We start from the raw sequence: 72089 nt of genomic DNA, 5'->3' as shown, positions 1-72089 counted from the left end.
AAAAATAACCCTCCCCAAGACCCTGAAAAGTGAGTGCAAAGTGCACTAAAGTTCCCCTAAGGACAAAATAGTCGTGTTAGAGGGAAAATGCAAGGAAAACACAAATCAGCAATGCAACAACGATGGATTCCTGACTGAGGGTACCTGTGGAACAAGGGGACCAAGTCGAAAAGTCACAAGCAGCTCGGAGATGGGCAGATGCCCAAGAAATGCCAGCGGTTGGTGCAAAGAAGCTCTTACTAGGCTGAAGAACTGTGAATACTGCAGGAACGACAAGGGCTAGAGACTTCCCCTTTGGAGGATGGATCCCCCACGCCTTGGAGAGTTGTGCAAAGGTGTTTTCCCGCCGGATGGACGCCAACAAGCCTTGCTACACGCAAATCGTGCGTTTGGCGTTTTTGGACGCTGCTGGGGCCCAGGAGGGACCAGGAGGTCGCAAATTGGACCTGCAGAGAGAGGGGACGTCGAGCAAGACAAAGAGCCCTCACTGAAGCAGGTAGCACCAGGAGAAGTGCCAGAAACAGGCACTACGAGGATGCGTGAAACGGTGCTCGCCGAAGTTGCACAAAGGAGTCCCACGTCGCCGGAGACCAACTTAGAAAGTCGTGCAATGCAGGTTAGAGTGCCGTGGACCCAGGCTTGGCTGTGCACGAAGGATTTCCGCCGGAAGTGCACAGGGGCCGGAGTAGCTTGCAAAGTCGCGGTTCCCAGCAATGCAGCTTTTTGGTGCCTGCGGTTGCAGGGGGAAGATTCCGTCGACCCACGGGAGATTTCTTCGGAGCTTCTGGTGCAGAGAGGAGGCAGACTACCCCCACAGCATGCACAAGCAGGAAAACAGTCGAGAAGGCGGCAGGATCAGCGTTACAGAGTTGCAGTAGTCGTCTTTGCTACTATGTTGCAGGTTTGCAGGCTTCCAGCGCGGTCAGCGGTCGATTCCTTATCAGAAGGTGAAGAGGGAGATGCAGAGGAACTCGGCTGAGCTCATGCATTCGTTATCTAAAGTTTCCCCAGAGACAGAGACCCTAAATAGCCAGAAAAGAGGGTTTGGCTACCTAGGAGAGAGGAAAGGCTACTAACACCTGAAGGAGCCTATCAGCAGGAGTCTCTGACGTCACCTGGTGGCACTGGCCACTCAGAGCAGTCCAGTGTGCCAGCAGCACCTCTGTTTCCAAGATGGCAGAGGTCTGGAGCACACTGGAGGAGCTCTGGACACCTCCCAGGGGAGGTGCAGGTCAGGGGAGTGGTCACTCCCCTTTCCTTTGTCCAGTTTCGCGCCAGAGCAGGGGCTAAGGGGTCCCTGAACCGGTGTAGACTGGCTTATGCAGAATTGGGCACATCTGTGCCCAACAAAGCATTTACAGAGGCTGGGGGAGGCTACTCCTCCCCTGCCTTCACACCATTTTCCAAAGGGAGAGGGTGTCACACCCTCTCTCAGAGGAAGTTCTTTGTTCTGCCATCCTGGGCCAGGCCTGGCTGGACCCCAGGGGGGCAGCTGCCTGTCTGAGGGGTTGGCAGCAGCAGCAGCTGCAGTGAAACCCCAGGAAGGGCAGTTTGGCAGTACCAGGGTCTGTGCTACAGACCACTGGGATCATGGGATTGTGCCAACTATGCCAGGATGGTATAGAGGGGGCAATTCCATGATCATAGACATGTTACATGGCCATATTCGGAGTTACCATGGTGAAGCTACATATAGGTAGTGACCTATATGTAGTGCACGCGTGTAATGGTGTCCCCGCACTCACAAAGTTCAGGGAATTGGCTCTGAACAATGTGGGGGCACCTTGGCTAGTGCCAGGGTGCCCTCACACTAAGTAACTTTGCACCTAACCTTTACCAGGTAAAGGTTAGACATATAGGTGACTTATAAGTTACTTAAGTGCAGTGTAAAATGGCTGTGAAATAACGTGGACGTTATTTCACTCAGGCTGCAGTGGCAGGCCTGTGTAAGAATTGTCAGAGCTCCCTATGGGTGGCAAAAGAAATGCTGCAGCCCATAGGGATCTCCTGGAACCCCAATACCCTGGGTACCTCAGTACCATATACTAGGGAATTATAAGGGTGTTCCAGTAAGCCAATGTAAATTGGTAAAAATGGTCACTAGCCTGTCAGTGACAATTTGGAAGTAATGAGAGAGCATAACCACTGAGGTTCTGGTTAGCAGAGCCTCAGTGAGACAGTTAGGCACCACACAGGGAAAATATACATGCACACCTATGAGCACTGGGGCCCTGTGTGACAGGGTCCCAGTGACACATACATATAGGCCACAAACCTATGAGCACTGGGGTCCTGACCAGCAGGATCCCAGTGACACATAACAACCATACTGAAAACATAGTGTTTTCACTATGAGCACTGAGGCCTGGCTATCAGGATCCCAGTGAGACAGTGAAAACAGTGACAAACACCCTGACATACACTCACAAACAGGCCAAAAGTGGGGGTAACAAGGCTAGAAAGAGGCTACCTTCTCACAGTAATGTTTTGCAAAAGTGTGAAGGGACGACCAAGTTGCGGCCTTGCAGATGTCGACCACAGGAACACCTCTGGCCAAGGCCGAAGTGGCCGACTTAGCTCTGGTGGAATGAGCTCTAATGCCCTCAGGAGGATCCTTCTTTGCCAAAGAGTAACATATTTTAATGCAAAGAACAACCCACCTGGATAGTGTTCTCTTGTGGACTGCCTTTCCTCTCCTCTTGCCCACGTATCCAATAAACAGCTGATCCTCCAGCCTGAAATCCTTTGTTCTATCGATAAAGAAGCTCAACGCTCTCTTTGGGTCCAGACGGTGCAGTCTTTCTTCCTCTTTGGAAGGATGAGGCGGAGGATAGAACGTGGACAAAGTAATTGCCTGAGCCAAATGGAAGGGTGAAACAACCTTCGGGAGGAAAGCAGCCTTGGTCCTCAACACCACCTTATCCCCATAAAAAGTTGTATAAGGGGGTTTTACTGATAAGGCCTGCAACTCACTCACTCTCCTTGCTGATGTTATAGCTATCAGGAAGACTGTTTTTAAAACCAAATACCTCAAGGGGCAAGAATGCATAGGTTCAAAAGGGGACCCCATAAGGAAAGTCAGGACTAAGGACAAATCCCATTGCGGCATAACGAATGGCTTTGGAGGATATTGATTTAGAAGACCTTTCAAGAATCTGATAACAATAGGGGATTTAAATAAAGATGGTTGGTCTGGAAGACATAAGAAGGCTGACAAGGCCGATAAATAACCTTTAATGGTAGCCACTGCACAACCTTTCTGCGCCAGAGATAGAGCAAAAGACAAAACGTCCGATAGATGAGCATGCAAAGGATCAATCTGCCTCTCTCCACACCACGCAACAAATTTAGACCACCTATTAGCGTAGATAGATTTAGTGGAGTGTCGCCTGGCCGCTAATATAACATCCACTACCTCAGGCGGGAGAGAGAAGGAACTCAGGTTGCCCCGTTCAATCTCCAGGCATGTAGGTGCAGACTCTGGAGGTTGGGGTGTAGAACCTGCCCCTGCGACTGCGAGAGGAGGTCTGCCCTGAAAGGGAGACGGAGCGGCGGGCACATTGAGAGTTGGAGAAGGTCGGAGTACCACACCCTCCTTGGCCAATCCGGAGCTATTAAGATTACTAGAGCCCGGTCTTGGCGAATCTTCCTCAATACTCGAGGAATCAAGGGTATGGGAGGAAACGCGTAAAGCAACTGGCCGCACCAGGTCATTTGAAACGCGTCCCCCAATGCTTCCTGCATCGGATACTGAAGGCTGCAGAACAACGGACAATGCGCGTTCTCTCGAGTGGCGAACAGATCTACCCGAGGAAACCCCCACCTCTGGAAGATTAAACGGACTTGATCTGGATGGAGACGCCACTCGTGGTCTGCCGAGAAGCGGCGACTGAGACTGTCCGCACGCACGTTCAAAACTCCGGCCAGATGGTTTGCTATCAAGCAAATCCGATGGTCCTTTGCCCAGGACCATAGTCGAAGAGCTTCTCTGCAGAGAAGGTACGACCCCACTCCTCCCTGCTTGTTTATGTACCACATCGTGGTAGTATTGTCCGTTAGGACCTGTACCGACTGACCACGAAGGGAAGGGAGGAAGGCCTTGAGAGCCAGACGTACAGCCCGTAATTCTAACAGATTGATGTGAAAAATCTGTTCCTCTGGAGACCAAAGACCTTTGATCTCCAGATCCCCCAGATGAGCTCCCCACCCTAGAGTGGAAGCATCCGTTATGACTGTGGCCACTGGTGGCGACTGCTGGAACGGCTTTCCTTGCGAAAGATTGTTGCTTACAATCCACCACTTCAAATCCACAGCAGCATCTCTGGAGATCTTGACAGTACCCTCTAGATCCCCTCTGTGTTGAGACCACTGCCTTCGGAGGCACCACTGAAGAGCCCTCATGTGCCAGCGAGCATGCGTGACCAACAGAATGCAGGAGGCAAAAAGACCGAGCAGACGAAGGACCTTGAGGACTGGAACTACCGCTCCATTTCGAAACATTGGAACCAAATCCTGAATATCTTGAATCCGCTGAGGCGGAGGAAAGGCCCGACCCAATGTTGTATCCAGTACTGCCCCTATGAACAGGAGGCGCTGAGAGGGCTCTAGGTGAGATTTGGGCTCGTTCACCGAAAAACCCAGGTCGAACAACAACTGGGTTGTTGACTGCAGATGATGCGACACAAGCTCCGGGGACTTGGCTTTGATCAACCAGTCGTCCAAGTAAGGGAATACTGCTATTCCCTTCCTTCTGAGTTCTGCCGCAACCACCGACATCACCTTCGTGAAGACTCGAGGTGCTGAAGTAAGACCAAACGGAAGGACCGCAAACTGATAGTGTTGCGATCCCACCACAAACCGGAGATACTTCCTGTGTGACTTGAGTATCGGGATATGAAAGTAAGCATCCTGCAAGTCGACAGACACCATCCAGTCTTCCTTGTTCAACGCCAAAAGCACCTGTGCTAGGGTCAGCATCTTGAATTTTTCCTGCTTGAGGAACCAATTCAAGATCCTCAGGTCCAGAATTGGTCTCAAACGACCATCCTTCTTGGGAATCAGGAAATACCTTGAGTAAACTCCTTGACCCCTTTCCTGCTCCGGGACCAACTCCACCGCGCCCTTTAAAAGGAGGACTTCTACCTCCTGTTCTAGCAACAGGAGGTGTTCTTGTGAACAATACGAAGGGCGGGGCGGGATGAGGGGCGGAAACTCCCGAAAAGGAAGGGTGTAGCCTTTTCCCACAACACTGAGAACCCAATTGTCCGACGTAACAGTCTCCCATTTGGTGAGAAAATGCTGTAATCTTCCCCCTACAGGAGAGGCGTGAGTTGGAAATGGTGGAAGCCTAAGGCTGCTTCCCCTGCTGCACCCCGCCAGAGGATGAGGAAGAGGCAGAGTGCTGCTGAGAGGCTCCTCTGGTGCGGACCCTACCTCTCCCCCTAAAAGATCTATAGGGATGGGAAGAGGCAGGTTGCTGATATCTTCCCCGAAAGGAAGAGGAGGAAGAGCCACGCCCAAATCCACGAAACCTCCTGAAAAACCTGGAAGAGGCCGTGGAAGAAGGAGCTTGGAGCCCTAACGACTTAGCCGTGGCCCTGCTTTCCTTAAAACGTTCCAAGGCCGAATCAGCCTTAGCCCCAAACAGTTTGTCCCCATCAAACGGGAGATCCAACAATGTGGACTGTACATCAGCCGAAAAGCCCGAGTTACGGAGCCAGGCCTGTCTCCTTGCCACCACAGTTGTGCCCATTGCTCTGGCTACCGAGTCGGTGGTATCCAGTCCCGTCTGGATAATTTGGGTCGCAGCAGCCTGGGCATTTGAGACAAGATCCAAAAGACCCTGGGGAAGCTCTGTAAACGAAGAGGAGATGTCATCCATCAGAGCATGAATATACCTCCCCAGGATACAGGTTGCATTGGTGGCTTTTAACGCCAGACTGCAGGACGAAAAAATCTTCTTCGACTGCGCCTCTAGCTTCTTTGAATCTCTGTCCCCAGGCACCGTCGGAAAAGAACCAGGCGCTGACTTGGACGAACAGGAGGCCTGCACCACCAAGCTCTCCGGCGTAGGGTGCCTGGACAGAAAACCAGGGTCAGTTGGAGCCGCCCGATACCTACTGGCCGCGGCTCTGTGAACTGCTGGGGAAGATGCCGGCCTCTTCCACACCTCTAAAACCGGATCCAGCAGAGCGTCATTAAAAGGTAACAGAGGCTCCGCCGCGGCTGAGGCCGGATGTAACACCTCTGTCAAAAGGTTTTGTTTCGCCTCCACCACCGGCAAAGGCAGGTCCAAAAAACTAGCTGCCTTCCGTACCACTGCATGAAAGGAAGAAGCCTCCTCAGTATATTCCCCCGGGGACGAAAGGTCCCACTCAGGGGAAGTGTCCAGCCCACTGGCCGACTCCAGTCCACGCAGCCCATCACCCGAGTCCTCTAGCTCTCCTTCCTCTAGGGCTCGTTGGTACTCCTGCTCTTCTAGTACCCGGAGAGCACGTCTCCTTGAATGCAGTCGTTGCTCAATCCGCGGAGTCGACAATGCCTCCGCCGAAGTCGGAGATCGGCGCCGATCTTCCGAAGCCACCGACGCCGCATCCGGCGCCACAGGTAACTTCGGCGCCGACTGAAGAGCAGTTGAAACGGATGGACCCACCGGAGTCACAGGCCGAAATCTCGACGTCGACGGGATGGAAATCCCTGGGGCCAATCCTTCCGAAGCCACCGGAGCGGCCACCGGCGCCGACACTGGCGCCGAGCCCACGTTCCCAAACGGGAGAAAGGGCATAAAGGGTGCCGGCCGAAGAGGCGCAGGATCACCCAAAGAAAAGGCCAAAGGCCCAGCCGGAGCACCCCCTGGAGCCATCTGTTGGAAGATGGCATACATCGCATTCAAGAATGCGGAACTATCGGCTCCAGGGGTGGGAAAAGCCGGATACTGGGGTGCCTGTCTCGGAGGCGACCCCGACACCGGCCTCGGCGTCTGCGCCGGAGAAAACACCTGAGGCTCCAATACCTCAATCACCGACGCCTGTCCAGGTGAAGTTGGAGACGCCGGAGAAGGCAACGGCGTCGAAGGATGCGGCGTAACCGTGGGGCTGACCTCCCATGTTCTTCGGCGCCGATCCGGAGACCTGGAACGAGCCTCCCTTGAATGACGCCGAGATTCTCTACGGCGCCGGGAGTCTCGATGACGCCGATGTCTTGGAGAAGACTTCTTGTGATGCTTCTCCTTTGACTTGGCCATAAACAGCTTCGCCTCACGTTCTTTAAGAGCCTTTGGATTCATGTGCTGACATGAATCACAAGTCGAGACGTCGTGGTCGGAGCTCAAACACCAAAGGCAATCGGAATGAGGATCCGTCACCGACATCTTGCCTCCACACTCACGACAAGGCTTAAATCCAGACTTTCTCTGCGACATTATTTCCACAGCGAAAGACTACGCAGCAAGATATACACTGTAACCGCAAGAGTAACAGTTGCTCCCTCGAAGATAACCGTTTCGAATGCACGGAAAAAAGGGAACTGACGTCCGCACGTCGTCGAGGACCTCTTATTGCCTGTATGACGTCAGACGCGTGGGCGACAGTGACGTCCTCGTCGACGTGCAGAGACTAGTAAGAAGATTTCCGTCGAATGCTGGCGCCATGGGAGTATTCATGAGGTGAGGAATCCACAGGTAGTTGTATCCATCAGAAACATGTGTTTCTGCTATGTAGCTACAGTTTACAACTTTGCCAGACGCACTTAGATTCTGAGGGAATCAATGTAACAAAATATGTCATGTTTTTTCAATCTTAGATTCTTATAACTACAAACTAGAAGAAGGAAGGTCCACGAGTGAGAGCAGAACCATAATTGTTTTTACACAGATCTTAGAGAAGGCATAAAATATCTTTCCACACAAGAGGGTTAAATGAATTAAGGAAGATCGTGAGTAACACATGGAAACCAACACTGATAAGAATTCAAGGGCTAAAGTGGAAATGTTTGTAACAAAGAAGACAGGGTAACTGCCAAATTGCCTTAACCTAATGTGCTCTCAAATGCTTAAATGAAGTTGTGAAGGGCGATGTCAACAGAGACTGAAAATAATCATGAAATGGTACTTATCACTGGGTTATTAATACTTAGCATGCACTTTTACAAGTGTCCCTAACAATAAAAATAGTATTGTGATTAAATAGAGATAATAATGAAGTGCCTCTTTTCCAACACTTTTGTGTGCAGAAAACCGTTTGATATCAGTCAATTATGCCTTACTTCATTACTTAAAATCATAAAAGACTATACATTGTAGATTAAAATATCCCAAAACATTCACACATAATAAAAAATGAAGACAAGACATTTTAAAACAATCCATAAATCCACAGTCTCTCAAAAGGAAAAAAAAACAATATCACCCATTGATTAGTTGGCATATCAAAGTGATCAATGTGTATCGAAGTTTTGTTCTCTAATATATCTTGTACCACAATCAGAGCCATTTGACTCAAGCTATAGCACAATAATTTAAGTGTTATTGTAATGCTTACAACTTCTGTACAGATGCAGTTTATTTAAGGCACATTTAAGTCTTGACTATTCTCTTTTTTTACATATGTTGCAGGAAAACTTGCTTCAAATTCCACTGAAAAGGACAAAATTAAGGAGTTGCAACCTGTCATTCAGCCCCTAGGCATCCTGGACCCAGAGGAAAGGAAGTACTGTATTACCTTTAACACTAGCGCATGATGGAAAGTCATCTCATACAATGTATTAAAGACTGTTTGGGTCATAACTTGGCAGAGAGAATTCTGAGGCTATTCATAAATGGCATTCTGTAGAACGTAAAGTAGCACTAGAAAATGCTAATCGCAAACCCACAGGCAAGGACCCCCGCTTTCACTTCTCTTCTTTTTTGTGCGGTGATCACCACCAATCTGGCAGAGATCTCCTCACATGTAGGTAAAAGTTTTTGTAGTAAATGAGGGAGGGACAACGGGAAGTGGTTGGAAAATGGGGAATACATACTAAATGGGAAAGGTTTTGGGAAATTTAAGGAAAGATTTAGGGAGGTACATAAATTAGGTTTATGCTATATAATACAATTACAACTCTGCATGACCAATAATGAGGGCCTCAGCACTTAGTGCGTGGTCACTGAATGAGAACAATTTCCTTTTAGCCTAAAAGGACAGATGATTTAGAGGATTCATTTAAAGTATTTTTGTAATTTGCTGCTTTACAATTTGGATGTGACTACTGAATTACAAATGACTGGCATAGAGACTTTATTCTTGGTTCCTCCACTGGTTCTGGGGTTATTGGTTTCAAGGAGTCACAACATGCCTTGCTTTGAGAAGTTCCATTGCGTTGATTAAGATTTTCTCACCAAGGGGTAACTCCTTCCTGTGGTGCTAAATTTGAAAAGTTTGAGTGATCAAATGTGAAGCTGGAGGACGACAATGCATGTCAAGTGCAAATAACAGGACAATGCCATTGACAACTCGAACAAATATAGCGAATAATTTTATTAAGTGCTGTATCATTAAATTTAAGGATGACTTTCTCAATCATTGTAAAGATCCATGTTCCGAATTGCAACCTCAGATGATCTGCAATAGTCATCAAATGTACCTGATTAATAAAATAGCCATAAAATCTCCTTATATTGGAATTTCCAAATAGTTCAAATAAATTGGGAAAGCTTCCACTGTGACAGGGACTCATTTTTAGTGGGATAGAAAATCATTGACAGAGAGAAGATTCGGCACCTGATTGGGCAGTGCAGACAACAGATGGTACCTCAGCAAGGTCACAGCAGCAGCAAGACATAGCAACACAAGAAGTAGAGCAATGCGGGGATACCAAAATACAGTGAGGTGAGGGTACACTGGTACAGAGCTCCATGAAAGTAAGACAGGGATTCACTGACTTGACAAACTGATTACATAACTAACACCAGGCATTAAGACATGGACAAGGGGGCCAAGGAATGATGGGTTAGAGATGCAAACAGACATTGCACACTATAAAGTACACCCCTTAAACATACACATCAAACACTGCAAAACATATGCCGTCATTGTAACAGGGGTGTTGCACAAACAAGAAAATAGGCAAATATTACTATTTAGAAAATATTTTCTCTAGTGATATGATTAATCTTAGTTCTTTATTATTCTTTCTTTTGCTATTCATTTAATTGTTATGACCTTAAAGAAGTGAGGTGTGGAACACCACTGTTACATTGTATAGGTCATCACACACTATACAACTGATCATTACTTCCCATAAAATGGGCTGTAATGATCTTGTCAACTTCACCGCCTATGGAAGGTGCAAGTTGGAAATGTTAATTTATTTTTTGTGGTTTTACACAGTTCTCACAAGACCCAGCTTGGTAGAGCTAAATATGTTTAATCATTTTCAAATAACATAAATATAGACATATTATACTGATAGACAAATGGGCTTATAAAGATTTTAAACAGTAAACTGAATTCAAGATAAATTGCATATATTAATAACATAATATTAACATCTGTCTACTTCTGGAAATGTTTAAAGTTTAGTATAGCTTCCATCATTCTGTGAATCTGATCTCAGTCTCCGGTCTACAGTGGTCGATTTACTGAAAAAAATATGCATATGATTTATTTTTTTAAACATATCATAGCAGAAATGTGTTTACATAGAAAGAGCAATTGAATGGCTCACTCAATTAACCAATTTTAGGTGACGTCGTTTGTAGACACAGAGTGAAGAATTTTATGGACATTACATGACAACTTGAAAAGACTCCTGGCTTTATTAATCAGGTAAAAAACTCAGAGTGGTTAGGATGTAAATCGGATGTCTCATTTTGTACTTTCAGATACAAGCTAGGCAGCAACATGGAGGGCTGTCATTAGAGGTGAAGGTACATTTTGGGTAAGACAGTAAGTAGGGCTTAGTCGTAACCAAGTCTCACAAGAGTTTGAGATTGTACCACTGATTTGATGCCCTCTTGTAGGATGGCACGTTACTCCACAATGGCATCCACAGGTGCCACTGCACTCTTTAGGATAAGGTGTTTAAATGGGCATTATGGACATTAAGATTTAGATGTTTGTCTAAATTCAAACCCAGGGGTATGAGGATTTGAAGATGTATGTCTCAAAGTCACAGTGACTTAGTCAGGCCAAGATTGTACTTAAGGTTAAAAAAGAAATACATTTGTTGGGTTTAATTTAAGTTGTTTTAGGTTCTGGGCAAGATGTGGATTGTATTCAAGGCAGCAGATTTGGGGGGGGGTGCCAGAGAGCCCAGCAGCAAGATGGCCGCACTTTGCTGAGGCTCTGCCAGCCAGAGGCAGTAATCCATCATTTATCCTACAATTTTGGGGCCATCCAACTCTTTGGGCTGCATGTACACAAATATGCTGCAGGCTTTGTCGAAACCATCCTGCTTTTGACAGCTGTTGAAACAGTGCTGACATGCTGCTGGCCGTGTGGTGCGGCCTGGGCTGAGACGGCGGTGCGATTTCATCCGGCAGGGTCTCTGACCTGGGGTCACAGTGAGGACCTGCTCAGACTGTGTGCGGAGGCCCCACTCCTGTGCTACATTGATGCGGCGAGGGACCCACAATTCTGGTGCTGGTGCGGGCCCCCTGACTGGAACTAGAGCTGCCTGGACACTCAGGAGGGTGGTGCCCTGCCTTCACCGCGCTTGCCCACTGCCCTGCGGTGAACTTTGGAGGGTGGCAGGTGCTGCCCAGATAAGTGGAACACCGGCCTGGGGGGCTGAGGGGGATGGCTGGAGCAAGGGCTGTTGGGCTTTTGTAAGGTGCAGCACCAGCCGGGAACCCTTGGATTTGCGATGCGGCCTCCCCCCCACTACTGGGGTTGGCACCAGCCTCAAAGAGAGACATCGTGCCACTACCCAAGGTGAGTGCCTGTTCGGGGCAGATCCATGCGCTCTGGATACGGAGTGCTGCTGTAATTCAATGAAGAGGCACGTGGACCCGGGCACGCTTCAGCAGGCAAATTATCTGAAAAAGACTGGTTGCCTGCAGTGCCATATGTCTGTGCTAGTGCCGGGTTGACCCGCGCTGGATGGCTGGGCAGGAGTGAGTTATAATATCCATGACAGCATCCTTCACCTATATTTGATAGGGCTTCTGTTCCCAGACGTTGTGTGCCCATGCATCACTGGATGCAGCTGGAATGGACAGTAAAGGAGCTCTTGAGACCTATGTTGGGAACAGATACTTGTGAGCTGTATCTAATCATAGCTGGCTACTAATGGACATGTGGTGATACTCTGGGATGTGTCATCCCCCTCACGCACGTCATACCACTCTACTGCCTGGTGGATCATCTTACTTGTGCCTTGGGAGCACGGCGGGACCTGCTTGTGCCCCCCCCCGGTGACTGGGGTGTGGCAGGTTCTGGGCGGCTCTGAGGGAGCCTGAGACAGCGGCAACACTCATATTGCACTTAACTCAACACTGGGCAACACTCTGTGACTGTGGTACCTGACTCTCTTGGGCCCTCTGAGACATCATTAGAGCATCCTCGGCCTGCTTGTGCCCCTTGATATTGTGCAGGGAGAAGCAGGGACGGTGGAGGATCCAGGATGGTTGACGAGCTCACCGGTGGCTGATGCTAGGGTTCCATCTTGACTGACAGAGGGGCACCTGCTATGCCTACCTATGCCCGAGGCCAGGATTGTCCAATAAGTACCCTAGACTTTATATTGCTAGCTCAAACTGGACTGGGAGCAGAATATCTGAAGCCAAGGCAGTTCAATGAGACAGCGTGCCCTTAGGCTATGAAGATGGGGAAGAGTGACACAAGGCAAGCCAAACTCTCCTTTGATAACCGACACCAAACACACTATGGAGTCGCCGCAACGAGATGTGCAAGAGACACTCCCTGAGCATGCGGGTGCAGTTGCACCCTCCAATATTTATCTCATATTTTTAGACTTAAAGCAGAGCCTGTCAACAATCGATTATAAAATAGACCTTCTCTCTTATCGCTTTGATTGGCTGAAAGAAAAGGTTGATAAGCATGATGACCGCCTAGACTAATTGGAGCGCCATACATTCGATGCGGGAGAGGCCCACTCAGTGGATAAGGAAAAGTTTCTGCACATGGAGAAGATCCTAAAAGTGATACAGAATAAGAATGGAGAATTGGAAGCCTGCTTGCACCGGAATAATTAGCGCATTGTGAGTACCGGAGTCAACAGTGATGGGCAGAATGGAGGCCTGTGTGGAGGACATGTTGCGGGTGCTGTTTGCTGTGGCCTTCTCTTCCCTATTTTCAGTGGAGCAGGACCATAGATCTCTCGGTGCTAGATCACCTGCTGGGGCCCCCATCTTGCCCCATCATTGCCCGAGTCTTTAAATACCCAGACCATGACTCAGCCCTGCGCCTTGCAGGAGAGAAGAGGCCCCTACAATATGGTGGATCTGACATCTCGATATTTCCAGACTTCACCATGTCGGTGCAGGCAGAGTACCGAGTTTCTCCCCGTAAAAAGTGCCCTCCAGCGCACGGATGCCCAGTACTCACTCCTATACCCAGTGAAGCTGCGCATCCCTCACGCTGGCAAAACAGTCATTCATAGACCCCCAAAAAAAGCCACCAAATTTGCCAAGGCTATTCTGTTAAAGCCTGATAACACATCTGTGGAAGATGTGGAACGTGATAAAGCACGTCTCAGCGACACTGATTAACTGGGCTGCAACCACCTAGCAGACAGAAGTGACCGGTCTGACCGTTCCTGATACTGTGACTTTTTGCCCCCCCTTGAACTATTTGTGTATCATCTACATTGCTTGAAGTGGGGAGAGGTGGTGGGAGTGTGAGAAAGTAGCCTCTTTCTAGCATGGTTACCCCAACTTTCGGCCTTTTTGTGAGTGTGTGTCATTGTGTTTCCCTGTCTCACTGGGATCCTGCTGGCCAGGACCCCAGTGCTCATAGTTTGGGACCTATGTGTGTGTTGTCAGTAGTGCTTAACTGTGTCACTGAAGTTCTGCTAACCAGAACTTCAGTGCTTATGTTCTCTCAGCTTCCAACTTAGTCACTATAGTTTAGTGACTTGGGGCCATATGTAAGAACACATTTTCCCATAGACAGAATGGGCAAAACCGCTTGCTACATCTGGCCCTTAATTTACCAATTCCAATTGGCACACTGGGCCCCCCTTATAAGTCCCCAGTATTTGGTACCTAGGTACCCAGGGCATTGGGGTTCCAGGAGATTTTTATGGGCTGCACCTTTTCTTTTACCACCCATAAGGAGCTCAGACAAACCCTTTCACAGGACTGTCAGTGCAGGCTGCGTGAAATAGTGCCCACACTATTTTCACAACCATTTACACTGCACTAAAGTAACTTATAAGTCACCTATATGTTTAAACTTCATTTACTGAAGGCTAAGTGCAAAGTTACTAAGTGTGAGGGCACCCTTGCACTAACAACGGTGCCCCCACGCTGTCCAGGGCCAAATCCATGGAATTCGTGAGCGCTGGGATTACCATTACACGCATGCACTACATATAGGTTAATAACTATATGTAGCTTCACAATGGTAACTCCGAATATGGCCATGTAAGGTGTCTAAGATCATGGAATTGTCCCCCCATTCCAAATCTGGTGTCGTTGGCCAGTCCCATACATCCTGGGGGCTCCACCATGGACACCCAGTACTGCCAAACCAGCTCTCTGAGGCTTGCACTGCAGCTACAGCTGCTGCCACCTCACAGACAGGGTTATGCCCTCCTGGGTTCCGAGCAGATCAGTCACAGGAAGGCAGAACAAAGCATTTCCTTTGGGAGGAGGCTGTTACACCCTCTCCCTTTGGAAATAGGTGTTACAGGCTTGGGAGGGGTAGCCTCCCAGAGCCTCTGGAAATGCTTTGAAGGACACAGATGGTGCCCTCCTTGCATAAGCCTGTCTACACCGTTTCAGGGACCCCCAGTCCCTGCTCTGGCGTGAAACTGGACAAAGGAAAGGGGAGTGACCACTCCCCTGCCAATCACTACCCCAGGAGTGGTGCGCAGAGCTCCTCCAGTGTCCCTGGCATTAGCCATCTTGTTTTCCAAGGTCTGGGGACACTCTGGAGATGTCTGAGTGGCCAGTGCCAGCAGGTGACGTCAGAGACCCCTCCTGATAGGTGCATACGTGGTTAGGTAGCCAATCCCCCTTTCAGGGCTATTTAGGGTCTCTCCTGTGGGTTCCTCTTCAGATTTGGCTTGCAAGTTTCCTCCAGGAATCCTCTCTAACTCCTGCTTCATCCTCTCACCTCGGATCAACTGCAGACTGTTCCAGGAACTCGTAACTGCAATAAAGTATCCAGAAAGGCTACTGCAACTCTGCAACTTCAGCTTCAGCCAGCAACTGCAACAGTTTCCACAGTGTGCACACTCTGGGGACTGCCTGTCTTCACCCTGTACCAGGAGGACCGAAGAAATCTCCTGTGGAGTGGCGGAGTCACTTCCCTGCTCCAGCAGGCACCTTCTAAGACAATGACCGGTTCTCTGGGACTCCTCTCCTGATGACAACACAGGTGGTTTACCCCTTCGACACAGACTGTCCTAAGGTCCAGCTGTCCAAATTTGGAGGAGGTAAGAGCTTGCCTTTCCCGTTTGTGACAGTACCCCTGTGCACCACATCATCTTCACCTCCTGACGCCTCTGTGCACTATTTGCAAGAATCCTTCATGCACAGCCTGGCCCAGGTCCCTCCTCAGTGTGAGTTGGGGCCCCCAGGTCCTTCCTGGGTCCAGGCAGTGCCATTTTTATGCAAACCGCGACATTGCTTGAACCAAGGCTTGTTGGCAGAATCCTGCGCTGTAACTCATCTGCAACCAACATCTCAACGTGGTACATCCTTTGCATCATGCAGGAACCCGCAGCCATCTTCTTTGGTGCTCTTCTGCAGACTTCTCCCAACCGGAGTTTCCACTTTTGCACCATCTTCTAGGTTAGCAGGGGCTCCTGTCCTTCCTGGAATCTTCTGCAACTTCTGGACTTGGTCTCCTCTCTTTACAGGTCTTGAGGTCCAGGAATCCATCATTTGTTGCTTGTAGTACTGCTTGGTTCTTGCAATAACTCTAATCACGACTTGTAGTGTGTTCTAAGGAAATTTGCAGTACTTTACTCCTACTTTACTGGGCTCTGGGGTGGGGTATCTTACTCACCTTTGTGTTTTTCTTACACTCTCAGCGACCCTCTACACACTACACTTGCCTAGGGGGGAATTAGTGTTTTGCATTCCACTTTCTTAGTATATGGTTTGTGTTGCCCCAAGGCCTTTTTCTTCCTATTGCATTCTATGGTATTTCCTACTGTTTGCACTATCCTATGACTATTTACTTACCTGATTTTGGTGTCTAGTGTATATATTGTGTATAATACTTATCTCCAGAAGGAGTATTGCGTCTAAGATATTTTTGGCCTTGTGTCACTAAAATAAAGTACCTTTAATTTTGGTAACACTGAGTATTGTCTTTTATTGTGTATAAGTACTGTGTAACTATGTTGGTATTGCAGGAGCTTTGCATGTCTCCTAGTTCAGCCTAAGCTGCTTTGCTACAGCTACCTCTATCAGCCTAAGGTAGAACACTACTACATTTCACTAATAAGGGATAACTGGACCTCTCCAGTTCTCTCCAGTCTCTCCGTGGTGGCAGATTTCGTGGACACCAGTAAGGCGTTCAATTCCCTTGAATGGTCATACCTCTCTGCTTTGCTTGCGCGCATAGGTCCAAGCCCAACTTTAATTAAGTTCATCTGGCTACTCTATACATGCCCGGTAGCTCAGCTGCATGTGAACAGCAATATCACTGCCCCCTTTGGAGAGTTGGGGGTACCCGACAGGGCTGTCACTTGCCACCCATTCTCTTTGCGATGGCTATGAAGCCGCTTCCAGCTCAACTTCATCACCACCCTGCTCAAGCAGTCCTGCTTTCACCCCACGCAAGGTCCTCGTCTCACTCTATGCATACGATGTTACACTATATGTTAGAGACTCACAAGTGCATCTAGAACCTCTTATTAGATAATTTATTGGCTTTGGTGGGCTCTCGGGCATAGAGATAAATTGGACAAAGTCGATTATCTTCACACTGTCTGACGTGGTGCTGCTCCCATTCACCTCAGACTTCTCACTTACATGGGCAGACAGTCCTATCAAGTATCTTGGGGTGTGGCTCAGTAGAGACGCGGATGAGTTGTGGAAGAGCAATTATGGCCAACTGCTCACATGGCTAGAGGACAGACTTGAGACATGGCTACCTCTTTCGCTGACAGGTCGCTCGCTTAGCTATTGCAAAAATTGTGATCCTTCCCAAATTTATTTCTCTCTTCCTGAACCTAGTACTCCTGCCACCACTGCACTTTCGGTGCCAGCTCAAATCACATCTTATCTTTCTGGCTTGGGCCGGCAGACAGACATGCATTGCCTGGGAAGTTTTGACCCTGACGTTTGAGTAGGGATGACTGGCTGCTACAGACATGTATCTATAATATTTTGTGCCCAGGTTCATTTTGTACATTACTGGCTCTTTCATATGCATTTTCTTATCCACAAGGCTCTTGAGGCTGACCTGGATGCGCCCTGCCCCCTCCAGATGACGATATTCTTGACTCCCCAGCGACACCGTGCGCCGATTGATCCGGTGATGTGTACGGCAAGGTTCTGTAATGAACTACTATGCAGAGTATGCCTTCAGCATCTTTTTGCTCCTATTGTGCCGCTTATTAACCATCCTGCCTTTCCTGTTACTGCTGATTCAGGAATACGCACTCAACTGCGCAAATTGAACGTAACATCTATGGGTGACATTTACAATGATAGCACCTTTCTTGCGTCACAGAAGGCCCTTTCAGAACATGGTACCAATCACCTTGATATGAACACATACTATCAACTTCAAGCAGCACATCATGCACTATATGGCTTATTCACTGATGGCCCGCATATATTCCAGAGACTCGAAAAAATGCTGACAAATTCATCCCCTCATAGGCTGATAAAGCTGTTTTACGTGGAAATGTAGACCACAGCACCAATATGCATTCTGAATAGTAAGATGTAACACCATCTTTCACAGATGAACAATGGTGCTACTGCTGCGCACAAGCATGCGTGCTCTCTTCCAACTACATGTTCCACCTTACTCATTTTAAATACATACACTGGCTATACTACACCCCCGTGTGACTTCTTTGCACGGGCCTGGTTACTAATGCGCATGGCCTGCGGTGCTCCTATCACACTGCAGATTTTCTACACCTTGCTTGGAATTGCCCGAAAATCTTTGATTACTGGACCAAAATATTCACCAGAATTCAAGACATTATGGGGCGCCGACTCGAGTGCACCCCTGTGTTGGTGCTGTTGCGATATGTTAAAGATGTTCCTACTGAATCTCGCCAAATAACAGCGATCCTTCTACTGCTCGCTAAGCACAGAGTGGCACTGCGATAGGGTGCACACGCTGTGTCACTTGTAGCAGATTGGCTCGCCGACGCTGCCTACTGTCAGGAACAGCTTGTGGTCTACTTGGATTTTATGACCTGAAAATCCCACCCCAAAGATATCTGGCTTCCCCTTAAGTGATACCTGCATGCCCACTCGACACACACAGCAGATACTGAGTGAGATGGAGTAAATTCTGCACCCTTGACTGAATTGACTGTGGTAAAGACAGGTGTTGCCCCTCGCATCTCCTTGAATACTGAGCTCTGCAACTTAACTTGATAGACCTTCCTATCCTTGTCTTTGTGGACATGCCCATTTGCCCATGTGCATGCAAGTGCCTGCTCTATACTCCCTCCCCCCTTCTTTTTTTAATTCTCCTCCTGTCTCCTATATATTTACTATTACTCTCCTAAAAGGTTTGTCAAATTGCAGCATGTTTACTATGTGTTTGCTTGACGGCATACTGTAGTTGAAGACTGGCTATGTCTTTATGTTGTACTGAGTTGTATTTGCCTGAAATTGCAAAATAAAAAAGTTTAAAAAAGGCAGCAGATTTTCATAAAAGCTGGGTCTCATCCTTGAAAAGATGATACAAAATGTTGGTGTGACTAAGGAGAGAAGGACACTTCCCGTTGAAGAGGAGAATGGTTGGAGAAGCAAATTGACATTTGTATTTGCTGTGAGTGATTCTCCAGTTAAAAAGTGAACTGAAAAATTTAGCCTTTATGCCCATCTGCCCTTCCGAGATTTTAGAGGAACGCATAGTTTATCTTGTTGAATGATGCTGATATAACAAGGTGGAGACAAATGCATCACTCTCATTTGTCTAAAATATAGAGAGCCCAGATGGAACTAGCGTACACTTTTTCAGTTTAGTATGTTCTGTTGGGAACCCTTGCATCTATTTGTCTCCCATGGCAAGCTTCATTGATTCTTTTTTGAGTTGGGATGCCTTTAGGCAGAGTGCATCTATAGAATCAATGTTTTTGACAAACCTACATCGTATAGCCTTATTTTGGGTTCCCCAGAGGCTGGCTGGGTAACTTAGTAACCCTGTAGTTACTGTTAACACAGTATCAGCAATATCTTGGGCTTTATTATTGGGCATTATGAGTGAGATCCTCGGGGTCCCCTAAAAAATGACGAATTACTGGGAATCATATTCTACACTCTATTCCCCTGGTTATTTCTCATTCTTCTTATTTTTCTAGGGGACTACACCTGCCTAATATGACAGTACTCTATAAGCACCACATTGTTAAAGCATTGCATAGGTAATATTATGGCCACATATACAAGATGAAGATGTACCATGAAGTTCAATCAGTCTACTGTGACTTTACTCAGCTTACAACAAAACAGGCAGCAGAAACCCGTCACTCCACCAAATAGTTGCCAAATGTGAGGATTCACCAGCCAGACCCAAGATTCTCCCAAAGAAATATCAGACCTTTAAGTCAGATCCAGCACTACACACCAGCCCAACATTGGATATCACCATTTAGACCTCACCAGTCACTAGCCAGACCTCACCACCTATCAAACAGACCTCTCATACTACTAGCCAGCCCCCCCCCCCCCAATCCACCAGGCCTGCCTCCAAGTCAGAAATAATAACACCTCAGACAGACCTTTGGACACTCTAGCCAGGCCTCTGGGAACACCATCCATGCATCTGGAAACACATTTTAATAGCCTGAATAATACATTTAACTCCCTGAAAACAGCCCTTAGTAAAGATCTACAAAATTTGTTAAGAGAAGTCAATGAAATAGGAACCGTTTTATCTTCAATAATTTGACTTCTACTGTTTCATTGATATTTTTATTGACGTTATAAAAGTTGTCATGAGTGCTGTAATATCTGGGGTAATTAGCAGTGCATGGCGAGGGCGTGAGTTAAAGTTATATTAGGCCGAGGTATAGTTTCTTGAAATAACTCTAACTATATATGCTGGATTTCAATGGGCTTGTACGAGTGAAATGTGAGCCTAACTATAAGGTCCCTGTAACCTTTGGATTTTTCAGTGAACATATATATGAATTTATATATGTATATTAATATATATGAATACCTAAATATTTTTCTGTTTTGTATTATTTTCTGTGGTGGACTTTGTAGTGTGACTCAAATCCACATTCTAAAGAAGTTCTATTTTTGCAATTGTGCAGATTATTTATCAAGTATACATGTGTATTTCTAATAAGAATTGTTGTTTTTGCTAATACTGAAAACACTCTGGGCTCAGATGTAAGAAATCAAAAATGCTAAAGAAAAAGAAGTCCCTCCAAGATATTTTGGCAATCAATTTAAAATCAATTTAACTTGCAGGCTACATTCAAACATTTTCACAAATTCTCCAGGCAGGGAAAAGGGCCACTTTGAGGTATTGGAGGACATGCACAAACCTAGACAAATGGCTACAGATCATTCAGTACCTTTTAGGGGTAGAATGACAAACTTGAGTGACCCACCCAGCTTTAATGGACATAAGGCATTACTAATTTAATGTAACTACATTATTGGGTGGTGCCATTTATATTTTACTTTGAAATTGCCACAAAGTTTGTACAGGCATACAGTTTTACTGATAAAGCTGTATTGCGCACAAATGATAAAATGTGGAAATCGGGTATCAGAGAATATTTATCATTTGTGCATAACCAAGGAAAGTATTTTGATTTGTTTTGATCCTGGTAAAATCTTTGCTTCCATCACACTTCAGAATTACAAAAATGTGCTTCATTTCTTTTTTTGATTTTCTAACTGCTGAATGTGTACAGTTAATTTGCAGGTATTTACATTTCGTTGTGTTACAAAAAATGACATCCAACAGCCTTACCTCTCACACTCGTACACCCAGCAAGATAGTCACATAATTCACTTTACTTTTCTTACTCTGACTAAAAGTGAGAGGAGTTTGTAAACAGTAATCCCCATGTAAAAAAAGATAAGCAGCAGTTTGTCAACAGACCTAGCCCAACATTTGACCTCTGTCTTTGAAGTGCAGCAAATTTATCAAGATAAATTCAGAATTTAAATGCATCTTTATTTATTGCTTTGACTTTCAGAACACATCAAAAAAATCGGCTCGCTACAACCACAGTTTGGAAAATACAGCCCTAAAGCAAGGGATTCAAAACCTTGTGGAAACTTTAGGCTCTCACGCTTGAATACCTCATAATGATCTCATGATGGCCCTCTTGCTGCCAATCATGTTTGAACATTGTGGACGATGCTTGGGGCCAGATCTACAAGTAGTGGCACAGCGCGGCTGCTGCACCATAATTGGCAGTGGTTTGCTGCATCACTTCTAAAACACATGGATGCGCTGTATTTACAATAATACGGCACACCCCTGTGATTCCCCCTGCACCGGCGCTAAAGTTACTGCTGAGCACCAAGGCAGCCACCCTTGTGCCATATCGCACGGATGGCTGAGTTGGGGGGTTGTTTTTGTGCAGGAAGGAACACCTTCCTGCACAAAAACAATCTTCTATGGTGATTTGCTCTTTCTATGTGTGCAGCAGAATGCAGAACACATAGAAAGAGCGAAAAACTAGGAGAAATAAAAGCATTCCTTCTCGTTGCGCCTGGCATGGCCTTAGATTTTGGCGCTGCCTCAGATTTACGATGTCTCGTAAATCTGGGGCAGTATCAAAATGCAACGGATGTTGCTGTGGAACGCCCACAGCAACACCCACTGCACGCCTCTTCCACGCTAAGTGTTGCGTGTGAAGGGCCCATATTTACAAGGTGGCGTTAAGCCACAAAAAGTGCCTTAACGTCACCTTGTAAATACGGCGGAGTGCACAGTGCCACCAGAGCGTCACTAAAAGTGACACTTCAGAGGCGCTAGGGCCTCTTAAATCTGGCCCTTGGTGTTGCCGAATATGCTCAAGTTTATTGGAAATAAGGAAGGCAGAATGATTAGTATTCCAAGCAGTCGTGGCTCGCAGCATGCAAAAGGGACGGGGAATTAAATTAAAAATAAAATAATAATGAAAAACAAAAACACTTACCTCTGCCTCTGCTCAGTCTGCTCCTCCCACGCCTCTGCAGACAAAGGCTCCCAGCCTGCTCTGCGTCAATCCTGACGCTGTTTAGCGCAGCATCAGGATTGTCTGGGAGCACCGAGCCAGGGCACTCCCAAGCAGACTGGGAGCATGTGCATGCTCTGTTCAGCCTGGCAACTGTGTTGCTGGGTTGGAGAGAGCCCACAGCGCATGTGTGTTTGGCCGGCATGAGATGGCCGACCAAACACATATGCGCTTTGAGGGGGAGGCAGAGGTCCTGCCCCTTCCCCCAAAAAACGATAATAAACATGGTTTATTATCGTTTCTTGGGAAAAGGTTTGCAGCTGCCGGTGCCGGCGGGGGTGACGCTCCTCCGCCCTAATGGAGGAGCCACCCCTGATTCCATGTTTTATGACAATTAATTTAACATAGGCTAAAGGGTTCGGGTAGGGAGATGGGGCACAGGAACAGATTAAGAAAGGTGAATTGGGAGACAGTCGAGGTATAGCATGGGATGGGGGCAATAGGGATAAAGCTACAAATGATTACAAATCTAAAAAAAATATTTTCCAGCTTTTTGCAAGTGTAGCATAATTAAGTGGACTAAACTAGTGAATTTTAAGTGATTGCACAAAGAAAACAAATCATGCCTAAGTTAAAAAAAGATATAAACTATTGAAATAACGGTGGCATCTTTTTGTCTTAAAGGAGAGTTCAAGAAAAAAATTGCAAACATGCTTTAGAGAAGCTTCAGAGTATTTACATGCTCTTATGTGGTATCCTGACAATGAGAAACGACGACCTGAAAACAGCAGTAAGTTAAAAACTACTTACATTAGCCTTACAGCAGCAAGCTTTACTTTAACCACGTGGTTTCTTTACAAACATATGTTGTGATACATTTAAGATGTCTGAGATCAATTTATTAGCATAGGTGACTGCTCTATAAACGATAAACTCATTAGCTTGTCTAGTTTCGTAAGCAGCAACAATATCTGGCACCAGTGTCTGAAAACACTGCTAAAAACAAACATGACAAAGTCAATAGGTTTAATTTTTTTTACAGTGCAACGATTGCTGTGTTGCTTATGTAGTTGCTTGGGCTTTGTAACGCAAAGTACCTTGCTGCGCTGCTCTGCATCACAGGGTAAGGGCAGGAATGCACAGCATTTATTCAATATGGTGCATTCCTGTCCTTTCTTTGGTGCAAGGGTGTTTGCATTGCATGCAGGATTGTTTTGTGCATGAAGGGGCACCTTCCTGCACAAAAACAATCCTGAGAGGATTTTTTCTCTTTTTAGGTGTGCTGCAGTATGCAACACACCTAGAAAGAGGACAAAACAAGGGGAAATAAACATATTTCTACTTGTTACGCCTCTCCTGGGAAGGCATATCTTTTCAGCTCATTCCCAGGTTTGCTAGTTCTTGTAAATCTGGGAGTGCATCAAAATCCATGGATGCTGCATGATAACACCCATGCAACACTCATGGAAACGATTCCCTAGCGCAAAGTAATGTAACGCAATGATTTGACCTCTGTTACATTACTTGAGATTTATGAAGACACACATGGCCAGTGAAGGTGGCCTTGTGTAGCTTCGTAAATCTAACTTAAGGTCTGCATCACTCTTGCACCATGTTGCCTGGTACAAGAGCCATGCAAACTAGGCCATAAATATGACTTTGGTTTTTAATTGTTATGCTTTGTGAGCCAAGGTGAGTAGTGCTCTTGTTCTAAATGGGATGACAGATTAAGGCCCAGATTTATGGTGACCTGGCGCTATTACAGCCCAACATTAGTGTCAGTTTTTTTTCATATGAATGGGCACCTAGCACTTTGATTATTTATCACCATGACCGCCAACATGCTGTCTGACTAGAACACTATTATGCTGTTGGCCAAGAGGTCCCCCCAGACCTGCAATGCGACATTGATGGGGAAAAGCTCAAGGAAGGTAACATTTCGGGTGAGACCCGAGGCCCTCCATTCTTCTGGCCAGTGCTGCATGCACCACCTTGTACCACCCACGCTGCCTGCTGCATCAGTGAACAGGGCCAAGTCAGTGCTGGCCCGGGGTAGCTGTTGCCATAGAAGAGTGCCGTTGAAGTTATCCAGAAAATCCTTCTGAGTCCTCAAGTCCTCCCTGACCTCAGGGGATAGCCTGGTATTATGGTGCTTGGCCTGAAGGCCTGTCATAGCCCTGGCGATGTTCTTAGAAAAATCCCTCCCCATACAGATCACCCGAAATGCAAAATTCAGTTGCTCGAGCAACACTTGCAGCTGGTGCAATGTGACCTTCCTGCCCACTAAGCAGACCTCCATGGATGCTTTGAATGCTGTGACCTTGTCTGCATTAAGCCGACACATGCCCTACGCTGAGTCAATTTCGATGCCCAGAAAAGTTATCTGTGTGGAGGGGCCCTCTGTCTTATCGGTTGCTAATGGCATCCCTAGGGCTCGCTCAAACTGTAGGAAGCCTAGCAAGGCTTTCCCGCAATCCGCAGAGCCTGATGGTCCCATAAACAAAAAATCATCTAAATGATGTACTACCCCATCTGTGGCCAACACATCCTTCACTGCCTATTCAAGGAACCTGCTAAATGACTCAAAAACAGAGCATGCAATGGAGCATCTCATGGGCATGCAGAGATCCACGAAATACTGCCCCTCAAATGTGAACCCCAGTAGGCGAGTGTCTTCCGGGTGCACCGGTAGGATGTGGAAAGCCGATTTGATGTCGGCTTTGGCCATCAAGGCCCCTCTGCCTAGCCTCTGTAATTTGCCCAGAGCCTCCTCAAAAGTGGTGCACCACAAGGTGCAGAGTTCTTGGGCTAAATCATCATTGACTGCTGCACCTACTGGGAATGATAGATTGTGGATAAGGTAACATTTCCCTGGCTCTCTCTTCGGGACCAGGCCCAATGGTGAACAGACCAAGCCCTCACAAGGAGGGGAGGGGGGCGTAAAGGGCCTGCCACCCTCCCCACCTCCACTTCTATCATGATATTGTTCCTGTGCTATCTTTGGTTGTCTCAGGACCGATAACGGATTCCTAGGTGGTACAGGGGTAGGGGGGACACTAGAAGTTATGCAGAAATCCTCTTTAAAATCCTGGTATAGGACATAGGCATCTTTCGAGTTCTTGCACCTACTGCGCAGATGAGCCAGAATGTGGAGACGTATGGGCATAGGGAGTTGACCAGACTTATTGCTGCTGTCTGCTTTTGGGTGGCTCCTTTGGTTTACCGTGCTTCTGAAAGCACCTGTTTCGAGGTGTCCCTGGGACCCCCAGAAGGAGCATATGCGTTTATATCTGCAAGAAGACCCCCTACTGCATTCCTTTTTGTTGGTTTGTCAGCAGGCAAGTTTTTTGTCCGCTGCACTTTTGTCTGAATGAAAGGGCTACCCTGTTTTCGCCCCATAGGAGAAAAGAGTGAATTTGGAGTGCCATAGATTATTGTCCTGCTGGTCCCATGTCATCTCTGGTCTCACTGCTTTCATCTGCCTGAATGTAACATCATATTGAAGCCAAGAAGATCCCTGAAATTCTGAAGCTGCACCACAATAAGTTTGATGAATGCGAACAGCTGATGGGCCAAGGATGGATGTTTCTCTGTCAGGATCGCTGCATAAATTGAAAATCCCGTCATCCAATTCTTCAGGGACCATTCGACCCAAACCTTCTTCAGTCTGAGTTCCCTGTCTTTCCAACCTCTGACCTTCCCCGGGACCACACCTCCATTAATTAAGTCAAACACGTCCACATATTCCCCTTTATAAATCTTCTCCCTGGTCTCTGTAGGTACATGACAGACAATTGCCACAGGGGGGACCAGGGTGGGCACTTCGGAGCCTAGGAAGAAATGACTGGTAGACAGTGGAGGCTGTACCAGGATGATTGGGACCGAGAGGTTTAACACTAGGGGCAGCACCCATACTTGCACCACAGCTCATGCTTGCCCCCCCACTGAATTTGCCTGGATTGGGGTCTGTGTCATACCCACCTGCCCGACCACCTCCTGTCATGTGGTTGTTCTAAAGGAACCTACTGCTGTGCTTTGAATGGCTGGGGTGGCTTGAGGGGTATCCGGCCCCCCTGGGGTCATGCTCCAACCTGAGTCCTCTCTGCCCCAGGGGAAGCACCGTCCTGGAGCCCAGGCACATGGAGATTATTCTGAGCCTTAGCCCCTTCTCTTGCGCTAACTACCCATCCCCCTGCGGACTGGCTTCTGGGCCCCAGTACTGGGGACTGCCTCATGGACTCACCCTGAGTAGCTGCGTCCTTTGGTTGAGTACTGGATGTATCTCCGTGCCCTGAGGTGGAATCTCTGTAATGTGCTGGGGCCCTTCTCTGCCGCTTCGGTAAGGGGGGAGACTGTCCGGGTTGTCGATTTTCTCCAGGGCCTTCTGGCAGTTTCTGGAGGGCCCAGTCCATGCCATGGATCTTGGCCATCCTCCAAAGGTCACTGAGGGAGCGAAAGTCTGCCTGTGACATGGAGGCATCAGATGCCGATCTAGCACATTTGGGGGCCATGCTGAACACATTTGGGAGACCATTGCAACTGTGCTATCCCGCTAAGGCCTGGGTTATTTACACTGAAGGAAGAAGGATGCATTAGATACGCCCAACACACATAAAATACGCAGATATACTTACTGATAACCACTGCACCAGTGGGGGCTGGGGGGGTACTCACCAACCCCTAGTTTTCCGAATTCAACCAACACCAGCATGCTTTAACAAACTTGTTTCCCCATAAGAAACTGCACCATGAGGGGTTTACACACCAAACCCCCCCTTAAGCGCTCAGAATAAAATCACCTACATGCATTAACGACACGCATCACCTGTACTGTAGGGGTATTCACCAACCCCCTTTGTGCTACTGAAGAAATTGCTTGCATGATTGTCAGTAAAAAACATCACACATGCAAACATATAGCAGCATGGGGCGTGCAAGGGGTTAACTGCAGGTGGGGCCCTTCCCAGTAGCTTGGCATTAGTATTGCTTTCACTCTTCACAAAAACAAATTCTTATATATATAGAGAGAGACTGAAAACCAAGCCTCTGAGCTCCCGCCGTGGACTCTGAAAATGCCATGGACGTTCGGGGAACGAACACGCGACCATGGCCTTGTTCATGCGAGCACCGCCTCCCGGCCATCTGACCCTTGTAAACATATGCCGACGGGCCGCAAGCACATAGCATGCAGGGATCTGTTTATCATGCTCAATGATCACGCTAAAGCTGCACACAAACCTGGAGTCTATGCTCCGTTGACAGAAGCTTTACAGAAACAAAAAAAACTGCATGCGAAGCGAAAAATTGGCTGAAAGGGCAGTTCATAGACATAGCATTGCCCCGGTGGCCAAACCGCACAACTCCAGGGAAGCTTGTTAGACTGCCACGGCTACGCCCCAGCCCACCACCCTCGCGCCCCCGACCTACCTGCGAACACCGACTCTGGTGCCGGAGAGCTCCTGTGCCTCGAGCGACCCCGTGGGGCTCTGCCGCTTGGAGGAAGGACTCCAGCACGCTCTGCAAGACACCGACTCTGGTGCCGTTGAGATCCTTGGCCTCTGACGACTCCGACGGGTTCCGCTGCTTCGACGAAAGACTCCGCCGACACATTCGTGAAGGGGTGCGACAACACACACCTCTGGGGATCAGAGGGCAAGAAGGGTCAGGTTTGGGTCATGCCCCCTTTAAATATCTTCCTGTGTTGTGTTCCCCGCGATGCCTCAGGATGACGTGCTTCCAGGCTACTTACCCACTTCGTTGCTTCTTCCGCTACCGCCACCGGCCCTTTGCAAATGGATGGATAAGAAAGCAGTTAAGGACTCCAGCCCATTGCACAACTAAGGGCGCCCCTCCTTCACGAACTAGGGGGGTGCCGAGGTTTTCTCAAAGCAAGGGGGGCTAGAGCATACTGCCTGGCATACCAAAACATAGTTAGCCCAAATGCACTGTGGTAAATTCAGTGATTGATAACACTCATTTCAGTTGAACGTCTCTAGTTTTCACTGTTGTTGTTCACCATGTCCCTCTTCCCTGAAATGGCCATAACACCCAGCTAAGCCATCAAGACCATCCATTCAGGTCCTTCAGCATGCCAACTCACAGGCCTACCCTTTGATCGGGTAAACGCTGTATCAAGTGGGGCATTCAGCTGGTGTACTGTGTTCTAGGGTCTGGGGCGTACTGGGAAGCAAAAGCAACCCTGGCAAATTTCGCCAGACCAGCTCTCTTACTGCATGTAATCAGTGAGAACAGAGAACGTGCTTGAACCTACAAAGAGGGGCTTGAGGTTCGTTCTCCCTTTAAGAAATTTTGTTAAACATTTGCAAATATGGTGCATTTTACAACATATATTTTTACTAAAGGCCCTTACCCAGTCATTGAATAGGTGCATGCAGATTGGAGACATAGCTACATTACTCAGTGAATGAATGAATGGTTGATTGGATGAAATAATTTAAGAGTGGATGTAAATCAATAAAACATCTTCCTCAAAAACTACCACCATAAATCCTTGGGAAACATCCATAGTAAGGAAGTATTTGACACTGCATTGATTTAGCACTTCAAAGAATTAAACAGAAACATTATGTTTTGAGCTACAATGGGAGAGAGAGATGGGAATAAAATATAATGTCGAACTGCACAGTGCGAACCTAGGACACTTCACACCAGTCCTGACTTCCACTTGATTACATTGTATGATCATAGGCAATTACATTTGCTTAGATAAGCATGCGTGCTAAATAAAAATGAAACACTGTAGTGTTACACTATTTATAGTAACACCCTTGTTCCCCTACAGAGGGTAAAGAAAACTGAATTCCCTCTTGGTTTACTATTAGCATTGTCGTCAGGGAGTGGCAGAGGGGCATAAAAGTTTCTCAGTTCATTGTCACTCAATACCATGGTATAATTGAATGAATATACTAAACTGAAATGTGCTTGGAATAGCTACATTAGAAAGAGATAGACTGTTTTGATTGTTGAAGTGTGTTAGTTATATATGTACTGGACTCTCTGAACCAAGCTTCCACACATCCCTCACCTCCCTTCCCCCTGAACCTCACCACTTCTCGTGACGACCCTGCAGAAGACAGGAACCAAACAAATGCTTTTGCAGTGAGAGTAACAGGGGCGGCTGGTGTTCAAGGGCTAAGGGGCTGCGCCCCTAGCCTTTCCTGGCCTCTCCAGTGAAGCATATATTTAATTACATGATGAAAGTAAAACATTTTCTGCACAACATTTTCCGAGTGAAAGTTGTGCACTTTGAAAAGCCCCACTGCGCCTGCGTCAGTATGTGGCTGAAAGCTGCACAGTAGGGCTGACAGGGCTTGCCCACGCAAAGCCCTTACGTTTTCTCAGAACGCAGTGACGTCCCTGGCTTATCTCCTCCTCCACCAGAAGCCCTGATAGTAAACAGCCTGGAGCGTTTTTTGTTCAGCCTGGGTTTCTGAAAACTTCATGTCACTCCGATATTATTCTCCACCCTTTCCTATTTACTCAAATGGTGTGGTGTGATCCGAAGGGTCTACGTACCAGAGGACACATTTTATTAAAAGAATGTGGCTTTGCGCAAAGAAAATCCCCTTTTCCTGCATTGCAAGCAGTCTGTGGCAGAGAAATGGAATAAATACAATAAATAACTCCATCCAGGCTCTCTGGGAGACAGGAGTGTGACCTGAAGACCTCAAGTCATAAATTTGCCAAAGACAACCCTGCACACAAGTAAGTTGGAGCTCTATCTTTTTTACAGACAATAAGAAAAAAATCTGTTCTCTCAGCTCTCCTCTCCTTTCACTGCTTCTGTAGGTGATTTTGTCTCTCAAATGCAGTAATGGTTCCAGTAATTTATCATGGATAGTTATTGTTTTATTTCTTCTGCAGACTAATGACGTGATATGTCATATTAAACATGTAATCTGCAGCTCAAATAAACGTGTACCGTTTATCACTGAAACTGCTGGATACTGGATGGGTGAGGCAATGTGTGTTTGTTTGAATGTGTTTGCAGGGCTTGACAGAGTGGCTGAGAAAATGTGGGTGTCTGTGTATAAGAGTTGTGTGAATGGCAGTGGATGACAATGTGGATGAGTAAATGGGTAGATGACCAAAGGCAGTGGGTGAGTAGGCGAAAGGAAATACGTGGGTAGTGAGGCTCTCTCACAAGGTGCAATTCCGTCTTGTACTTGTGCCCCACCACTGCTTTCAGTCACCAGCCACCACTGGAGAGTAGTCGGTCCAGCATGCTTTTAAACCATTTGTTTTGCATTGTTTTTGTAAAGTGCAAAGCACTTCAAGTAGGAAAGCAGAGGGCCATAGACGTCATTTAAGCGTGGCTAGGAGTCACAGCTTCAACCCCTGGCTTGCCCCTTGTGACCCCTTGCACTGAATTTGTGACCCCTGGCCTCCGAGATGGCAAAATCAGTGCGATGAATACAGGGGAAGCGCATCCTTTTGGACATCATTTGAGGCTCCAATATCTTTGTTTTTTATTTCACTAATCATGAATAACAATATTCACTATCAGTGTAATAAAAATGGAGTACAATTGTCAGAAATATGAATCTCCCTGCATTTGACGTAAGTAAGAAATGCGTTTAAATGTATGTTGCGTGCATTCGTGCAGGTGAGTGTGTGTTTATGTGAGAGCGAGTATGTTTGTGTGATTTTGTATGTATATGTAAGCATGTGTTAATGAGTGAACAATAGTGAGTGAACATAAAGGTCAAAAGGCATGTGATGTCACTTCCGCTACCCCTGGCCTTGTGGTGAATTGATCATGCAGCTGGCCCAGCCCTCTGGCAAGGAATCCAGCCCCCACCAGCAGTCAACACACACTCCACCCTGGCAGCCCTTTGGGAAAATGTCCAGTGCCCAGTACGGCTAGGCTGGGCCTAGTTAAGGCAGATGTGGTGGACCTAAGCTCTAATACTGTTGTACAGTGTACAAAATGAAAACAAGTCTGTGTTATTTGTGCATCGATCGCTTTGCAACCTGTCCTTTTGCAGTGCAATTGAGATAGTAATCAGTCACTTGCAAAGGTGCACGCTTGAAGGAAGTGGCAAAACTGCCTGCCTCATTAAAAAAACATAAATTCACAAATTAACAATGTTTTTTTCAGTTAAATTCTGGGGTTTTTAATGATCTTCTATATTTCTCTTCTATGAAATCAACTCCCACTGTGCACAGTCTTTGGTCATACTCTGCATCCAACACTCCACAGGCAACCTTTGTTGCCATGATGTGACCTGCAGCCAAGGCCTGTGCCCAAACCTCAGTAGACATCAACCCACTTAGTGCATGGCCTTTGGCCGTGCACAGCAGGGGTTGGTCGTTGGGCCTGGCCAGTCTGCCCTGGCCAGCCATGCCACAGAGCACATATAGCATGGCTTGATACTTTGCGAGTCCCTCTCTGCATTGCCTCTGACTGTATGCAATGGATCCAGCATCTAAACCAAGATATACACAGCTGAAGGCAATCCAGCCTTTTTCATAAGATGAGTTACTTATGCTCAGTGAAAATCATCAAGAGCTGCTAATATTATTAGCATTGTAATAGTGACCACATAAGACATGGTTACATTAGTGGCCATCCTGTGCAAATGTACCAGGAGTGGTAACCTAAGTTAATTAGGCACTATTGTCATCAATAGTGCAGTAAAGCTTTGTCAATGTGGACTGTCTCTGCATGGGTAATGCATAACAGCCACAGTCACAATGCCCCTGGCACCAAGATAATAATATTTGTAATAAATCTCCCCAATGCCGCATGAATTATTTCTTAAATATGAGCTATAAATGTATTTTATAAAACAGCAATTTGTCTTCAAACATAAAATGATAACTTCTGAAAATGCACAGATTTTGATCTCCTCAAATGTCCTTTCCTCAATTTTCAGTATACCTATATTCAACTAAGCGAAAGCTTCTAATTTAGAAGACTGCATTGCACACACACAGCTGCTTACAGAGAGCTCCAGTAGCTCATGAGATACTTGTTAGAGAAGCCTGGTATAGGCGCCTGCACTGGTTTGTAGTGGGTACCAAAGGTACTTACACCTTATACCAGGTCCAGCAATCCCTTATTAGTGAAAAGTAGTCAGTGTCTAGAAGCCAGGTTGTCTAGAGGTAGCTGTAGGCAGAGCACCCAAGGCTGAATTAGGAAACATGCAAAGCTCTTGCAATACCAGTGTAGTCACACAGTACTCAAACACATGAAAGACAATACTCCGGCCCTCATCATGGAGTTGGCGGTAAATCCCGCTTACTGGCACGTTGACAGCCGCCAAAATACCGCCGCAGTGGCGAATATTCGTTCGCCATATTATGACACACACACACACACACCAATCCGACAGTATACAGCCACATACACAAATCCGCCAGACCAAAGGTCAGTGTTAAACTGTTGGTGCTAACACCCATGCAGTTACGCCAACAAAACAACGCCCACTACATCCTGGCCCACGAATCACCATGGTGGACATTCAAGGGTGGTAAACCATTGGCGGTGCACACCGTCGCGCTCAGAATGGACACCCAAATACTAAACCACACAACATTGGCCAATACCAAGAACACACACCTGATACTCATACATACACCACACCCACCCACCCACAGCACTATAAAACACACACCATCACCCACAAACCTTTACGAATACAAATTATTGCCACCAGACTGACATTAAGACCACTACAACAACTAGACACACACACCCATACATCGCTCACATACCCCACTACGCACACCCAACCACAGTAGTCAAAACACCCACACACTTACACACACCACTCAACACCCATGTCCCCACAAAGGCACCCCTGTTTCACAGATGAGGAATTGCGGGTCATGGTGGAGGAAATAGTCAAGGTAGAGCCACAGCTGGTTGGAGCACAGGGACAGCAAATATCCATTGCCAGGATGATGGAGCTATGGCAGAGAATCGTGGACAGGGTGAATGCCATGGGACAGCATCCAAGAACAAGGGACAACATCAGGAAGAGGTGGAACAACCTACTGGGAAAGGTACGTTCCATAGCAGCAAGGCACCAGATCACCATACAGGGACTGCCGATGGACCCACAGCTCACAGCATGGGAGGAACAAGTCTTGGCATTCCTGCATCCTGAGGGACTCACTGAAGTTGCTGGAGGACTGCACACTGGTGAGTAAACATTTAATACTTATCAATACCCATATCTGCATGCCATCTCACACCCTCACCCTCACTCCCATCATTCCACTCCATCCCACACACTGCACCTACACATATGACTAACCCGAATGCCAAGCCCTGCATGCTATACCAATGCACAGACAGCCCTCCCAGCCCTGCGTGGACACCCATCACCAAAGCATGCAGAGCATAGGTGAACTAACAATCCCACAATACATCACCATACACAATCAAAGGTGGCAGGGCAACAGCAATGATAGAGGGGAAGCTAGGGATGTACAATATGTCACAGGCATGAAGCATAATACATCACTTACATCCCCGCAGGTGCCCCAGCCAATGTCAGCAGAGAGGAGGTGCCATGACTATCAAGTCCCCCAACAGAAGATGCCTCCAGTGATGACAGTAACTCTGAACTTCAGGATCTGAATCAAAAACCTGGACCATCAGGGAACACTGGACAGTCGGTCACCACAGTCCACTCCCAGTCCACCACAGAGCCTCCCCCATCAGTATCCAACATCACAGCACCCACCCAGCGTCCCCAGGACACGTCAATCAGCAGTTTGGCCACCTGTACCGAGACCCCAGTCCACATCTCACATCCAAGACAATCAGGGACCTGGGGTCAGTGGCAGTGGGCACACCGTTCAGGGGACAGGGCAACAGGGACACTGGGAGGACCGCTGTGTGCCGGGGGAGGACAGGCCTAGGAAACCGACTCTCGAGGAGGCACTCACCAAGATCCTGGGGTCCTACCAACAATCCCAGGACACGATGGGCCAGATCCTTGACAACATGCAGGAGAACAAGTGGCTCCAGGAGGAATACCATCAGGAGATCAGGGAGGACTTGCAGGCCCTCAACACCACTATGATCTCCATAGCAGGGGTGCTGGCAGACATGGCCAACATCATGAGGGAATCAACAGTACAGCAGCGGGCCCCTACTACTAACCATTCTATTGACCGGCCCTCCACTCCCGCTGCAGCTGGTGGACCAGAGGCCGTGCCACAGGACCCACAGGCCACTAGCACCCCTCCCCCTGCATGTGAACCACCCTGTAAACATTCCCTGCGGCCCAGACAGAAGCCAGAGACACCTGCCAAGACCACCACCAGGAAATTAGACTCTCCTGATTGTCCCTCTTGTGTCCCATCCTGTCACCTTGTCCACTTTGAACTGCCTTTGCTTCCCTTCCTTTGGCCACTTGGACACCTGATCTGTGCTACAAACAGACTGGAACAATACCCCAGACTTTCCTCTACCATCACCCATTCCATTGCACTTTTCCCTCAATTTTATAGCACTACATTAAACACCCTTGAACACAACTTGACTGATAGTATTTTATGTGTTGAGAATGTGCATTTAGGGTAACAGTCACATCTAGTGCAAATGATCAGAACACTGTGATACCATATATTTAATGACCTCTAACTGTCTGTAGTAATCACATCAGGACACTGTTGTCATGTCACCAACATCTGTAAAATCACAAGCCGTAGGTGACAGTAATTGATGGAAAGGAAATGAATGCCATCGTGCTACAATCACACAGATGAAATCAATAGTCAGAGCAAGGATCAGTTCCACTGTCTCACCAGTGTGTCATTGACGGACAACTGAGGTCCTGTTGTCCGCATCCTCATCCTCTGCCTCCTCATCCTCACTGTCCTCAGGGTCCACTGCTGCCACATGGCATCTCCAGTCTCCTCCTCCTGCAGAAAAGGCACATGTCGTCTGAGGGCCAGGTTGTGACTGGGGTTGAGTGTCTGCATTGTTCAGCACTCCGTCCATCTTCCTTTTGTGTTCCTTTTGATTATTCTTCTGGTTAGCCCATGTGCCTCATTATAACGGTTCTCAGCCCCTGTCCTGGCATTCCTCACAGGGGTCAGGAGCCACAATAGGTTTGGGTAGCCAGAGACACTTGCAAGTATTGAGGGACAAACATTAGTCTAACACAATGCTATGGGGATAACACCTGAAGGCATACACTGACATACAGTGGGTGGGGACTCTGGCTCACCTATTAGCCACACCCTGTGCCTCTGTAGTTGGGCCATCACATTTGGGATGCTGCTATACCTCAGGAAAAAGGCATTGTGCACTGATCCAGGATACTTGACAGTGACGTGGGAGATGTACTGGTCTGCCAGGCACACCATTTGCACATTCATTGATCGAAACTCTTTCGATTCCTGAACACTTGTTCATTCTGGTGGGGGAGGGGAAACAAACACAAAATGTGTACAGTCAATCGCCCCAATAATATTAGGGGTATGCCCCATTGCATAGAATCCTGCCTTCACAGTGGCCAAATCCTCCACCTTTGGGAAACCAATGTAGCTGCGCATGTGTTTTACCAAGGCAGACAATGCCCTAGCCAGCACGATTGAGAGCATTGGCTGTGACATTCCTGCCAAGCCCACTGTCACTTGGAAAGAACCAGTTGCCAGGAAACTTAGCACTGATAGCACTTGCACAAGAGGGGGGGATCCCAGTGGGATGACTGATAGCTGATATCAGGTCAGGCTCCAATTGGTCACACAGCTCTGTGATTGTGGCCCTGTTCAGTCTATAGGTGAGTATAATGTGCCTGTCCTCCAGTGTAGCCAAGTCCACAAGGGGTCTGTACATGGGGGGTTGTCTCCTCCTCTTATTCATCCACAGGGTTAGGTATCTAAGGGACACAAGAGTGAGTAGGCTGTCACAATTTGAACAGTGGAACCACCACCTCAGTGTACACACAGCATCAATGAGATGGGACAGTGGGAATGACAAAGTATGTGCAATTCTAGGCAATGACGCAGTTATGGATAATCTGATCGTTGTCCACCATCATGAAATGGCGACCGCCTGTCCTGTATCTTGGGACAGGTGAAAGTGAGGTAATTCCGCCGACATTGGGCGTCATGGCAGAAGGCGGTCTTGCACCGCCATGCAATTCCTCATTGGCTAATATGGGACTCTATGGAGTACAGTGGCCAATGGGGATCAGCGCCAGCGGTGATGGTGTACACCGCCGCGGACGTGGCTGCCATTTTCTATCTAAATCCTGACTTGTTTCCTGACTTTCAACAGGACAACACCTACACTGCGTGTGCTGCTGTGACCTGTGTCTGGAACCTACCATGGCCCGTCTGACTGGGAAAAGGGCCCCTGCCTTCACTTCGGAGGAGTTGGAGCGACTGCTGGATGGGTCCTACCCCAGTATGGACTGCTGTATGGTCCTCCAGACCAAAAGGTGAGTACACCTTGGGCACAATGCATGTGGGAAGGATGCATGGGGATGTGTGTGCAAGCATCGTGACATCGGGTTGGATATCTGGTGGTAGTGTACATGGTGGGTGCCGGGTGATGTATGTGCCAATGGTGATAGAAACTGGAATGGTGGGCCATATGTGTGACAGGCTGAATTGTATGTGTAATGGTGTCCTCCCATCTCTATCGCCTCTGCAGGTCAGCGCCCATCAAAAGAAGGGATTGTGGCGTGCCATCGCCAAGGACGTGTGGACCCTGGGGGTCTACAGCAGGCAGAGTACCCACTGTCAGAAAAGGTGGGAGGAACTGAGATGTTGGGCACGGAAGACCACAAAGGCCCAGCTGGGGATGGCATCCCAACGATGAAGGGGTGCCCATCGGAACCTAAGCCCCCTGATGGCCGCATACTGGCGGTGGCCTACCCAGAGCTGGATAGGCGCTTGAGGGCATCACAGCAGCCACAAGGGGGTGAGAACAGTGGGCATTACAACAATGATTGGTAGGTGGCATGGGATCTGGGTGGTGGGTGTGAGTTAGTGGGTGCCCCATAATGCCAGTTCAGACATTGCAGCGTGATCCAGCTCAAGGGTAGTGGGTGTATAGCAAATCCAGGTAACCTAGCTAGGTTGCGTTTTTGTCAGTCAGGGCTTAGTGGGTCCCCGGAGGGGTGCAGTTGGTGGTGGTTGGCCCTCATCTTTGCTGTGGCATCTAGCCAATTGAATGCCAGTGCAATGCATAGTGCTCAATCCTGATCCCTAGTACATAGTACTGTGTATGGCAACTGTGGAGTTGGTGCTGTAATTGACCCAATGCTCCCTTTCACTCCCTCCCCCACTTTCCCCTTCTGTCATTCTGTTCATGTGTGCATTAGCATCATCTGGTGGAGGAGTAGGAGCTGCATCCCACAGGACCCAGGAGGTCAAGTCCACGGACACAGAGGGTGAGGGGAGCACCACAACGGATACAGGAGGTGACAACACTGACTCAAATGCCTCCTCTGATGGAAACACCCTGGTCATGGCGGACACCTCTGTGACCACCCCAGCTGCAGGTACAGCCACCACCCCCGTACTAGCACCACCCTGCCAGTGTCCCCTTAGCGAGTTGCCCGTGCCCGCTCACCCAGGAGGGTGGGCATCTCCTTTGCCCCAGGCACCTCAGGCCCTGCCCCAGTGAGCCCAGCTGTCTTGAGTGAGGAGGCTATTGACCTCCTGAAATCCATCTCTGTAGGGCGGTCAACCATTGTGAATGCTATCCAGGGGCTGACATCTCAGATGCAGCAATGGAATGCACTCCCAGAGGGCATCCACTGTGTATTGGCGGCCCAGCAGAGATCGATTCAGGCTCTGGCCTCTTCTCTGATGGCAGCCAGTGTCCCTGTTCCTACCGTCCCCCCTCCAACTATCATTTCCCAGTCCCAGTCTCCTCAACCCGGACCCATCCCATGCACATATATAGACGAGCATGCACACAAGACATCACACAAGAGTCAATCACAGACATTTATAAAGCGCTCTACTTACCCGTTAGGGTTCCAAGGCGCTGAGGGAGAGGGGGACTGCCACTGCTCGAAGAGCCAGGTCTTGAGAAGTCTTCTGAAGGCGAGTAGGTCTTGAGTCTGTCGGAGGTAGGTAGGGAGCGTGTTCCAGGTCTTGGCAGCGAGGTAGGTGAAGGATCTGTCGCCGGAGGAGGCTCGTTGGATGCGGGGGACGGAGGCGAGGGCGAGGCTCGCGGATCGCAGTTGGCGGGTCGGGGTGTAGAAGTTGAATCTGTCGTTGAGGTAGGAGGGGCCGGCGTTGTGGAGTGCTTTGTGTGCGTGGGTGAGGAGCTTGAAGGTGACCCTTTTGTTGATGGGGAGCCAGTGGAGTCCTTTGAGGTGAGGGGTGATGTGGCTGTGGCGTGGTGTGTTGGTGATAAGTCGGGCTGAGGCGTTTTGGATGCGTTGGAGTCGCTGTAGGTGTTTCGCTGGGATTCCTGCATAGAGTACGTTGCCGTAGTCCAGTCTGCTGCTGACGAGGGCGTGGGTCACTGTCTTCCTGGTGTCGGTCGGGATCCACTTGTAGATCCTGCGGAGGGTGCGGAGGGTGTTGTAGCAGGAGGAGGTGACGGCGCTGACTTGTCTGTCCCTGGAGAGTGCGAAGTCGAGGATGAATCCCAAGTTGTGGGCGTGGTCGGTGGGCATCGGGGGAGTTCCGAGGGTGGTGGGCCACCACGAGTCGTTCCAGGCGGAGGGGGATGTCCCAAGGATGAGGATTTCTGTCTTGTCGGTGTTGAGCTTCAGGCGGCTATTTCTCATCCAGTCGGCGACTGCTTTCATTCCCTCGTGGAGGTTGGCTTTGGCGGTGGCAGGGTCGTTGGTGAGGGAGAGGATGAGCTGGGTGTCGTCGGCGTAGGTGATGATGTTGAGGTCGAAACGGCGGGCCACTTGTGCGAAGGGGGCCATGTAAATGTTGAACAGCGTTGGGCTCAGGGAGAAGCCCTGGGGGACGCCGCAGATGATGTTGTTGGCTTCTGAGCGGAAGGGTGGGAGGCGTACGGTCTGTGTTCTGCCAGAGAGGAAGGATGAGGTCCAGGCTAGGGCTTTTTCCTGGATGCCGGCTTCTTGGAGGCGTGACAGTAGGGTGTGGTGGCAGACTGTGTCGAAGGCCGCGGAGAGGTCTAGGAGGATGAGGGCGGAGGTCTCGCCGCGGTCGAGTTGGCGTCTGATGTCATCTGTTGCGGCGATGAGGGCGGTCTTGGTGCTGTGGTTGCGTCTAAATCTGGTTTGTGAGGAGTCGAGGACGTTGTTGTCTTCGATGTGGCATGTCAGCTGAAGGTTGACGATCTTTTCTGCGACTTTAGCTGGGTAGGGGAGAAGGGAGATGGGGCGGAAGCTCTTGAGGTCGGCTTTTGGTTTCTTGAGGAGGGCGTTGATGTCTGCGTGCTTCCAGCTTTCTGGGAAGGTGCCTGTTTCGAAGGAGGCGTTGATGATCTTGCAGAGTTGGGGCACAATGATAGAGTCGGCTTTGTTGAAGATGTGGTGGGGGCACGGGTCAGTCGGTGATCCGGAGTGGATGGAGTTCATGATTTTGCGTGTTGCGTCGTCGTCGACGTTGGACCAGGTGGTGATGGGGTTGGTGATACTAGGGTACGAGGTGGTGACGGAGGTGGGTGCGGTCGGAGTGTTGAAGCTGCTGTGGATGTTGGCGATCTTGCTGTGGAAAAAGGCGGCGAGGGAGTTGCAAAGTTCCGGAAAGGGCGGGATGTCGATGACGTTGGTGCTGGGGGTGGATAGTTCCTTCACAATGCGGAAGAGCTCTTTGCTGTCATGTGCGTTGTTGTCTAGGCGGTCTTTGAAGGAGGACCTCTTGGTGGTCCTGATGAGGTGGTAGTGTCGGCGGGTTGCGTCTTTGAGGACTGCGTGATTGTCCGGTGTGCGTTCTTGGAGCCATTTCTTTTCCAGTTTCCTGCAGGCGCGTTTGGAGGCCAGGAGTTTGTCGGTGAACCAGGAGGCTTTCTTGCTGGCGGGGTTGTTGGGGGGTTTCTTCAGTGGGGCGAGGATGTTGGTGCAGTTGTTGATCCATTGTCTGAAGTTGCAGGCCGCGGTGTCTGGGTCGGTGGGCTCGTTTGGTGGGTTCTGGGAGAGTGTGCTGAGAAGTTGTTCTTTGGTGACTTTGCCCCAGTTGCGGCGGGGGAGTTGGCGGCTGTGGTGGTGTGCGGTGTGGCACAGTCAAACACAGGCACCACACTTCAGTCCACAAGCACTCACGCAAACACCAGACAGTTGCACACACAATCACATCCACTGCCTCCACTGTCTCCCCCTCCTCCTCATCCACCTCTCCTACAGTCACATCCACACTCACAACTGCATGCACTGCTTCAACATCCACCACTGACATCACCACACCAAGCAGCACACACACCTCACTAGCAGACACCTCCACAACATCCATCCATGCGTCCCCTGTGTCCACTCCCACCCTGTCTGTCCCTCCCCTCCTAAAGGACACAAACGCAGGCACTCAGACACCCAACAGCCATCCACCTCACATCAGCACACTGCCCATGCACCTGCACCCAAGTCCAGCAGACCACTCCCTCAATCTCCACTCCCATCCCTCCTCCCTATTCCCGCCCCACCTTCCCTAAGAAGCTTTTCCTTGCCCAACTTCACTTCTTCTCTCCCCCTCCCCGTCCTGCCTGTAAGAGCAGGGTCTTAACAACACAGCCCAGCACCTCAGCCAGACAGTCCACGGTGACAGTGGAGGCACCTCCTACTCGTGGAGGCAAGACAGTGAAGGATCCCACTCCACCAGCCAAGAAGGGGAAGGATCCCACTCCACCAGCCAGGAAGGAAAAGGATCCCACTCCACCAGCCAGGAAGGGGAAGAAGCCCTCACCTCCTGCCAGGAAAGGGAAGAAGCCCTCACCTCCTGCAAGGAAAGGGAAGAAGCCCTCACCTCCAGCTGAGACACAGCAGCCCTCGCCTCCAACAGAGGCTTGCCAGGAGGCCCCTTCCTCTGCTTAGACATAGCAGCCCTCACCTCCTGCAGAGGCTGGCAGGGTACCACCACCACCAGTGGGCACGGAGCCCTCATCCCCCGCCGAGACACAGCAGCCCTTGCCTCCAGCAAAGGCTGCCCAGGAGGCACCTTCCTCAGCTGAGACACAGCAGCCCTCACCTCCTGCAGAGGCTGCCCAGGAGGCACCTTCTCCAGCTTAGACACTGCAGCCCTCACCTCGGGCAGAGGCTGGAAGGTCCCAACACCACCACCACCAGTGGTCACGCAGCCCTCACCTCCAGCAGAGGGCATGTATGCCACCCCCCAGGGACTGCTGTACAAAGAGCCCACTCCACAACCAGTGGGCAAGTACCCCACCTAAGAGACTGTGACCTTGAACTCCCCAGCAAAGGACAATGGGCATGGAGCCCCCTCCAGAACCAGTGGGCAAGTACTCCACGTGAGAGACTGTGACCTTGCACTCCCCAGCAAAGGATAATGATCATGGAACCCCCTCCAGAACCAGTGGGCAAGTACCTCACCTGAGAGACTGTCACCTTGCACTCCCCAGCAAAGGAAAATTGGCATGGAGCCCCCTCCTGAACCAGTGGGTAAGTTCCTGACTTCAGCTGAGGTACCCCTCACACTCCTTCCCCCTGAGGTGCCTGCCCACTTCCAAAATAATGCCCCTGCACAGTTCTGTGTGGATGTCGTCAGGAAACAAGTTGAGCCTTGGACTGTGCCCTGTGGCCATGTGGGCCCTTTGTACTTTGGACTGGACATTGGCCCTTTCTGGACAATTGTACATATGTCTTTGTTATCCAGTTGGTTCATTTGGTGGCTCTTCCCATTCAATACATTCTCAGTACTGCCTTACTATAGTTCTTGCATTATTATGAGGTGTGTCCTGTGCCATTGTTTTTCGTCTTCAGCTGGTTGTGTGTATGGTGTGTGTGGGCCTGGTGTGTGTCGTGCGTGTGTGTGTCACTCTCCTTTTCCTCCCTCCCTCCCTTGTGTGCTAGGCGGCTGTACTCACTGTCTTTGTCTTCGTCGGCGTTGGTGTTCCAGGAGGAGCATGGCGTAGAAGAGCATCGGGAAGACTTGCAGTTCGGATTCCAAGGCGGCATTGATCTTTTCTGTATCCTTGATGGTGAGTCTTTCGTCTTCTGTACATTGTTTCCACCAGGCTTTTGATGGCGTTGGTACCGCCCTGGAAATCATGTTGGATTGCAGTGTCATTATATGTTGGGGGGGGGGTACCTTGTCTTCCGCCTGGCTGGTGGTGGCTATCACCGTGGTGCATAGTGTTAATGCCCTGGCGGATGGTGTGGTAAATTGGCTGTCTATGGGTGTTCTCACCGCCATGGTCTTAATTTGGCAGTAATTACCGCCAGCTTGTTGGCGGTATTACCGCCACTTTACTATACTCCCTTAGGAGGTAAGTAAATTATGCAATATATACACCAGTAACCAAAAACAGGTAAGTACACAGTAGGGAAAACAGTGCAAATATGAAAAATCACAATAGGTTGAAATGAGCCTAGGGGGAACACAACCCATATACTAAAATAGTGGAATGCAAAAGTCAGTTTTCCACCTAGGCAAGTGTAGTGTGTAGAAGGGTGGTGGGAGTGTAAGAAAACACCACCCCGGAGCCCAGGAAAGCAGGAGTAAACCACAGCAAGTTAAAAAAAAACACAGGGGAAGTAATGATAGAAGATAATGTAAGAACCAGAAGAGACTGCAAGACACCAACAATGGATTCCTGGACCTGAAGATCTGTGGAAGAAGGGGACCAAGTCCAAGAAGCACAGAAGAGTCCAGGGAGAACACGAGCCCCTGCTAACCCACATGAGGGTGCAAAAAAAGAACTACAGGCAAGAAGACAAAGTCAGTATTGCACCAACGAAGACAAATGCGCCTTCCTGGTTGGAGTACAAGATGTCCTACGCTGGATGGATGAATGCGGTCTGGTTTGCATCACTGGATTCTGTCAACAAGCCTGGGCTCACGCAAAACATGCAGCTGGAGGAAAATGGCGCTGCCCAGCACCAGGAGGGACCTGGTGGCCTCTATGCAGGAGGAGGAGACAGAGGGGGGTCTCTCAGAAACTCAGAGAGCCCTCAGAAGACCAGGCAGTGCACACAGGAGTCCCACAGCCCAGGGGCAAAGGAGGTGCAAATGGAGGCCCACGCAGCAGGACACAAAGGATTCCCACGCCGCCAGAAAACCATCCAGGAAGCTGTGCGTCGCAGGATGGAGTGCTGGGGGCCTCAGCTATGCTGTGCATGAAGAACTTCTTGGAAGGTCGCACAAAGCCTTGCCAACTGCAAGCCATGCAGTGCACAGGGGTACTGTTTTGGTTTGGGGAGGCAAGCTCTTACCTCCACCAAAGTTGGACAGCTGGAAGTTGGGACTGTCCAAGTCACATTAGTCCACCACCCGTTTTGCTGGATCCACGCTTGTCATCTGGAGAGGGGACCCAAGCCACTAATCGTTGCTGCAGAGAGGTGCTTACTGAAGCAGGGAAGTGACTCCATCACTCCACTGGAGATTCCTTTGATTCTTCTGGTGCAGGCTGAAGACAGGCAGTCCTTGGAGGATTAACGACCTGCAAACTGTTGCAGTTGCTGGCAGGAGCTGAAGATACAATGTTGCAGAAGTCGTCTTAGCTTTTTTGGTGCAGTTTTGTAGAGTTCCTGGAGCAGTCAGCGGTCAATCCGTCTTTAGAAGATGAAGTAAAGGATGCAGAGGATTCCTTCTGGAGTCTTGCAATCCGAATATGAAGAAACACCCAAAGGAGAGACCCTAAATTCCCCTGAGAGGGGGATTGCTCACCTAACCTGGTAAGCACCTGTCAGGAGGGGCCTCTGACATCATCGGCTGGCACTGGCCTCTCACATGCTCCCAGAGTGTCCCACCTCTTTGGAATCCAAGATGGCAAAACCCAGGGACACTCAGGAGGAGCTCTGGGCACCACCCCTGGGGTGGTGATGGACAGGGGAGTGTTCACTCCCCTTTCCCTTGTCCAGTTTTACGCCAGAGTAGGGACTTGGGGTCCCTGAACCAGTGTAGACTGGATTATGCAAGGAGGGCACCATCTGTGCCCTTCAAAGCCTTTCCTGAGGCCCTGGGTGGTACCCCTCCCATGCCTGTAACACCTATTTCCAATGGGAGTGGGTGTAACACCCCTCTCCCAAAGGAAATGCTTTGTTCTGCCTTCCTGGGATTGAGCTGCTGGAAAACCGCTTTTCGGACTCGATATGGATTATTTGAATATCAAGTGATGCCTTATGGGTTATGCAATGCTCCAGCTGCCTTCCAGCATTTCATTAATGATATATTACGAGAATTCCTCGACCGGATTGCCGTGGTTTATATAGATGACATTTTAATCTTTTCCGACAATCTACAGGAGCACATTTCCCATGTTCGATCCATCCTCACAAGGTTGCAAGAAAACCATCTCTATGTAAAATTGGAAAAGTGTGCATTTCATGTGGAACGAGTTGAGTTCTTAGGATTCATTTTGTCACCAGAAGGAGTTAGTATGGATCCTGCCAAGATAAAGACAGTGCAACATTGGCCTTCTCCTTGCAATGTCAAAGAGATCCAGAGTTTCTTGGGGTTCGCTAATTTTTATCGAAGATTCATATCCAATTTTTCTCAAACAGTTACACCCATTACTCGATTGTTGAAGAAAGGAGTGAAGTTTGAGTGGACAAAAGAAGCTGAAAATGCTTTTAATTTTTAGAAGAATTCCTTCGTCTCAGCTCCAATCTTGCTCCACCCCAATCCAGATGAGCCATATTATGTGGAGGCAGATGCTTCAGATGTTGCCATAGGAGGTATCCTTTCCCAGCGTCATAAAGATACAGGTCAATTACATCCAGTGGCCTATTTCTCTCGAAAATTAACACCACCAGAGATAAATTATTCAATTGCGGATAAGGAGCTATTGGCAGTCAAAGAAACTTTTCGTGAGTGGAGGCATTACATTTTGAGAGCTAAGCATAAAGTGACCGTTTACACGGACCACCGAAATTTACAGTTTTTAAAATCAGCTCGAACTCTAACAGCTAGACAACTGCGTTGGTCCCTATATTTTGCAGATTTTGATTTTGTTATCACTTTCAGACCAGGAAAAGTAAATGGGAAGGCAGATGCTCTATCTCAAATTGATACCGGTGCAATTAAAGAGCCTCCAGAAAAATAATTGATTATTCCACAAGAGAAGTTCATATCTGCCATATTGTATAAAAATTTAACCAAAGAAATTCAAGAAAACTTAACATTCGAAGGAATGCTGAAGTGGTCCAAAGAAGGCCAAGGAAGAGAAATCAAAAAAGGTTTGCCATACTTTAAAGGTGCACTGTATGTTCCGACTGTGGAGCTGCAAGAAAAAATTCTTCAGGCTTATCATGACGATCAATTGGCTGGACACAAAGGAATTCAAAAGACTCAAAATCTAATACAACGAGAATTTTGGTGGCCAAAAATGAAAACTCAGATAAGACAATATGTGTCAACTTGTGACAAATGTCAAAGAGGGAAATCAAATAGAACAGCTTCACAAGGTCTGTTAAGACCTTTGTCCACTGCACCCCATGCCTGGCATACTGTTACTATGGATCTTATAGTGGACCTCCCTAGTAGCCAAGGTTTTAACACTATCCTAGTTTTTGTAGACACTTTCACTAAAATAGCGCATTTCATTCCTTTGAAAGAAATCCCTCGAGCCCCACAGGTTGCACAGTTGTTTACACAACACATAGTACGCGCCCATGGTATCCCAAAAATTCTAGTTTCAGACAGGGGGTCCCAATTTGTTTCTCGCTTTTGGAAGGCCTTTAGTAAAAGATTAGGAATTGATTCTCGTTACTCTACCAGTTACCATCCTGAAACCGATGGGCAAACATAGAGAGTGAATCAAGAGTTAGAACAGTATTTAAGACTCAGGGGGTCATTCCTACCCTGGCGGTCCGAGACCGCCAGGGTAGGGGACGGAGGAAGCACCGCCAACCGGCTGGCGGTGCTTCTGGGGCTATTCTGACCGCGGCGGTAAAGCCAGCTTTATTATCTAATTGATTGGAAAGGTTATGGTCCAGAGGAACGATCCTGGGAGCCGCACGAGTATGTACAATGCTTCAAGATTAGTGAGAAACTTTCATAGAACCTACCCAAGCAAACCTAAATTGGAGAACTGTTCCTTGAGGGGGAGTACTGTCATGACCACACAAACTTGCCAAGTCAAATCAAAGAAGTGCATGAGAAAAGCAAAGAGATATCCTCAGTGGAGACAGCAAAGCCCAAACTGGAAGAAGGTTTGCAGAGTAATCTTGCGCTTATTTCAAAAGAAGAATCAAGAAGAGAAGATCCAAGATGGCCGCTGTGAGTCCTGAAGGGTAGTTACAGTTCTAGTCTTGCAATCGGTTGGTTGCTAGGTTACGAGCTCTCCAGCTGGAAGCCTTGCACTTCAACGGAGGTCTGACAGGAATCCGCTGTGTGGAGAGAGAGCGTGTTTCAGAACAGAAACTCCTGTGAGGTAAAATTACATTTGAAGATTATATTACAGAAAACTGATAAATATTGTCAAGGTTTATTCGAAGAGTTTGATAGTAGACCGTTCCCGTGGAAGTAGGCAAGGCTACAGAGTTAATGTATGAATTAACCTTATGTTTACAAGGTTCTTGTTTAAGATATTAAAGTCAAAGAAAAAACGAACTTTAAAAGAGCAAGTATCTACAAATGTCAAGGTTATAAACAAAGGCCAAGTTTAAAGGAGAAACGAACTGTTAACAAATAAGCATTTACAAATTCAATGGTAATAAACCAAAATAGAGTTTAAAAGAGAAACGAACTTAAATAAATAAGCATTTACAACTACAAGTTATCGAAAGATGTCGAAGTAAGGAAGGAGAAACTAACTGTAATAAACAAGCATTTACAAAAACAAGTTATTAACAAATGTCGAAGTAAGAAAGGAGAAACGAACTTTAATAAACAAGCATTTACAAATACAAGTATTGACAGAAGTCACAATAAGACAGGAGAAATTAAATAACATCAGCTGATTTGAAGAACGCATTATCACCAACTATATATATATATATAGGAACATAAAACCAATCTCTAACAAAGGTTGAGAAGTTCTTCCAGAATCAGTAATAAGCATTTTTTTAAGAAGAGCTATCATTTATAGAGAGAAGCAAGGCTACAGAGAACTCAGGGTGAGTGAAGAAATAATAGAATTAAAGAGAATTAAGTGTTGAGAGTAGAAAGTGAAAAATTGATGTTGTATGTCCCTAGTAATTGCGACTGTGACTCTTGCAGGTGCTGTATCCAATCTTAGATGTGAAGAGGCAGACTGAGTACTGGCGTTCATCATCTCTGTGGCAGTCTCTCTACCATCCCATTCCCCTTTCCCCCCTCCGGGGTACTCAGCACGAAGAATTCATATTCGTTGTGAGTAGCTCGGGTCGGGACTGAGGAGTTATCTTCTGCTTCTGAGGAAATCGAATTGAAGTATCCTGACAATAGGTGTTGACCTATGTGCGGTGCACACTTAAAATGGCATCCCAGCACTCATGAAGTCTGTAAAATTGGCCTGGATGACATGGAGGGAGGCACCTCTGCTAGTGCAGGGGTGCCCTCACACACAGGTACTTTGCACCCAGCCTTCAGGGTTGGAAGACCTGATATATAGATGACTTATAAGGGACCTGGTGCAGTGAAAATGGCTGTGAAATAGTGCATGCACTATTGTACACAGGCTGCAATGGCATTCCTGTAGAAGCCTTTGTATGGGCTCCCTATGGGTGGCAAAAGAAATTCTGCAGTCCAGGGATCCTCTGGAACCCCAATGCCCTGGGTACCTAGGTACCATGTACTAGGGACTTATAAGGGGAGACCAGTATGCCGATTTGGAGTGAAATACTGAGTTACCAGTATGTAGTGACAAATTTAGAACAAGAGAGCACTAGGGTCCTGATTATCAGGATGCAAGTGACAATTTAGAAAGCAGTGAAACACACTGACAAGCAGGCCATAAACCATAAGCACTTGGGTCCTGGATAGCAGGATCCCACTGACACAGTCAAAAACACACTGACATTAGGCAGAATTTGAGGGTAACATGACAAAAAGAGGGTACTTTCCTATACAACCCCTCCCCCCCAAAACAAGGGACAATAAGGCTAACCTTGCCCAGATGAGTCTTCATTGTCTAAATGGAAATACCTGGAGAGTCCATCTGCATTGGAGTGGTTATTCCCAGGTCTATGTTCCATTGTAAAGTCCATACCCTGTAGGGAAATGGACCACCTCAACAATTTAGGGTTTTCTCCTTTCATCTGTTTTAACCATAAGAGAGGTTTGTTGTTTGTTTGAACTATGAAGTGAGTCCCAAACAATCAGAGTTTTTGCTTCTTCAGGGCCCAGACCACAGCAAAGGCCTGCCTTTCTATGGCTGACCAACGCTTTTCTCTAGGGATCAACCTCCTACAAATGAAAGCAACAGGTTGATCCTGCCACTCTGAGTTTAGTTGTGATAACACTGCCCTAACCCCCACATCAGAAGCATCTCTCTGGGCAATGAACTTCTTAGAATAGTTTGGGCTTTTCAGGACAGGTGCAGTACACATAGCCTGCTTAAGCTCCTCAAAACCTTTTTGACAGTTGACTGTCCATAATACCTTCTTGGGCATTTTCTTTGAGGTGAAGTCATTAAGAGGGGCAACAATGGAACCATAGTTCATAATGAACCTCCTGTAATACCCAGTGAGACCACCAAATGCTCTGACCTGGGTCTGAGTAGTAGGGGAGACCAGTCTAAAATAGTATGGATCTTCCCCTGTAGTGGTTCAATCTGTTCCCTTCCAACTAGGTGTCCCAGATAAACCACCTTTCCTTGCCATATCTGGCACTTTGGAGCCGTGATAGTACCTGCCTTTTGCAAGGCCTCTAAAACTTTCCACAGGTGGACCAGGTGGTCATCCCAGGTGGAGCTGAATACCGCAATATCATCTAGATATGCTGCACTGAAAGCTTCCAGACCTTGGAGGACTGTATTCACCAGCCTTTGGAAAGTGGCAGTTGCATTCTCACGGCAAAGCGCATAACTGTAAAATGGTAATGCCCTCCAATGGTTGAGAATGCAGTTTTGGATTTAGCATTTTCTGGTAGCTTGATCTGCTAATACCCTGCAGTCATGTCAAAAGTGGTCAGATACTTGGCAGATGCCAGTGTATCTATCACTCATCAGCCCTGGGTATAGGGTGAGCATCAGGCTTTGTGACTATGTTGAGCCCTCTATAATCGACACAAAACCTCATCTCCTTTTTCCTGTTCTGAGAATGAGACTTTGGTACTAGCACCACTGGGCTTGCCCAGGGGTTATCTGATTGCTCAATCACTCCTGAGACCAACATCTTCTGAACATCAGATTTAATACAGTCCCTCACATGGTCAGGCTGCTTATAAATCTTACTTTTGACAGGTAAACTGTCTCCAGTATCTACTGTATGCTCACACCAAGTGGTTTGACCAGCTGTAAGTGAAAAGAATTCAGAGAATTGACCTAGGAGATTCCTACAGTTCTCTCTTTGCGCTGCTGTAAGGCAGTCTGCAAGGATATCTCCTTCCACTGAGCCATCAGCTGCAGGGTTGGAGAAGAGGTCAGGGAGAGAGTCACTCTCTTCCTCCTGCCCCTCATCAGTGGCCATGCGAAGGGTCAGGTCTGCCCTATCATAGTACGGCTTCAGGTGGTTCACATTAAGTACTCTTAGAGGACTTCTCGGAGTGCCTAGGTCCACCAGATAGGTGACCTCACCCTTCTTCTCCACTATGAGATGTGGTCCACTCCATTTGTCCTGGAGTGCTATTAGTGCCACAGGCTCCAGTACCCACACCTTCTGACCTGGGTGGTACTCAGTCAGGACAGCCTTCCGTTCATGCCATTGTTTCTGTAACTCTTGGCTTGCCTGAAGGTTTTTAGTGGCCTTTTTCAGGTACTCAGCCATTCTTGATCTTAGGCCAAGAACATAATCCATAATGTCTTCTTTAGGGGGCTTCAAGGGTTGCTCCCACCCCTCTTTGACAAGTGCAAGTGGACCCCTAACAAGGTGACCAAAAAGGAGTTCAAATGGGCTGTAGCCCACTCTCTTTTGGGGTACCTCGCTACAGGCAAAAGGAGGCATGGCAGTAGGACATCCCATCTCCTCCTGAGATTTTCAGAGAGTCTCATGATCATGCCTCTGAGAGTTTTGTTAAACCTTTCAACCAATCCATTTGTATGTGAATGATAGGGTGTGGTTGTAGTGTGGTTAGTTTTATGTATTCATTGCGCTTTAGCTTCAGGCTTTAGGCCTTTGTGCACTTTGCCCTGAATATATTTTATTCATTTGCTGACAGCTTAGAGCCTCTGTGCACTTTGCTCTACATGCTTTTTATTAGGCTTCGTACTGTTATTTTTCAAATAGCCAGTTCTACGGTGTTGTTTTTTATTCATATCACACTGTTTTGCCTACTTCAGCACTGGAGTTCTCCATAACATATTTACTCTGTGCTTCAGTCAAGGATACAGTCTGGTACATTGCCGATAAACGTGGTAAGAGTTTAGACTTGGCATTCCTGCGTAGGGACATTTTGTGATCACGATGACATGTTAGTTATAAAATCACTTCCTTGTCCCAATACACGCAAGAGGGAGATTCCGACCAGGGAACCACAACTTGACGCTGACTGCCTCGTTGCAGATGCTGAACCAAGATCACAGGTCTTTGCTCAAGCATGAGGGCTGATGTCTCCACAGTGATTCTAATAGGCAAGCTAGAAGCTGAACATGCTGTGCTCTAGATAGAACAAGCAGAGGGAGAGTAGAAACTGTTTGACAATATGATAGCTTTGTTTTTATGTTTTACTCTCCTGGTAACTATTACAATCCTACTGTGTTGTATCGTTCTGGTTATTGCGGCTCACGCCTTAATATCTAAAATACAGTTGTTTTATTAAAACATTATATAAAACTTATACTGTCTTTGTCATTTGTATATGAGATCATATTGGAAATAAGAGAGTTGGTTTGGATCTGAGTAACCACGACTTCCCTGAGAAGTTCCAAAGATGTCATGCGCTCGGCTGCCAAATCATTCCTTCCACATGGGAGAAATGAGGCACTGCTAGTTAGCCGGAGCAAAAACCGGATTTAGGGTGACAGAGTTCTTTACACGTGGGTCAGACTCAGTCCCCCACACCGTTATAGATCCTGCTACCTAGAAATCCAGTAGTCTCTTTTAGAATAATGAGAGCCCACGCGACATGGCGCCCAACGTTTGGTCTGGCTCTAATGATTAGGTCCGACTGACTCTCTTGGTCTCATATATATTTTGACTCCTCGGTTCTGTATACGGAGACGTCCGTGGGGCTGAGGGTTTCCGCCGCCACGGCATAGGTGCTTCCTGTTGCTTAGTGGTTGGTTGTTCAAGCTTGAACTTTGAAAAGGAAAACCCCGATATTGGTGTGCCTTCTCTGACCTGAAGCTGTTTTTTATAAAAAATGGCGAATCCTAATGTAGTGAATATAGCAATTAATATGCGTCACCCGCTCACAGGACATCTGTTGACACATGGACTGACAGTCCAGGGGGGTCCGGTCACTTTTGTGTGTGGACGCCCATGCAGCCAATAGAACGGAACTTTTTTATTCTTGGGTCGGATTTCCAGCAGTGGATGGGGTAACAAATACTTTTCACGAATACACAGTTGCGAATGTCCCTGGACAGTACAGGGCTTACGCTTATTTAGAAATACCTCTATCTTATCAAGAACACCATAATTGGCTTGATGGCGCCCTCCCACACACAGTAGCACAAGTTAGGTTGGGTCCACTCAGTAACGATGGTCCTACCTGGCCGTTATTGGCTACATATACACCACATCCTGCGGTTGCTCAATTGGCGGTGGTTGAAGTTCGTCGTTTATATACAGAATTAACAGCTACATATAGACGATTAGTTCAGTTTGTCATGCAGACACTAAATACGAATGCAGCGCGTGCTGCTCCAGCGCACCCACAGGCTGTGGTTCCGGGTATTAATCCGGCCACTGTGCACTCGGTAATGGGTAAAGTGCCGGCTAAACGAGAGGAGACTCCATTTTGGCTGGCGCAAAAAATTAATACGCTGGAAGCAGTATTTCCCCATACGGGACCTCAGGATAAACATAGAATTTTGACGATGTGTTTGCCGTACGGGATGGTTCCTCCGGTGGACCTTTGTAATACCTGGGGCACGGTATTTGCCGCGCTCTACACTACGGCACACGGTACACCGACATTAGCTAATTTACCGGACGTACTTAAACAGATTCAGGATGAATATGGGGCTGCCCCTGCCTTGGATTTGGGCATGCAGTTGCTGGGCAATTTTGCCACAGTTTCTTCTATTATTTTGAGTAATCTCAAAGGAGAGGCAGTAGCACTAGCAGTGCGAATGCGTCTTCGGGATGTTCCGCTGCTTAATCAGGAGCGGGAGCTTCCGAGAATAATAGCGGAAACATATTCTAGTATTGGTCGTGATAGCCTAGGGGCTAGACCACAAAAACCCCAGTTACAGGGTAAAAATAATAAAGATAATGCTAAACAGCAACAACCTGAAGGTTCGAAAAAGCGCTGGGAAAAGAAACAGCAAACACCTAAGAAAGATGGTGGACAGTCTCCGCAACCGGAGACACCACAGAATAAGTATAATCTCAGGAATAGGGATACTTTGAAGACACCTGATAGATATCAATATACTGATACACACCAATCTCGTTCCTTTCAGGACTCCTCGGAAAAGAGAAGTGAGAGAGGTGGGCGGTCAGAGCGGAGGACGGAGTACGTGAAACCGAGACAGGATTCACAACGCTCAGCGGAGGTTTCTATTAAACAAGAAGAGAAACCGCTGCAACAAAAACAGCAATTTAAAAAGAAGAAAGTGGCAGCAGTCTCAGTTAGACATGCCGCTCAAGAAGAGAGTTCTCTTGACGAACATGACATGGGCGTTAGCACTGTTAGACAGCGCGGCAGAGGTCACAATAGTTCGCCGGAGTCTTCTAGAGCATCTGGAGGTGAAAGCAACTGCTGACTTCATACAAGTCGAAACGGCGGATATGCGAGTCTCTGATCCTGATAGAGTATATGAAGTGACTCTGCGATTGGAAGGGGGCATTGACCGTATTATAAACGCCATTTTTTGGGACCATGTGGTGAAATCATATGATGTTCTGCTGGCCGAACAAGATTGGCCACCTGACTTTGTTCACGACTGTCCGGTTGGGGAGGAGGTTATTACACCTTCCTTCTCACCACTTGTTCCGAAAGAACTAGCGGAGTCCTATAGTAAATCATGGGCTCTAGTACAAGCTCCCGCCTTGTATAGAAATAATGTGGGGTGGGACAGACAATCACCTTATCATGTAATTCCGATAAAGGGCGAACCTCAGCCACAACCGCAATATCCTATCAAATTTGAAGCTAGGGCATCGGTTAGAAAAATTCTTACACAATTGGAGTATCAGGGTGTAATTGAGCCCTGTGTCTCGCCGATGAATAATCCCTTGTTTCCGGTTGCTAAACCGGACCATTCATATAGGATAGTGGTGGATTACCGACATTTGAATAGTTATACACGCACATATGCAATACAGAATTCACACAGAGCAGCGCTTATGAATAATATAGTGCGTAAAAAATACAAGACAACATTAGATATCTCGAATGGATTTTTCTGCCAGAATATAGCACCCGAGAGTCGGGACTATACCTGTTTCAGTGCGTTTGGCTCTCAGAAAATTTTTTGTCGTTTGCCTCAGGGGTATAAGAATAGCCCAGGACTGTTTTCGGCTCGTGTAACTGAAATGCTGCATGAGTTCGACCCTGAAGCATTATCATATGTTGATGACATATATCTGACAGATGATGAGATTCTGCAACATCTAAGGCGTGTATCGCGCATTGTTGTGGGGTTTGCTGATATTGGCTATAAGTTTAATTTTAAGAAATCAAAGATTGCCTTCCTCAGCGTCATTTTCCTGGGATATGAGTTGTCGAGTGAGGGCAAGAGCCTAGCGCCACATTTTTTGGAGAAATGTGCTTTATTGCAGCCTCCTAATACGGTTCGGAAGCTCCAGTCATTGTTGGGGTTTCTGAATTTTGGCAGAACTTACATTCCTGATTATGCAACGCGTATAAAACCCTTATACGAGTTGATTCGCCCTAATTTTTCGAGTAGATTTTGGACGATTGAACATACACACATACTGCGAGAATTACAGAGTGATCTCTTAGCAGTTAAACACTTACACACACGGGACAATAAGACACATTTAGTGATCAGGGTGATACCTGGGGCTGTTGGGTTTACTTATGTCACTTTTAATGAAGGGGAGACAGTCCTGATTGCATACAAGTCTCACTTGTATTCTGCTGCAGAGCAACGTTTTGCACAAACTGAGAAAATTCTCACTGCAGTACAGATGGCTGTTATTAAAGAAAGACCGCTGGCCCGGGTCCACGCATAGTTGTCGTTTCCCCGGTTCCGGCCTTAGAGGCTGTTACAAAAGCGAGTGTTCCTAATTCGAAAGCTTTACACCCGCGATGGATACAATGGGCTACGTTTTTGACAGCCACTGATGTAGATTATGTATTTGACCCTAAACTGCAGACTCAAGAATTTCTTCAATACGAAATGGAATACCCTGTTCTTGCTGGTACGTTGCCTATTGACCAATATGAAGTGGTCATGTATACTGATGGCTCTGCGCAACCAGCGGTTGGGACTAAACAACAGTATTCTGCTGCATGTGCGGTGGTGAGCGGCACTATGGAGGGGGAAGTGTTCTGCCCCTGACATACTTTTACTAAAACCTTGGGAGATTGCACGGCACAGCTGGCTGAGCTCAAAGCTCTATTGTTAGCGTTGGAGCACGCGGATCCGGCACTTTTAACATTGCTGGTCTGTGACTCCTACTACTGTGTGCAGTCTTTCAACGAATATTTACACTATTGGAAGATGAATGGGTTCAGAGATTCTAAAGGCAACACCATTAAACATAAAATGTTGTGGGGTAAGGTTGCGGATCTGAAGGAGACGCTTCCTAATGTCCATGTTGTGCATACACTTGGACACCAGCGCGTTGGAATACACGTTGCTGGGAATACTTTGGCTGATGAAGCCGCGAAATCGGCAGTGGCTGTCGCCACTGTGGCCGCAGTGACTCGTTCGAGTTTCAAACCAGACACAGAAATTTCGGCTGCCATAAAGGCTACGGCTGCTGGCACGCCCTTTCCTAAAGGATTTCCTTCTAAATATAGTTACTGCTTGAATGGTGCGCTGAATGCTACTGTTACAATTCCAGGCATTGGTGTACGTGAAATTCCCAATAAGATTGAGAGACCTCGATTGATTTCTGCAGCACATGAGGGGGTGGCATCTGCACATGCAGGGGTGGCTGCCACGATTTCACTTTTACAGGCTCGTTACTGGTGGCCTGGTCTCTATAAAGAGACGAAGCAATATGTCCTTTGTTGTGACGTTTGTCAACAAATTAAAGCGTCGTCGGCTAGACGCCCGCAGCAGACGCCCCTTCTGATTTCAAATAAACCATTACAGTGTGTGTACTTAGATCATTGTGGTCCGCTGACACCAGATAGTGCATACAAATATATATTGGTTGCTGTAGATTCGTGCTCCAGATTTGTATGGGTATGGCCACAACGCTCGGCTGACGCTCGAACTGTTATTAAAGATTTGCGCATTTTTGTCGATATATTTGCAGTTGCGGCTTTTCATTCGGACCAGGGCCCTGCTTTTGCCTCTAAGGCATTCAGGGACACCATGGCTTCGTTGGGGGTCCAACTCCAATTCTCGTCTCCATTTCATCCAGAGGGAAATTCTGTCGTGGAGCGTTTAAATTGTGATTTAAAGCAGTCCTTAACGGCCAGAGTTATAGGTACGGGTCGTGGTTGGCTAGCCCACCTATATGGAGTACAGAGAGCACTTAATAACTTGCCTAGAAGGTCACTGGGGGGTCGTACTTCATATGAGTGCCTGTTTGGAACACGAATGTATGTTCCTGATCTAGATGGTCCTGGTGTGGAGGCGGCAGATACGCCCTTTGACATAAATGATCGTGTCACTGTTTTGCAGGATTTACAACAATTCCGTGAAGATAACTCTTCTGCCAGTGCTGCCTCCTCAGGAATTAAGGATGAGCCAGTAACACCTACTGGTTGGATACCCAGGATTGGGGATCTAGTGCGTGAAAAGGTCGCAGTTAAAAAAGAATTTGGTCCTTCTTATCGAGAACCTGTCCCTGTGTTGGGGGTGAGCGGCACGAGAACTGTGACTTCCGCCGCTGCGAGGGGCCAAAGGAAATCGTTTTGTTTCCATTGATAATGTCAAGTTACAACATGTGGCCGATTCTGCACAGCAGACCAAGAGGGACACCCAGTAGTTCCGGAATCCCTCTCACTACTGGGGAGGAAGTCCCGCTGCAGGTGATTTTCACCGACACTGTTTCCTCTCCGAGCTTGGGGAGGGTGGATGATGATCTTGCGATTGTTCCACCGACGGCGATTAATATGGAATCTTGTGATCAAATTGCTGTACGTTCTACTGACGTTTCTGAACATGTGGTTTATAGCGTGCCACGGCGAGAGCCTCCGTCTGCTTCTTCGTTCACAGTTGCACCTTTTGCTAGAACTGCTTCTGGCTGCTTCAACGACGCTGATAATGATGGGTCCGGCTCCTCGTCCTCGATGTCTTCTGTCCACGGTCCACGACGGCTGCTGGGATGGCTTAAACAAACATATTTTGTTTTTCCTTGGAACTATTTTTGGCTGCTTTTGGCCGTGATGACTATTTTATTATGGTTGGGATTTGTGGTTACTTTTTTTCTGGTAATACATGGTCATTTTCTTCCTGATCGATCTGACATTGAGCACGTGGAGACTGTGTTAAAACCGCATTTTTCGTCTCATATGGTTCGAAGAGACTTGTCCACAGTGAACATTTCTGCTATACCAGTTCCGGATGGAATTGTGTGGGATAAAGTAATGTTTGATATATATGGTCCCACTGAATTGATTCAAATACCGTATGTCCTCAAATTATCAATGAATGATATTGTTATACCTGGCATTGTTTCTGATGATTGGGATGTGAAGACAGTAGATTCTATGCTAACGGATTTGCAATATTATACTGTCTATGACGATGAAGATGCTTACCAGTTTAGAGATAATCATGGTGACATGTTTTGTTACAACTATTATGGACACCACTTTATTCATAAAGCTAGTAGCCCTAAGCCCATGTTTAATTATGTGCAATGGGAACATTGCTCGACTCCTCCACAAGGGAGTTCAAAAACGTATTATGAAAAATTTGCATATTTTGCTGGGCATGATCCACGTAATGCTAAGTCCTACTATTTTAAAATTACACTGTATTCTAATAAGCAAATGTTATTGACCGATACTAAATTACTATATTCCAATTTGTTTGTATCTAAACTGTCGGTCGAGGGATATGAATACTGGTTCAAAACTGTTGACTTGAAAAGTGTTTGGGGTACGAAAAATTGGCAAATGCAAGGCAGGGACACGTTATTTAGAGCATGTATTACCCCTGTGCAGATGATTTTCCTCAATGACACAGTACAACAGACTAGCTGTTTGGGCTTAGCGACGATTAGGGAGTTGAATTTGCCTAGTATACCTGTCCCTTCTAAATTAAAAAATTGGCAGCACTATGTGAATGCTACTTTCAGTGACTTTACACATTGGGTCCAGAATGGTACGCTTAACACTTCATCGTTACATCCAGGCGGGTGGTTATTATGGCCTGTAGACACTAATATGTGTCATCAATGTTTTGTCACCTCTTCAGGGGGGTTCAGGACTAGTAGGGCAGACCCTCGTTACGTTTCACCAGAACATGCTGATATTATAACTACATACAGTGTGGGGAAGCTTTGTCAGCAATGGTTGAAGTCATCCACGCTGGATGCAGTTAAGTCACATCTCACGTTACTGTCTAATAATACTGATTTACAAGATTTTTTGTCAGGTCCCAAAGTACCACGGAAGAAAAGGTTCTTATACGAGGTTTATAATGAGATTTGGAAGCTTTCACAACAAGAGGCTGCAGCCCGGTTGAGGCAGATTGATCAAGAAAATCTGATGCAGACTTTGTCTGTTGTTGATAATGGCATGCATACCCTTTCTGAACGTGTTTACACAATTGACAGCATTGTTTCCTCTGCCATTGACATTACTAAATTGGACATGTCTTCTTTATATCATGGGCAGAGTCAGACGCGGTCCATCATGCAGCTGGGTTGGACTCTTCAGACCTTGAAGGCGGGTCGCGTTCCATGGCAGCACGTTCGTGCCAGAGAGATCTTTATCTCTTTTAATTTGACTCGTCAACAACAACTGATGGCTAAAAAGGAAGCGACATATGTTATGTTAAATATTGAGAAATTAGAGAAACTGCCTTTCACGGTAGCTGAGATTCCGTCAGCTGAATGGTTGATCCATGGGGTTATTAATTTGCCTATCTCTACTTTGCAATTTACTTCGTGTTTGAAGCACATTCCGGTGGGTAGATATGAACTATTGGGAGACAGTTACATACACGAGGTGTGGGACCTTCCCTTTCAGTACAGATGTGTTAATGGTTTGAAGGAGGTTTTTCTTAGCGGCAGCGAATGCGAAGCTTCTGTCAGCCATTCAATGGTTTGTAAACAGCTGTCCTTGCACGGGGCGTGTAACGCTTCGATTGCTAACTTAGCTTGTTATCTGAAGGTGTAGTGAATCCTAGTTTATTTTAACGGGTTAACAGGAGTTAGCTTAGCCGTAGGCTTGTAAACTCGTGCCCCCGTCACCCAGTGACTTTTAACCTACTTAGCTTGCTCTGGCTTAGTCCATTTAATTATTTATTTCCTTTAAAATGGCGGCCTTGTTTATAGTTAGGCCACTTGTTATGGGTTCTATTATCAGTGTCACTGCGCCAAGGCGTCAAGATCAAGCACCAAAGACAAACATACAGTAGGCATTCACACTTAGGGATTTTCCCTCTCTATACACTTTCGAGGGATTGTTGATATTAATTGCCGTCCCAAGCATGCCTGTTATCTATTGTTATGAATAACACTTATGTCAGGGGACCTTGTAGATCTGTATAAATACAACACACTTTTAGACAGATAATCAGAGGGATTCCGACCAGAGGGCATCGCCACCATCGCTGATACCGATGCTGCAGTCATCTTGACACTGATCCAGTCTTCGTGTCCCTGCGGAGTCTGAGATAGAGACCTCATTCCAAGGTAACGAGGGTTGGGGGCTCCTCTCATGGACACGGTTTTGGCAGATTAGGTTTAACGAACCCAGCTCTTCCTTTTTAGGTAGAAGGTTAGACCTACTCTCCTTAGGGTATTAGGGCTTATTCCATCTTTTACATATACATATATTTTTATCTTATATTGCATAATGGTGGGGGTCTTTATAACAATGACTCTCCTCTTTACTATACTGTTGCTTGGTATATTCATTATCCTAATCATTGCAGTTCATGCAACTTATCACAAATTGCAGTTATGTTGAATAAAAACTATTATAACTTTACTGCATCTGTGGTATTGCCTTTGTTTGTATGAGACATTATAAATCTGTGAGAAAAGGGTAATTTCCGTTTAACCACGACAACCCTGAGATATTGTATTTTGAGTCCATGCGTAAGCGACTGCCACAAATCACCTTTTACTATTGTGTTTTCGGTGAGGTACTGCTAGTAAGCCGGTAAGGTTTGGACAACAGTTACAAATAGTTGTAGGAAGAGACCTAGTCACCTACGAACGAAAGTACTGTCATCCTGAGACCAGCAGTCTTGCTCAAAGCAAGAGTCCAAACTACGACATGGCGCCACCAACGATGGTGTTTAGCCACTAATTTACGGATACCCTGACTATCACTGTCTCACAGACAACAGGTACCCTCAGTACCATTATACGGAGACGTCCGTGGTCTTTGGGAGAATCCTCCTCAGCCAAACAGGTAACACCTGCTTAGGCTGCAGGTTGTTCGAGCTCGAACTCACAAAAGGAAAAACTTCCCCTATTTTGGTGTTCCGTTTCTCTAAAAACAACTATGGCTAATACCATAGACATTCCTGCAAATGCTAGACATGCACTTACACAACATTTATTAGCGCATGGCCTTACAGAAGAGGGCGGGGAAGTTACTTTGATTATAGAAGCAACTGAAGCATACCAAACGGAAACATTTTATTGTTGGGTTGCCTTTCCTGAGGCTGACCAACGAACGCACACATTTCACACTTATGACATTGCGGACGTACCCGTAAGGTACGAAGCATACCAGTATCATGAAATATCGCTCACATATCAGGAGCATCAAAACTGGTTTGAAGGCGCCCTACCACATATACTGCGGCGGGTGAGGCTAGGTCCTTTAAGGAATGAAGGGCCGACGTGGCCCATGTTTGCCTCATATACACCTCATCCAGGCATTCAGACTATGCCGCTTGTAGATTTAAGGATATTATATAATGAATTAGTGGCATTATATAGACGATTAGTACAGTTCGTAATGCGAACATTGAACACTGCACCAGCGCGTCCTGCACCGCCAGTAGCTGGTGGTTATCAATTGGCTACTGGGATTAATCCACAAACGGTGCATACCATTATGGGTAAAATGCCCTCGGATCGAGAAAGAATACCGTTCTGGATTGCTCAGAAAACAAATCAGCTGGAAGCTGTGTTCCCCCATACTTGGCCACAGGAGAAACATAGATTGCTCACTATGGGCCTCATTATGACCCTGGCGGGCGGCGGAGGCCGCCCGCCAGGATCCCGCCCTCCATTATACCGCTCCGCGGTCAGAAGACCGCGGAGGGTATTATGAGTTTTTCCCTGGGCTGGCGGGCGGTCTCCAAAAGACCGCCCGCCAGCCCAGGGAAAAACTCCCTTCCCACGAGGACGCCGGCTCGTAATCGAGCCGGCGGAGTGGGAAGGTGCGACGGGTGCAGTGGCACCCGTCGCGTATTTCAGTGTCTGCAAGGCAGACACTGAAATACTTTGCGGGGCCCTCTTACGGGGGCCCCGCGACCCCCCCTACCGCCATCCTGTTCATGGCGGCTTTCCCGCCATGAACAGGATGGCGGTGGGGGGGTCAGAATCCCCTCGGCGGCGCAGCGAGCTGCGCCGCCTTGGAGGATTCTAAGGTCAGTGGAAAACCGGCGGGAGACCGCCGGTTTTCCCGTTCTGACCGCGGCCAAAGCGCCGCGGTCAGAATGACCAAGGGAGCACCGCCGGCCTGTCGGCGGTGCTCCCGCCCCCGTTGGCCCTGGCGGTAGAGAACCGCCAGGGTCAGAATGAGGGCCAATGTGCTTGCCATTCGGAATGGTTCCCTCGGTTGATGAATGTGCCACTTGGGGTACAGTCTTCGCTGCCGTTTATACTACCACGCATGGTACCCCTACACTGGCCAATTTGCCGGAAGTATTGAAACAAATACAAAATGAGCATGGGGCTGCACCAGCACTAGATCTGGGGATGAAATTGATGCGTAATTTTGACGCCGTCTCCTCGATAATATTGAGTAATATTAAAGGGGAAGCAGTAGCACTGGCGATACGCCAGCGTCTCCGGGAAACTCCACACCAGGATCAAGAGAGACAGCTACCCAAAATAATCTCTGATACCTATACTAGTATAGGACGGGATGGGCTGGGAGCCAAACCTAAAAAATTGGACATACCAAGTACCACCCATAAGGAAGGTACGAAGCAAGCACAAGAGGGCTCTAAGAAGCGCTGGGAAAAACAAAAAGATTTCAAGGATAGGAGAACTAAAAGAGCTGATTCTCCTCATCCGGAGCACTCCGAAAGGAGATATAATCTCAGAAATAGGGATAACATTAGAACTCCAGACAGATATATTGATTCACGTCCTTCTCGTTCCTTTCAGGACGCACCGGATAGACGTAGCGAGAGAGGGGGCCGTCAAGATCGACGTCCGGAATACGTGAAAGAAAAGAAAGACTCGCCACAGTCTACTGTTAAAAAAGAAGAAAAGACTACACAACAAAAGCCACAATTTAAGAAAAATAAAAGTGGCTGCACTGACCATTAAAAATGCCAGTAGTATTGAGAACACTGTTGAGGAACAAGAAGTGGGCAGTGACTCTGTTGGACAGCTCGGCAGAGGTCACGATATGTCGCCAGAATCTATAAGATCATCTGGATGCGACAGCAACTAGCGATTACATCGCAGCTGAAACGGCGGATGGCCGCGTACTTCCACCCGATCGGGTTTTTGATTTAACAATTCAGATAGAGGGAGACGTGGAACGCATTATTAGTGTAATATTCTGGGATGAACTTACTAGTGATATCCTGTTGGCCGAGAGAGACTGGCCACCTGAACATGTCCGCATGCTCCCACATGGGGAAGATGTCATTTTGCCTTCTTTCTCCGATCTTGTTCCGGAGACACACAAACGAGCATTAGCTGCTGAATGGGCTTTAGCGCAGGCACCTGCATTATACCGTAATCATGTAGGATGGGACAAGGACTCTCCTTGCCATGTTATTCCCGTTCGGTCTACACCACACCCGCAGCCACAATACCCTGTTAAACATGAAGCAAAAGCTCCAGTGACGGAGATACTGTCACAACTTGAATACCAGGGAGTAATTGAGCCATGTACATCGGCAATGAATAATCCGCTATTTCCCGTTGCGAAACCTGATCATTCATATAGAATAGTGGTTGATTATAGGCACTTGAATAGTCATGCACGCACTTATGCTATACAAAATTCACACAGCACAGCGCTAATAAATAATATAGTGCGTAAAAAATACAAAAATACATTGGATATATCTAATGGTTTTTTCTGCCAGAATTTAGCACATGAAAGTAGAGACCTAAGTGCATTTTCCTATGGTTCTCAGAAACGCTTTTGTCGTTGACCTCAAGGCTATAAAAACAGCCCAGGACTGTTTTCGGCCCGTGTCACATCCATCTTACAGGAGCTTGATTCCGAGGCATTATCATATGTGGATGATATCTATCTCACTGATGACACCCTTGACATTCATCTTGCCAGGGTCGATCGGATAATTTTGGGATTTGCCACCTTCGGATATAATTTTAATTTTAAGAAAAGCAAGATAGCGTTTCTTAGTGTATTGTTCCTAGGATATGAACTATCAAACGAGGGGAAGAGCCTGGCCCCGCACTTCCTGGAGAAGTGTGCTCAGCTACAGCCTCCGAACACGCTTAAGAAATTGCAGTCATTACTAGGTTTCTTTAATTTTGGCAGAACATATATTCCAGATTATGCTGAACGCGTAAAGCCACTATATAACTTAATTCAGCCCAATTATTCTGGCAGGCACTGGACAATTGAACACACACATATCCTAAGGGACATACAACGAGATATGCTAGAAGCTAGACACTTGTACACACGGGACAATAAAACAAATTTGGTCATCAGAATAATAGCTGGTGCCCTAGGATTTACCTATGTCACCTTTAATGAGGGTGACACGGTGCCAATAGCATACAAATCACATTTGTACTCCAATGCAGAAAAACGTTTTGCTCCTACTGAAAAAATTCTGACGGCAGTTCAGATTGCCGTCATAAAGGAGAGACCGCTTGCCCAGGGGAAACGCATTGTTGTTGTCTCCCCGGTTCCGGCCTTAGAGGCTGTCACTAAAGCGAGCGTTCCTAACGCTAAGGCATTGCATCCACGCTGGATTCAATGGGCAACATCTCTGACCGCCACTGATGTTGATTATGTGTTTGACCCCAGACTTCAGACACAAGAATTTCTCCAGTATGAACAGGAGTACCCCGCTCCCTTACACATATTGCCAATAGACAGTTATGATACCATCATTTACACTGACGGATCGGCACAACCGGCTGTGGGTACTAAACATCAATACTCGGCAGCTTGCGCAGCCGTGTGCGGGGTAATGGAAGACGGAGTTTTTCATCCTCATAACACGTACACTCAGACCTTAGGGGACTGCACAGCCCAGTTGGCCGAGCTTAAGGCTCTTCTTCTAGCGCTCGAACATTCAGAGCCAGGAACGCAGACTTTGATCGTCTGTGATTCGTATTACTGCGTCCAGTCATACAATGAATACCTCAATCATTGGATACTGAACGGGTTTAGAGATTCTAAAGGGAACACCATTAAACACAAAATATTGTGGGGAAGGGTGGCTGATCTTAAGGATAAGCTGCCATGTGTCCATGTAGTTCATACATTGGGGCACCAACGTGTAGGAATACATGTTGTCGGTAATACATTGGCTGACGAAGCAGCCAAAGCTTCAGTAGCTACGGCTTCTGTGGCTGCAGTGACTCGTTCTCGGACGAGGTTGGATAATGAAATACTGCTTGCTGTTAAAGCCTCGGCTGCAGACAAGCACCTTCCGAAAGGATACCCTACGAACTATACATATCATATCAGTGCACAGAATGTTGCTTTTGCAACAATTCCAGATGTTGGTGATCGAGTGATCCCAAATGAAGATCAGAGATTGGAATTAATTACAGCTGCACATGAGGGTGTCGCTTCTGCACATGCTGGTATACAGGCCACTATCACCATTCTACAACAACGGTACTGGTGGCCTGGTCTATGCAGACGGACTAAACAGTATGTCCTTTGCTGTGACATTTGTCAGCAGATTAAGGGCTCGGCTATCAGACGCCCTCCGCAGACATCTCTCTTAGTGTCAGACAAACCACTCCATTGTGTGTACCTGGACCATTGTGGTCCTTTGCAACCTGATGGTGCATACAAATACATTTTAGTGGCTGTAGATTCCTGTTCTAGATTCCTGTGGGTATGGCCACAGCGGTCGGCTGACACCCGGACTGTTATAAAAGATTTGCTGATCTTTATCGGTACATATGCGGTTGCAGCATTCCATTCGGACCAGGGCCCTGCATTTGCCTCTAAAGCTTTCAGGGACACCATGAGGACGATGGGTGTTGAACTCCATTACTCCTCACCATACCATCCCGAGGGAAATTCGGTCGTGGAGAGGCGGAATCGTGATCTAAAGCAGTCCTTAACAGCTCGAGTATTAGGTTCAGGCCGTAGTTGGTTACACCACCTATATGGGGTCCAGAGAGCACTGAATAATCTGCCAAGACGGTCTTTGAGGGGCAAGTCTCCATATGAGGTTCTCTTTGGGACAACTATGTATGTTCCCGATCTTGATGCCCCTGGTATGGTGGCAGCAGAAACACCATTTGACATAAAAGAACGTCTCGCTGTTTTACAGGAGCTTCAACAATTCCGTGATGATAAATCATCTGCAAGCGCTGCCACCTTGGGAATAAGGGATTTGGCGAAAACTTCGACTGGCTGGATTCCTAACGTTGGGGATCTGGTTCGTGAGAAGATCGCTGTGAGAAAAGAGTTTGGTCCCACATACAGAGCACCTGTACCGGTCTTGGGAATAAAAGGCACCAGGACTGTCATCCTTACGCCATTGTCTGGTTCCAAATCAAACAGATTCATCTCCATTGATGACATCAAATTACACCATGTGGCCGATTCTTCACAGTAGACCAGGAGGTCCCTTGGGTAGTTCCCGATCCCCTCTCACTACCCAACAGGACATCCCTCTACATAGTAGGATGACCATCGCTACTACTGACTATACAACTATGTCAGCTGCTGTTCCAGACACTTCCTCGACCATGGGGAGGGCAGAAAATGAACTTTTGTTGGTTCCTGTAACAACTTCGGAGAACAGACCGCTACAGGATTTGGCTGTATTTTACACGAACACTTCCATGACTGGTAACGTCATCTATCATGAACCTCCAAGACCAGTGGATGGGAATTCGATGAGTCCTATGTTTGCGGAGACTTCATCTGGCTATTTTGTGGACATTGATGATTTTTCTTCAGATTCATCCTCAACTGAGACTGACAAACTTTCCAGAGGTAGCAAGTTCTATCAATGGCTTAAAAAGAACTATTTGATATATCCATGGAACTATCTCTGGTTCTGTTTGACATTTATTGCATTGTTTTTATGGATTGGTTTTGTGACTGTTTTCTTTTTACTAATTAATGGTCACTATGTTGCTGATCGCTCCTCAGTGGAGCCTGTTGATGTAATTTTAACACCGCATCATTCATCACATAAGGTCCGACGTGATTTGTCCCCTGTCAATATTACAGCTATTCCAATTTCTGATGGGATTGTTTGGGACAAAGTTCCGTTCGATATATTCGGGCCTACAGAGATAATTCAAATACCATACGTGTTCAAAATTTCTATGTCTGATGTTATTACACCTAATGTTGTCTCTGATGATTGGGATGTCGAAACAGTGGATTCCATGCTAAACGAAATGAAGGACTACTCCGCTTTTGGAAGTGATGATGTATATGATTTTACAATGAATTATGGTGAAATGTTCTGCTATAATAATTGGGGACATCACTACCTGCACCGTGCAACTAGATATAGGCCTCTTTTTAACTACACACAATAGGAACATTGTTCAACACCACGGGTGGGCAGTCCACAGTATTACAGTGACAAATTCACATACTTTTCTGGGCATGATACAACAAAAGCTGAATCATATTATTTTAAATTACCTGAGACACACATTAGAAAACTGTTGCTAACAGATACCAAACTGATTTATTCAGATCCCTTTGTTTCCCGACTTTCGATTGAGGGTTATGAATATTGGAAGAACACTATCGATTTGAAGAGTGTATGGGGGACGCAAGATTGGCAGATACAGGGTAGGGAGGCTTTGTTTCGAGCTTGCTTAATTCCTGTGCAAATGATTTTTTTAAATGACACTGTTGAGCAGACATCATGTCTAGGATTAGCTAAAATAAAGGATCTAAACACGCCCAGTATCCCTACACCGACAAAATTTAAAGATTGGCAACACTTTCTAAATGTTTCTGAGGATAGGCTAGATGCATTGGTTAAGGGTGGTGAATATAATTCTTCACTTTCCAATCCCGGGGGATGGTTGGTATGGCCCACCGATACTGATGAGTGTCAAAGGCGTTTTTTGAACTCTTCAGGGGGTTTTTCCATTCATAGACCAGACCCTCGCTTTTTGTCAGGTCAGCATGCTGGTATAATTACAACTTACAGTGTGGGCAAGCTGTGCCAACAATGGGTACAAACGAACACCTTAACAGCGGTGAAACAACACCTGAATACTCTTTCTGACAGTATAGACCTACAAGATTTCCTATTAGGTCCTAGAAAGCAACGCTTGAAACGGTTTTTATATGCCATGTATAATGAAATTTGGAAACTTTCTCAAATTGAGGCTGCTGCACGTTTACGGCAACTTGATAAAGAGAATTTGGAAAATACATTAGCTGTTGTCGACAATGGCATGAACACACTTTCCAACAGGATTTATTCCCTGTCGAATATAGTGTCCTCTGCTATTGATATCACTCAGACTGATTTGTCTCGGTTATATCATGGCCAAACACAGCTGCGTTCCATCATGCAGCTGAGTTGGGCATTGCAGACGCTGAAAAGTGGCCACATTCCTTGGAAATACCTTAATGGGAGTGAACTATTTGCTGCTTTTAATTTTTCCGGGGAACAAGTGACAATGGCTAAAAGAGAGGCTCGTTTCACCTTGCTTCAAGTAGAAAAATTAGATAAGTTGCCCTTCACGGTAGCAGAGAGTCCTTCAACTATCTGGCTCTTACACAGCATTATTAATTTACCGTTTTCAACGTTTCGTTTCTCGAACTGCCTGAAACATCTTGCAGTGGGACGATATGAACGGCTAGGAGATAGCTTTATTAAGGAAGAGTGGGAGTTGCCCTTTGAATATCGATGTCTGAACGGCGAACAAGAGGTCTTTCTTAGCGGAAGTGAATGTGAGACTAATGTTCGTAATTCCATGATATGCAAACAGGTGTCTCTTCACGGTCTTTGCAATGCGGGGGTCGCAAATTTGGCCTGTTTTCTGAAGGATACTCCCGTCCCCTTGATTCGTTCAGTGTTTCATGTTCTTTCTAATGGGAGTTATGTTCTTCTGAGCGATGACAGCTGTTGCGGCTTGCAACCTGGAATTGCCTACGCAATCTCAGTCACGAAGGTCGTTACGTGTTGTGGCCATGTTTTGTTTCCCCCCACACGAGAGATACAAGTATCTGAAATGTGGCCCCACATTGATACTATTAATGTGAACTATGACAAGTTGAGTAGACTGAAGGCGCTATTGTTTCAAAAACAGGTCGCCTTGACATTCGCAAAAGAGACGTATGCTCTCCAGGTTGCGAGATCATCAGCCGAGATACAATCCCTTTTAAATACCGATTTCCCCTTACACTTTGGAGAGTTGGTATCGAGAATATTCAATGCTTCAAGCACCACTGGGATTGTTCATTTCTTTAAGGCTGTCGGGTCTGGTTTCGTGTCCATCTTCCAGACTGTCTTCGGAGTCATCCCATCAGCCATCCATTCACTCTTTTCCAGTGTGTTTGGTGGCTTTCCAATTATTTTGGCTTCAAATTGGCGGACTACTACTGATATATTTTCTGATTCGCGGTGGTTGTTTCTTTCCAGCGACACAGAGCAATGGAGCCGCTCCCGTCAACCCTGCTGTGCCGTGAACGCATGGTTCGGATCTCCGGTACACCTTTGCTGGTGGAACTAGAGTTTGACTGGTCATTGTCATTCCGGCCTCTACTATGGTGTGTACAACCGGTGTTCCGCTGCATATGGTGTCTCTTTGAACATCTGCCTATGGTCTGTCTTGCTGTTGCACCAACATCTCCTGTGGACCACGAACTGCTGATGTCCCCGATGAGGGTTCATACACGGTCATGCCCCTTGAGACTGAGGTTGCTCCGCGAGGCCACCTATGAGCCTTCTGTTATACAAACTAACATGGATGAGGACGCTGCAGCGAGTGTCGATGCACCGATGAATATGGCTCACTTCTGCTCTGTGGATCCGTTTGTCCGCCCAGCTCTCAATTTCACTTCAGACGATGTTGACTCATTTTTGAGATCCTTAAATGGTGACTTCGATGACATTCTTCAAGATCCTGCATATAGCACATAATTTGATGAATTAGCTTGCCAGTTCCCGATTCTAATAAAAGAAGCAATTATACTAAAAGTTTGCTAGACTTGTCATGGTTGATATTAAAATCTCTGAAATGTTTTTTAAAGAACAAATTTTATAACACAGCATTTATTTTTTCGTTAAGTTTTTTGGCTTTTTTAGTTCAGTAGCAGCTTTTTAGCGATTGGGTTTTCTTTACCTTCATCATACCTGTTACGGCAATGGGGAGGGTGTAGTGAATCCTAGTTTATTTTAACGGGTTAACAGGAGTTAGCTTAGCCGTAGGCTTGTAAACTCGTGCCCCCGTCACCCAGTGACTTTTAACCTACTTAGCTTGCTCTGGCTTAGTCCATTTAATTATTTATTTCCTTTAAAATGGCGGCCTTGTTTATAGTTAGGCCACTTGTTATGGGTTCTATTATCAGTGTCACTGCGCCAAGGCATCAAGATCAAGCACCAAAGACAAACATACAGTAGGCATTCACACTTAGGGATTTTCCCTCTCTATACTTTCGAGGGATTGTTGATATTAATTGCCGTCCCAAGCATGCCTGTTATCTATTGTTATGAATAACACTTATGTCAGGGGACCTTGTAGATCTGTATAAATACAACACACTTTTAGACAGATAATCAGAGGGATTCCGACCAGAGGGCATCGCCACCATCGCTGATACCGATGCTGCAGTCATCTTGACACTGATCCAGTCTTCGTGTCCCTGCGGAGTCTGAGATAGAGACCTCATTCCAAGGTAACGAGGGTTGGGGGCTCCTCTCATGGACACGGTTTTGGCAGATTAGGTTTAACGAACCCAGCTCTTCCTTTTTAGGTAGAAGGTTAGACCTACTCTCCTTAGGGTATTAGGGCTTATTCCATCTTTTACATATACATATATTTTTATCTTATATTGCATAATGGTGGGGGTCTTTATAACAATGACTCTCCTCTTTACTATACTGTTGCTTGGTATATTCATTATCCTAATCATTGCAGTTCATGCAACTTATCACAAATTGCAGTTATGTTGAATAAAAACTATTATAACTTTACTGCATCTGTGTTATTGCCTTTGTTTGTATGAGACATTATAAATCTGTGAGAAAAGGGTCATTTCCGTTTAACCACGACAACCCTGAGATATTGTATTTTGAGTCCATGCGTAAGCGACTGCTACAAATCACCTTTTACTATTGTGTTTTCGGTGAGGTACTGCTAGTAAGCCGGTAAGGTTTGGACAACAGTTACAAATAGTTGTAGGAGGAGACCTAGTCACCTACGAACGAAAGTACTGTCATCCTGAGACCAGCAGTCTTGCTCAAAGCAAGAGTCCAAACTACGACAAAGGGAGTTCCAGTCCCGGTTATTAAAAACACTTTCCAGGTGCTTTCTAACGGCAGTTACATTATTCTTAACAGCGAACGCTGCTGTGGCATGCGTGCCGGAATAGTTTACATCGTCGTTGTCAACAAGGCCGTTACGTGCTGCGGGAATGTGTTGTTTCCCCCCACTCAATTTAGGGAGGTAGCAGACATCTGGCCTCATATTGCTACTTCCAAGGTTGATTTCGACAAGTTGAGTCGGCTAAAAGCTTTATTGTTTCAAAAGCATGTGGCCCTTACATCTGCTAGCGAGACCTACGCACTTCAGGTGACAAGGTCATCGGCAGAGATACAGTCCCTTTTGAATACTAACTTTCCGAATCACTTCGGTGAACTTGTGGGACGTATATTTAATGCATCCAGCACTGCTGGTATTGCACATTTTTTCAAAGTCGTTGGTGTTGGTTTTGCTCATACCTTCTCTTCCATATTCGGTTTGATACCTTGGGCTATACATTCTACTTTCGGAAGCATTTTTGGAGGTTTCCCGATTACTTTGGCTTTATTAGCTGGAGTCTTGCTGTTGTTGCTATTCTTTCGCAATGGCTGTCCCGTCACGACGAGATCCTGTATTGCTGCTCCCGTCAGCGCAGCTGTGTCGTGAACGCATGATGCAGCATTTTGGAGCGACACTCCTGGGACATTTTGGGGCTTTGGATCACACCTGCTCCATAGTACTTTGTGGCGTGGATCTTCCGATATTGACATATATCGAAGTGGAGGAACTCCTGCATTCTATTGCTTCTATCTGACGATTGGATTTTTACGAAATTGACACTATATTGAATTTGGCTTTATGATCACATGTTACCTAAATTTATGACTTTGTTGTCTTCTCACCTTGTCGAAATAATTGTTTTAGGTATTGTTTATATTTAGGGCATCCTTTTTTATTATTGGAACCACTTGCTACCGACAAGGGGAGGGTGTAGTGTGGTTAGTTTTACGTATTCATTGCGCTTTAGCTTCAGGCTTTAGGCCTTTGTGCACTTTGCCCTGAATATATTTTATTCATTTGCTGACAGCTTAGAGCCTCTGTGCACTTTGCTCTACATGCTTTTTATTAGGCTTCGTACTGTTATTT

Source organism: Pleurodeles waltl, chromosome 2_2 (genome assembly GCF_031143425.1).
Source record: "Pleurodeles waltl isolate 20211129_DDA chromosome 2_2, aPleWal1.hap1.20221129, whole genome shotgun sequence".
NCBI lineage: Eukaryota > Metazoa > Chordata > Amphibia > Caudata > Salamandridae > Pleurodeles > Pleurodeles waltl.
Note: the sequence above shows the minus strand (reverse complement) of the source record.